This window comes from Trachemys scripta, chromosome 7 (assembly GCF_013100865.1).
Source record: "Trachemys scripta elegans isolate TJP31775 chromosome 7, CAS_Tse_1.0, whole genome shotgun sequence".
In the NCBI taxonomy this organism is placed as follows: Eukaryota; Metazoa; Chordata; order Testudines; family Emydidae; genus Trachemys; species Trachemys scripta.
Window position 1 is genome coordinate 66,091,767 of NC_048304.1, and position 72,089 is coordinate 66,163,855.

At 40.1% G+C, this 72,089-nt stretch overlaps 2 protein-coding genes across 4 annotated transcripts in view; one reads left to right on the top strand and one right to left on the bottom strand.

The window, feature by feature from the left end:
- Window positions 1-3,617: 3,617 nt before the first annotated feature.
- POLR3A (RNA polymerase III subunit A) lies at window positions 3,618-55,410 on the bottom strand. 2 transcript variants are annotated; one of them, XM_034776334.1, is made up of 32 exons: window positions 55,246-55,410; window positions 54,224-54,359; window positions 53,157-53,294; window positions 51,456-51,627; window positions 48,563-48,717; window positions 47,081-47,320; window positions 45,181-45,343; window positions 44,807-44,943; window positions 42,196-42,299; window positions 41,373-41,514; window positions 40,676-40,816; window positions 39,150-39,219; window positions 38,413-38,540; window positions 36,391-36,529; window positions 34,316-34,480; window positions 33,858-34,030; window positions 29,914-30,025; window positions 28,400-28,518; window positions 26,726-26,863; window positions 20,961-21,131; window positions 19,817-19,930; window positions 18,067-18,102; window positions 14,443-14,529; window positions 14,266-14,348; window positions 12,670-12,840; window positions 11,917-12,010; window positions 11,691-11,783; window positions 9,833-9,997; window positions 8,915-9,079; window positions 8,404-8,535; window positions 6,839-6,971; window positions 3,618-4,349 (listed from the first exon to the last, which is right to left on the bottom strand). In XM_034776334.1, exons 1-32 carry the CDS (start codon window positions 55,287-55,289, stop codon window positions 4,204-4,206), a joined length of 4,206 nt encoding a protein of 1,401 aa, XP_034632225.1. In that variant the 5' UTR covers window positions 55,290-55,410; the 3' UTR covers window positions 3,618-4,203. The 2 variants fall into 2 exon arrangements, with proteins under 2 accessions (XP_034632225.1, XP_034632227.1); XM_034776336.1 differs by lacking the exon at window positions 18,067-18,102.
- Window positions 55,411-65,389: 9,979 nt separating this feature from the next.
- RPS24 (ribosomal protein S24) overlaps window positions 65,390-72,089 on the top strand; it is a 10,409-nt gene continuing 3,709 nt past the window's right edge. Inside the window, exons 1-5 of one of the 2 annotated variants that reach the window (XM_034776382.1) lie at window positions 65,390-65,485; window positions 66,571-66,636; window positions 67,300-67,509; window positions 68,074-68,184; window positions 70,088-70,105. In XM_034776382.1, the coding sequence (XP_034632273.1) occupies window positions 65,483-65,485; window positions 66,571-66,636; window positions 67,300-67,509; window positions 68,074-68,184; window positions 70,088-70,093 (396 nt within the window). In that variant the 5' untranslated portion in view covers window positions 65,390-65,482 and the 3' untranslated portion in view covers window positions 70,094-70,105. The remainder of the gene's footprint in view (window positions 65,486-66,570; window positions 66,637-67,299; window positions 67,510-68,073; window positions 68,185-70,087; window positions 70,106-72,089) is intronic. The other variant, XM_034776383.1, reaches the window with a different exon arrangement.

The following is a 72,089-nucleotide window of genomic DNA, read 5'->3' on the forward strand; positions in this document are numbered from 1 at the left end:
CGAAAGATCCTGCAACATCAATTTGTTTTTAAAAAAATGAAGTGAGAAATAGAGATGAAGTCTCACCAGAATCCTGGTGAAGTATTTTGAAATTTAGTTTGGTTTTATTGAATTGACCATAAAACTCCCAAATACCTGCCTAGGATCAAAGCTAGAAACCTAGTACAAGATTGATTAGCAAGTTCAATTTTTTGGATTTCCCTTTGCTATTTTTATCAATATTCAATATTTTTTGGTTGAACAGATTGTCAAGTACACAGTCTGGTTAGGAGGGGCATTCAACATAAATTCGTGTTTAACTCAGTTTGCATCTGCTCTACAGAGCAGGAAACATCTGGATCTTGCACTACTTCAATTGCTGTCTAACACCAGATTGAGAAGACTTTTGTAGGGCTAGTTTCTCATTAGTATTCATGAATTGACTTCCAAGTTTTGCGTTGCAGACCTGAATTCCCACGTACTATACTTGTAAGGTATCACAGAGAGCTTTGTTCAGTGGCGCCTTACAAAAATAAGATTTGATTGGACATTAAAGATTAGCTGCGGAAATGCACTGCAGCAGATTGAATTTAAAGGCCTGTAGCCAATACATTTTTTCCAACCATGAATCAATTGCAAGGAGTCCATTCATGTTTTCAATGTATGGAGCACTACATATTCAACATCAACTGTAATTTTTGTCAATGCAAGTATTTTTCTAGTATTGAAGCATTTTGTTAAGTCTTCAAAATGATCTATTTCCAGTTATTGGAAAATGATTTAAAATATCTGATAATTCTAAGATGCCTGAATTACTTTAAATAAATGAAGGAGAAAGAGGCCAGGTCACCATCAGTAATTTGCTCCCAAATTCATTGAGCATAACCACCAATGCATCAGCAAGCAGACCTAAAATTTCAACTTCTCCTTTGTTCCTTTTTCCTCTTATTATTAGGATAAGCAATATATTTAATTTAGTGAAGACCATTAAAGCATGCTTAGAACAGAGAAGCGAAAAGTTTAAGTTGTTAAATGTTTTATTATGCATATTTACAAAAAACTGAAGCAGTAATTTGCTCCAATACAAAGCCCACCAAAATTACATCTTTAGAAAAATCTTTATACACAGCAACACAGTACAGTACTACAAGAATCTTCCATGCTACACTCAAGTATTTATCTGCAGCAAGGAGGAGTTTGTTATCCCTCAATTTGTGTCTTAGTCATATCTTAAAATAATACCTCCCCCTACCCCCCCCCCCCCCCCCCCCGACCAGAACTACTGGTCTGCAAGAGGGCCATCCAACTGAAGTATGCAAGTTTACTCTGCAGGTTGCATTTTGCTACTGCTTTCCAAAAATATTTAAGAGTGGCTTGTAATGAGTTTAGTACCAATTTCTACACTAGTGATTTGCAGGCCTCCAAATTTGTCCTCTTTTTACCCTGTCTGAACCTACACTGGATATGCCTCAGTAGTTCACCCAAAAGCCACAGATTCACATTTTAGGGTAGCAATAACTTTTCATCTAGGTCTTTTCTTTTTTAATTCATCCACCTCCATGTACAGAAATCACTGCTTCATCTCAGACTCTACAGACAAAAGGGCTAATATTCTCTTAACACAGCATTGTATCTTTCCATTGGCCATGGAATGTAATAAAAATCACAGTGCACATGCACCCCATGCCAGATACCAAGTCACCTCTGGACACACCCAGGCAAGCAGCAGGTAGACACAGAGCTGGCTTCAGTTCATGACTGTACAATCTTAGCCTTAGAAGTTAAGGAGGCTGCTATCATTTTCCTTTCCATCCTGACCCAAGTTATGAAGGTATTTGAAGCAAATTTGCTGTGCCTGCTTCTAGGCAATATTGCTTACCAAAGAAAAACAAAAACAAACAAAAAACAGTTCTTAAAAGTTAATTCCCCCCCATATCATCAGTGTACATTCAGGAATATTGTATTTATATTGAATGGTTTTAGTGTCTCTTCAGTCTGAAGATTACTCCAATGAGTTAAAGGGAAAGTAAAGGCACTGTTCTAACTCCAGTGGGTTAAAGGGAAAGAAAAGACATTATTCTAACTAGAATTAAGCAATTATATTTCAGTTCTTTCGTTACCAAACATGAAAGATGACTTTTCTACTTCTACTTTACTCATTTTAAAAACAAAACAAAGTTCAAAGGAGCTTGGCTGACTTATGAGACATTTACAAAAATAAGGTTGCCACGTGCTTACAGTTTTAGCAATATAACATATGCTATACCATGAAAAAAGTTAGCTGTGTATCATCCATGTACACAAAAGCCTTCTCTCAACCTTTAATGCTAGCTTTGCTTCACATTTTGTAACCTCCATTAAATCCTCACTGGAACAGAATCTTTGGGGAGGAAAATACAGCATCAAATAATTTAGTATAAGGAGAGTTTATGGAAATGATAATAAAAAAGGCAGAGTTTCGTGCAGAAATTAGACAGCATTGTTTTCTATTAACAATGGCAATATTCAGTCACTCACATTACACAAACAAAATAGAAGTGAGTTGGTCTTCTGGTATATGCCTCCCAAAGTCTGGTTCTCTTATACTTTTACTAATACATACCTCTGCATTTGGGTGAGGAACAAGCTGGTGTGAATTGGGCATTCAATGCAACCTTCTAGTGTTCATTCCTCATCTTTAGGAACTGCAGATGTGACTTCTGCAGCTCCCATTGAAAGGCCATTTCCACATATACCCTGCCTATATTCACAGATCAGCGTGTTGAATAAATCTTTGTCAAATCTGAGCAGAGAAAATAGCTCAGTTGTACTGATAAAAGCAAACTAAAACCCTAGACAGCACTGCGAGAACATAGCAGGTACAATAACCTGCCACACTAAGAATCCTAATGGCTATTCACATACTACAAAGCATCAGATTTCTCAGATGTAGACTGTGTAACTTTTAATCTCACCTAGATCTTGTACTACAACCTCACATACAGTGCATGTGTCTTGTACATCCCTCCCTCATGTTCAGGTGCCCCCATTTTCCCAAGCTTAGATAGTATAAATCCAGAGAACAGTTATTCAGTATAGATTTATTTTCCTGACTAGTCAGTGTTGCTACCAGGATTTTGCTTACAGGAAGTCTTCATGTCTACAGACCAACAGACCATGGATATACAGCAATAATCACCGGCTCTTTGGAGGAAAAAAACCTTGATAAAAGTAGTACCTTCTACTATCCCGCACTACAATCAACATCTACTGACAAACTATCATGTGCTACTTTAATTTTCTTTAGCCTTGTCATGAGAACACCTGAAACAATGTTACATCAAGCTCAGTAATGCAGCGATAAACCATAAGGGAAAGATAGACTGCAGAGATGATTTTCAGGCAAAAAGGCAGTATATTTCTGCCACTATTTAATAATGTCTTACTTCAGCATTTTGCCAATCTCAATTAGTAGGTTCAGCACAAATGACACTGTCTCCTTGAGCAAAAAGCTCTTTTCTTGTAGACAAATTGCTTACACTGCTTTTTCATGTTGCATGGACCAATACATCTTGTAAAACCTAATAGCAATTATATTTCTTTTGTAAAGAAATTATTAGATTGAAAGCTTGCCTTCCTCTGGTATCCTAATGCTTTGGCATATAATTCTTAGCTGTAACCGCCTTATATGCGCCTTTTGTAGTCATTTAACCAGTTCTACTAGTGATCCTCTAGTGACAGCAGTCCAAAAATGTCCACTTCTAAAGGCACCAAGGTCATTGCACCTGTGCTTTGTATTCGAAACACCTCAACTCCCAACACCAAGAAGTTGAGTCTGTCAGAAAATGGATGTTTTTATTTGTGATGACATAGGAAAAAGAAAGTCAATTCCTGTTACACCGCAACCACCACGCTTTGGGAGTATTTATTTTAAGTAATGTAACAATTCCTCCAGTTGTCTTCCAGCCAGTGTGTTGCATGCATATCTGTAGCATGGAAAATTCTTGCACATTAGCAACTAAGCATAGTCAATGGACATTAATTTTAAACCAATTTCTACTTCTCTGTATAGACCAGTATTCTCCTTTAAAAGTCTGTATCAGCAACTAGTGAGCAACTGCCCAACTTCTTTGACAATATTTAATTTACCAAGTCACAGCTCAAACTTATTTTGAGATGAGTGTAGTAAAAACACTTTAGTTTAAGCTTTATACCATGTTCTTGCAAACTGGTGTTGTGTAGCTCCTATTTGATAAGTGGAATATGAAATTCGTTATCAAAAATAAGGGGCCTCCTAGGAGGGGTTGACTCCTTGTCTGCTTTGTGCAGCAGTTTGAAGAGTCCTGTTCCAATGTTCATTGGAATTCCCATGATGATACACTCAGAAACACCTAGGAGAGAAAAAACCCACAGAGTTAAGTGACTAAAAGTTTCTAAAATTACTTGCACAGCAAAACCTTGTTAGAACCTTACATATAAAGCCAAACATGTCAAAAGCTCTCTCCACCAGACACAGTTAAGCAAGTTGTTCATCACAACCAATAAATGTTTTTTCTTGTTTGCCAACCAACAGCAGTGAAGGAGCGTCAGTTATAAAAATGGATTTATAGCTTTGTTTGACACTGGAATTTACTGTGAACAAGGCACTGCCTATTGTTAAGTATGAACCCAACTGCTTGAAATTTATCCTGCATGTTGACCTGTCTACTGTTTGTCACAGCGGCAAGGCTTTTGTGCAGTCTGGTAAAGTTCTCTTAGGCTGACAGATTTTCAAGTGAAATGAAGTCTGGAGTTTCTCACCACTTCAGCTGTTCTGATTAATTTTTTTTTTGCATTTTGATGACTCAGAAGTGCATGTGTTGAAAGTTATCAATCTTGCCATGGATTTAGCCTTCAAGTGAGCCCTAGTGCCTTTGATGTGTCAGTTAATATATGGTTTGGAAGTGAAGTCATGAATGCATGCAATACATGTGTACATGCACAAGGTTATTTCCTAACTTTTCAGCAATGTGCTGTATTACTGTGTTTTAGATATGTACTCCTAGAACACTGCTCTTCAATTACTATATATTCAAAGATTTCAACTACTACACATGAAAATAAAAAGCAGTGTTTTGTCTCTAATTGGATTGTTGGCTCTTTGGAGCAGGGACTGTATTTTTGTTCTGCGTTTCTACAGCTTAGCACTACGGGATCCTGGCTTATGACTGGGGACCCAACACACTACAATAATTCAAGTAATAATGAACAGCAATAACGTGTGCCCTTCAAACCAAAATGACGATGTACCTATATTTCCTACTCATATGAACATGTGATTGTACACGGCTTGCTTGTAAGAAAAACTGCCAATACTACCTCTTTACATTTGGAAATAAGAAAATTTTGTCCATCCCATTTCCTTATTTGAACTAAACTGTTACAGGAAGAGGGCAGCATGAAAAGGTCCTTAGTAAAATCTTGATTGAGGAAAAGGGAAACTCAGTCAGAGGGGACTTTGAGCAAACATTTTCTTTTCCATACCGTTCAGGATGGAGTAAGTTCACCATAGTACCCTCACTTTAACCACAATCACAGCAAAGAAAATAAACATTAATAGAAGTCAATCACACGGTAGGCACAGATGGCTAGAAAAAGAGACAGCTCTTAAAATATGGACTAGCCATGCCAAGCTTTCAAAACTATCTCCACCTATTCACAAGCGTTTCTATCCACAAAGAAGTCAGTGGATTCAGCTCTATATTTTCAACACATCCCAAACGAAGCCTCTGTTATATTAGTATTTTTATATTTCAGTAGCACCCAGAAGCCCTAATGAGGGATAACGGCTCCACTATGCTAGGCTCTGAACGAACATGTAGTCAAGGTAACTAGAGTTGTAATGAAATCTGCCTGCCTCCTCAACTCCTTAGCTTAATTGAGTAGATAACTGTCTAAACTGAACTAAAATTGGATGGGGAAAGAGAATGGGGAAAAAAAACAGATTTCTAATCAGGTACAGAGTATGCATGAGAACTTAAAATTAAGGGATTTACAATCAAATGACAAAACTCAAATATTTAACTATCATGGTACTAGAAAACTACATCAGCTTTTTTACATTTTAGTTTTAGTTATTTGTGCCTTTCATCCGTTCAGTGGAATAAGAGAAAGCTGCAACTGATATTAGTTCAGTAACTTATAAGCCTAGAAATATGCATGTACATTTTGACGGTGAACTAAAAAGCTTTTATCTGTTTGAACAAGAGATCTCGCTAAGATTTTATACCTTGTTTATCCCCATGGCCTTTGAGTGCCTAAGAGTTCAAGCCCCTTGGCCATCTGGGTTTTCTTGTTGCAATTGATGAAACCCATCATAATAATTCATTATTCAAAGTACCACAGATATGTACAGCACTTTAAAGTACAAACAAAAAGGGAGCCTAAAAAACAAAACAGGGAACTATTTTCCTTAATCCGCTTTAGGTCTTAGTAATGGTCAACAAAACTTGTAGAGTGAACACAAGAACACTGATCTTGCTAGGTAATTAAGGAGAGAAACTAATTTCCTGCTATTTCATTTAGTTAAGGGGAAAAAAATCCCAAGGGACAAATTTAATCCTCAGCAGCACAGGCAGGGCTCTAACTGACTAACCTCTTTGGATGGGAACAGGATGTGGCCCTAGGGTAGTGTCTGTCAGACTTCTGGGGTCAAGATGTTTTATCCAGCCCCACTGCTGAAGCTTTTAGCATATGACCTAGATTCATTTTAGTGTTTTGGGAGGCACACAGAAAGCTTTGGCAGGTGGGGAACATACACAAACACACAAACGTGCACGCTTTAAGAGTATTTTGCAGATGAGTGAATACTGCATGCTACAGTCTAACCTACAATACCTACCACACACAGAATCCTTCTGCCCAAAGTAGGCAGCATCAAACAGATGGTCTGCAGTCTTTTCAAAAGAAGCCAGCATTAACACACTTTCCTTCATTTTTGCCAGCCCAAACCTAGTAATGCCCAGGACTTCACCCTAGATCAATGCAGAAACAAAAAGACAGTCATAGTTCCAAGGGTTTGGTTAAATTTATTGACCAAAATAAGTGGATATGACAAAATATATAGTTTATTTTAACAGTACTGAACAAAAGTCTACAGTCTGAAGTGTAGCCTCTGTTCTGCCGCTTCATGCTTAAGTCTTTTGAAGGTTAAGGCTTTGGTAGTAATGAAAGTTTAAATAAAACCAAAAAAACTTTTATTCATAGGCTGTAGGATCAGCTATAAATTGCTTGAAACTTTATGATGCCAAGGAAATTGGAAAAGGTGCGAATCAAAAAAGGCATATAGATGACAGAAAAATGTTCAACTATTAATCAACCACTTCAAAACAAAACAAACCCCATTTTTGTGGAGGCTGCTATAAAGAACTTAGTGGAGACTGTCAGTTATTGTTGGCCAATAAATCTGACTCCAAGTGTAAAATGACTGGATAATGCAAATCCTCCATTTTAGTCACCTTAGAAAATCCACTTGAATTTAAACATATTAGATCTAATCCTGTTTCTAACTCACGTTGCTACAGAGCACCTTGCTCATAATGGAGCTAGTACAGTTCTGATACATGGGACAGAAGGGTAAGGGAAAGAAGTGGATTCTGGAAACCTGACAAGCTTACCAACACTTTACTCTGTGCCCCTTCCTCAATGAAATGGAAAGGGGGGCTGTGGGCTTGCTGCAGACAAAATTTTGGAAAGGTGCCACAACTAGTACAGAAGCTGTTGCAGTCCCAAAGGTGCAACAGTAACTGCCCTGCAGCTTCGGGAAACAAGGAAAAGCTACAATTCCTTAGCCGCTTTCCCAGAGGGCAAAGTTCCCCTGCGTTAAACTCCTGTACTCTAGCTTGACACATACGAAAGGATTTGCTCCATTATGTACATTAACACAAATACAGCTAGGTTATAGTCAACATACATTATCATGGATGTGGATAGCTATTTTCCTTCCCTGAGGAGTACTGACATTGCATCAAAATGGCCAGTGCTGTAACCCTAGTCCATACTCCATTATGTAATCTGCTTCCATTTGCAGGGACTCTGCCCTGCCCTCTGCTATGAAGAGCAGCTGTTGTGCTTTCAAATATTTGAACAGATATGCACAGCGGTGTACATGCTTGGGTGCCCACACCAACCCTATGCTCTTTATTGTAACATGCCAATGAGTTGACCTCAGGGTGAAATAAAGACACCCATAACCTCTAAATGAAGCTCTTCAAACAGACTGCTGTTCTCAAATTATGGATTAAGTCACCATTCAAGTTTGACATATCAACTCAGTCACAGGGATTAATTAGTATGATTAGCAGTTACTTCAGTATATAGCCTATTAATACTCCTCAGCTGAAAGCTCTTCTATTGCCTCTATAAAGATAGTTTGGATAAAGAGACCAAAAAGAACGCAGCACAAACCTTGTATGTCATCAGATCTGATAACAGCATAACATGCCTCCTGTCAATGCTCATACCATGGTTTACCATAGTGTACTGAATCTCATTGATAATGGTTGTTCGAGCAGCTTCAATCCCTAGTGTTTTCTCTACCTAGGAGAGAGATCATGTTGAATAAATGAAGAAGTGAAGTGCTTGGAGCGCTGAAACATTTCTTTGCTTGCACATGGGACTGAAGATTTTCTTAGTGATCTAACTAGAAAAATCTGAAGTGATTTTCCTGGGATGCACGTTCTACCAACCCCACCACCCTTTTTTTAAAAAAACACAACCTGAATTAATAAAAACATTTGCTCATTAAAAGTAATTGAAGTTGGCAGCTGAATTAGCCTTTTATGATAATACACACACTGACAGGTTACTTGTGAAAGTAGAAGTGATCAGTGGTAAATTGCATTAACTATCTGTAAATGAGCATAAGTAGGAATCAAGATGCAGCCAGAAGTAGTGCTAAGACACACTTGAGCATTACCTCATAAGTGTTGTTAGAAGTGGTCTTAGTTCCTTTGACTCCATGGGTGGCCATGACAGCTCGTAGGTTATCACCTTCCACCAGAAGTTTGTATTTCTCCTTGCCACTCTGCTCATCAATGTGAATGACCGCTCGAGACACCTCTGGGATACCTTGCACTACAATCTTTTCAAAATAAGAAGTTGTATAAACTGAACTTGTCCTGTCCATGCAGCTTTAAATAGACAACGTGAGAACACTTACATTTAAGGCTTTAAATCAGTCCTCAAAGCTATCTTAAAAACTCCACTTTTATACAGTGGTCTGAACATTAAAATAAGTATTAGTGTCTGATTTCTATTATGTGTTGAATGCTCTAGAGAGACATGTAAGAGGGGCATTCACCACATTACTGTTGTATAACTCGTCTTCTCTGTCCCCACATCTAGGGGGTCCAGAAAATCAGATGTACTACAGATCTCTGCCTCTTTCTCTATACGACACTCAGCATGCACCCTGTCAGTTACAGGTTTTTGTTTGCAACTATGTTTAAATCTAAACTAGACATGATCCTCACACAAGCTTAGCAATGCACTTGACAGATTTTATTATGGGCTCCTTTCAAAACCTGCCGTATTTTTAAGTGGTAGAAAATTTGGTACTCAAATAGCACTTTCCATCTTCAAAATGTCTTATGAAGAAACATACTTCGTAAGAATGTTGTAAGAAAAATATTACAATCTCCATTTTACGTAGGGGGAGAGACACAGGAAATGTTAAGGCTGAAACAAGAGCCAGCAGCATTGCTGGCATTAGAACCGAGGAGTTCTGGACTCAGACAACTAGACCATATTGACACTCAATACAATCTAGAAACAAGTATTTCCCACATACAAATTGAAGCAGTTACCAATTGCAAAAGGAAGAGATTCTACTTACCTTTGGTAGCTCTTCTTTCAGGGATTGCAAGACATAATACATTGAACTCTTACTATTCTCACGAGGGGTCACACAGACAACTGCCTCTCCATGAACGGCAACATCCCCAGGCTTCACTCTTAGCTTAGATGTGCAGATAGAATATCGCACAGTCTCTGCATTCACCTGTGACAAAATGATTCCTTGAATATTAAAATATGTCCTTTAACCATTTTAAATCTTTCAGCCATGAAGAAATCAGATTTCTGCTCCACTAATTAACCAGGATACTATCACAGCTGGATGGGGCTAACAAATGGAATGCTTGCAGATTATCACAAAATAGCTCTCGGAGTGAAATGTGCCTCTCTGCAGATGGTCCACACAGGCCCAGATGCCACTTCAGTCTCACTGGAGTGTTCTATAAGGGTGAACTTTTATTGAATATGACACAGAACTAAACTATTTGCCGTGTTATTGCAGTTGTGTCAGTCCCAGGATATTAGACACACAAGGTGGGTGAATAATAAAGAGATATTACTGTAATGCCAGTAAACCAAGTGCCAGAGCTGGCATTAGCTAAGAACTGACAAACTCATAGTTGGAAACAAAACCAGCTCACCTATATGTTAGTTTTGTTCAAAATAGGTATTAGTTTTACCAGAATATATTTAGTGTTTAGATTAGATGAAATGCTTGCAAGTTGCTGAATACATTAATCTCACTTGCAATGCCTGTACCCCATGCTATAAGGAAATATGAAAGCATTGCTTTATAACTTTGAAAATGTTTGCTCTGAACTTTTGAACCCAGGCACGGAAATCATCTCCCACACCCAGTAAGGAGGCCTATCAAGATTAAACGGGCCATTAAGAATCATCATAGTACAAAGGATTCGTGAATGGCCCTATCAAGACCTTGGAAATGCTAGGTACAAGGGGGTTTGTCTCATGAACTGGAAGGCCAAATTTAAGAGATAAAACAGGGTCACATGAAAATTTGTCATCTCTTTGCTGTTTTAACTCACAGGGGCAGAGACATTAAACAGAGGCAGAGATCCCCAGGGGTAACCCCTGGGTCCAGCCTGAAAGACATTTTGAATTGACAGATTACCACATCTCTGTCATCTTTACGAACCACGTTTAGGAACTCATTTGTGTATGTTTGCTTGCTTTAACTTGTAAACAACTTTTATTTTTTTTCCTAGTTAACAAACCTTTAGATAGTGATAAATGGTCATGTACACCAAAAATCTCACACTGTTCAGGTTGCTTCCAATCTCAAGAGAGCACAGATCTTACACAAAAGACAGCACCTGTAGCCCGTCATGTAACAAACTAAGTCCAGCTTGTAAAATCTAATTATAGAGCACACCGCCAGACCGTGTTGTCTGCCCTGTTTTCGACGCTCACAAACGTGAGCTACTCCAGACAGCATGACAACTACCTCACCCCACCTTGTCTCACAGAACTCAATTTGCCACATAGCACAACAGCCATTCACCTCAGAAGATCTGTTCCTAGCGAAAGGCTCAAGAGAAAAATAAATTTTAGCAATGGTCTACTTACAAGATGACCATAATTCTGTGCAACTTAGTTGTTCTTTGAATAAATCCTGAAGTTAAATAGGTCAGGAAACCTGAACACTGCCTGCCTGTGCTATTCCCAGCTCTAGGCAATGCTCTGAAATGCCAACTTTGAGTACTAAACAGAGTTGTAAACCTTATATGGACATCTTGTGGATGGCACTTTCCATCTGCTCTTTAACTAGCTTGTTTATTGACATCTCTGAAAAGGGCATCAGAGATGGTGTGGAGGAAGGGACCACCGCTTGTTCTGGTTTTCCAAGTAGTACAGTGAACAAGATCTGGAAAACTCACCTCTAGTCTCAGCAGTCTAATCCGCTCCAGAGAGAGCTTGACCAGTATAAAGCAATCATCAGGAAGAAACACTTCTTCGATGTACTCTGAAATCTGTAAGGTACAGATCCAGATGGAATAGTTAGAATCTCTCCAAGAATGGTTACTGTCCACTACAAAAAGTCTGCAACAATACAGACTAGAGTTTTTAAATTTAATGTAGTACCAACAATGAAGATTTTCCTACCTCTCCTAATAGAGTTTTCTCAATTCTTCCCTTAACCAGACGGGCAAAATCAGAATCATCATCCTTGTCCAAGTGTGCTGTGATAATAGGTGTGCTACACAGAATAAGACACAGCAATAAAATTTACTAGCTAGATTATAGAACAGCAGCTTTCTATTGTATCCTAGCTTCTGTGGTCTGTCTTGACTACCATCCACTATAGGGACAAATAGGACAGGCTGTAAAAGAGACTGCTGCTTGCTAGAAAATAATAGTACCCAAAATTGACACGTCTAAGAAAATTATTCTTTAAATATCTCAAGCTTGAAGGAATAAGACAGTTATTGGAATTCAAACTCCAACGTATACATACTCTAAGAGGTTAGAGTATGTTTTTATGGCTTAGTCTACTGTAGCAGTGCTTAACTATGGCTCCAGGCGCACATCAGAAATATACAAGTGTTTTAACTACTGCTTGAGCTAGACCCATCTGATGTAGACTAAATCTCTTGACAGTCTGTAGTCTGTAAGTGAATGTTTCAAAGGCAATGAACACCTAACTTTGTGTTTGGGCCACTAGAAAAGTAATTATTTGGATGGACTGAAATATGAGATTTTCTGCCAATTAAGATACAAATTTGATGAGTAACCTGGTTCATCTTGTTTAGATATTTGACAGGGTAAGCCTCACATATTCCTGCAAGACAGATCCTACTTTGGGCTGCAGGTTAATCACTTTTCACTAAAGCAGAGGAATAAAAAAGGTTTCAGTACCTGATTGCTTTGGAGGCATTAATAATTTCTTTGATTCTAGGAACACCCAGAGTGATGTTCATCGAGGCAACACCAGCAAAGTGGAAAGTTTTCAGAGTCATCTGTGTGCCAGGCTCACCAATACTCTGAGCACACAGAGCTCCTACTGCAGAGCCAGGCTCCATCTGTGCCCTGAGAAGAAAGTCAGGGGTTAAAAAAACCAAACAAACCTCAAATCAAAAACACAGGATAAAACAAATTGCTAATTAAAACACTAAATCTAGGCTGAGCAAAGTTAAGCATTATTCCAGGAGTGCTAATAAGAGTTTTTAAACTGTATTTTCTTCGCCAGAGCTGGCAGGAAAAGAGACAAACACCAATTTCATGCAATGTGAACGACTGCCAGGGGCATAGAGAAATTCCGCTGCCCCAGTTATAAAAAAACATTCCAAAACTGGTCAGGTCAACTAAAAGAAGTTCATCTTCTTCTGAAGTATTAGGTACTGGCCATTGCTAGATCCAGAATCATCAGATGGACCAACACACTGGCAATTCCCATATTCCAAATGGAAATTCTCCATTATGGAATTGTTCTTGATGGGTTGACAAAGTTAGAAGATTAGACTTATCTAAGGTGACCCAGGATACAGAACTTTTTCCTCTTGAAAAAAAAAAAAAAAAAAAAAAAAAAAAAAGCCGCTATAATGTATTGAAATCCAATTTCTGAGAGGGAAAGCCTCTGAGAATAAAATCAGATCATGTTATTGCTTTATTATAGCATCAATGCATCAGAACATTACCCACGTGACCATAAGCTAAGTAATCAGAGCAAAGAAAACCAACATGCCAGTTAATTAACAAGTCTGCTGTAAATTATCTTCTACATAAACCTAGTGCTTCTAGAACAGTGGTTTTCAACCTGGGGGTCTGCAGACTATATCTAAGATTTCCAAAGGGGTCTGCACCTCCATTTGAAATTTTTTAGGGGTCAGGAAATGAAAAAAGGTTGAAAACCACTGTTCTAGACGCATTAAGCCACAGCAGAAATAGGTTTAGCAAATAACCAATGCATTGAGTGCATGTAGGAGACCAGAGGATAGCTGTCACCCTCATTTATATCCCAATGAACGAATCCCAAGTCATTATGAACCTTCTCTATACATACGAATTAACTCACGATGAACAGAGAGAAGAGCAGACTATCAGTGTTTTCTTATAGTACAGAAGCTGTCTCCCAGAAATGAGTGTCAGATTCAGGACCAATGTTGTGCAAAACTAAAGATGATTGTCTACAGTCTGTTTATAGATCAAGATTAACAGTCAAGGTTGTAATGGCCTTCAAATTGACATAACTTTAACACTATCCTAACACTAAGGCCATGTCTATACTACCTCTTGTCAGTATAACTTATGTTGCTCAGGGGTCTGGAAAAAACCCACACCTCTGAGCGACATAAATTACACCAACAGAAGAGACAGAAGGCTCTATTGTAGCAACAATTACATTCTCAGATTTAAGTCAATCAGTTACAAGCCCTACCCCTAACTTGTATAAGTAGTGGTGAACATTGAATTGATATAAGCCAATTAGAAGAAAACAAGTACTGAAACTTGTACCTCATGTATTTGTCCCTACAGGTCTCTAGAAACTTCTCTAGCTGCGTTGGGGTAATTCGATCCAATTGGTACAAGACACGTGGCTGAAGAGACAAAGAGACAGAAATGTTAGAAATCCAGTGGGTTATGGAGCTTTACTGTACGTACATTTGTTGTTACCTCTCTGAAGGCAGTTACCTCTGTTGTGCCATTGTCGTTAATACCATACTTGTCCCTGGTTTTCTTGATCTTTTCAGAAACGCTTTTGATGAATTTTTTAATCTCCTGAAATTAAAAAAATAAAAAAGTAAGAATTATGAAATAGATGAGTCTCGTACTCCAGCCCTACTATGGTAAATGCTATTGGTTACATATCTGAAAGAACCTTTTTACAATACTAAATCAGAAATGCACACTACGAGAAGGAAGACAGCAAAACCAAGGCACACAGTATGTGGGTACCACAAACCAAATTCACCCTTGACGTAACGAAAAAAAATCAACAGCGGTACCTCAGGAATTTATACCAATACATATAAAGTATCCCTCCTCAGCATTCTCCTAGAAACTGACAAAGATTTTCCACTTTGGAGGATCTCTGTGCTTCCCACTTACCCCTTTTTCTCCTGCTCCCCAACTGTTGCGTTTTAGTTATGCAATGCCAATATTAGTGACAGGCTCGCCCAGCAATATTTTAAAAGTTAATGATTCCTGCAGAGTTAAGTTCTCTATTTACATACAAACAGGATCAGTATAAGCAATAACAAGGCAACCTTTTGTAAACTCTGCTACCGTGTCAATGTACTTCAACAGTGACTTGGAAGAACTATTTCTACAGCTGAGGACAATTCAGTTTTCAGAGTCCATTCAAATCCGTTGCCTCTCTGCGGAGGCAGCCAATTGTTCTGGTGACTGACTGTGTGATGTGGACACTTATCCACTAGGTCAGGGGTAGGCAACCTATGGCATGTGTGCCAAAAGGCAGCACGCGAGCTGATTTTCAGTGGTACTCATACTGCCTGGGTCCTGGCCAGTGGTCCGGGGGGCTCTGCATTTTAATTGAATTTTAAATGAAGCTTCTTAAACATTTTAAAAACCTTATTTACTTTACATACAATAGTTTAGTTATATACACTATAGACTTATAGAAAGAGACCTTCTAAAAAGGTTAAAATGTATTTCTGGCATGTGAAAACTTAAATTAGAGTGAATAAATTAAGACTCGGCACACCACTTCTGAAAGGTTGCTGACCCCTGCACTAGGTACTGCACTAATCCCACCAACTCTGAGGTGACCAAACAATCTGCAGAACCATCCAATATCCTCAGTAATTGGGCATTTAAAGTTACTCCATCCACTAAATAAATATCAGGAATAACCTTTCTAGCCATTTCCTATCCACAGCACCCACCATTAATAATACACCATCAACAGAGTATAATCTGTCACAGCAGACTCTGCAGGTTAACTCCAAGATGTGGATGTTTTGCTCAACATTCAAGGCATTTTTAGTTTAACAGTCCACTACTGTAAATCAGAATTTGCAGACCAGGTCAAAATGGAAGGGTTAGATAATAAAAGTATGCCACAGGAATTGGTGCTTCACTTTATCCCCATTTAGAAGATTACAAATGTAATAAGTTATTTCTGCCTATTTTCACCTTGCGATATACTTTTCTTCCTTTAATCATGTTCACTGAAAAGTATACTTTTCTCTTTTACAGATCCTTCCACCAGACCATCTCAAACCTCAAGCTTTTATTACTCCTTAACAGCTAAGTATTAAATAACCACATGGTAAGTAAGCATCATCTCCCTACTACAGATGAGCAAATGGAAAGGGAGGTTAAATGATTTGGTAAGATTACACAGGAAGCAGTACTTCCAACTCTAAGATACCAAAAATCATGAGATGGTTAAAAGCCATACAACTTTGTGAACTTTTTGAACCACATTTCAATTGCTAGTCTAACCATGAGGGCTAGAAATTTACTTTTTAAAAAAATGAGAGCCTAGATTTTTACCTAATAACATGCCTCCCAGAGCTGGGCTTTTTGGAAATAAATCAAACATTCTAAGACTTGCAATGAAATAGCAAGAGTTAGCAACAGTGAGAATCTTTGACAGAGATAGGATAGGACCCAGACAAGCAAACTCATTTACTAACAGACAATGTGTTTGCTTTAACTGTTCCTGAATACCTAAACAACTTTCAAAACAAGCAATTGGAATGCTTCCGTATACAGGATTCTGAGCTGCAAATCCTAGGTGATCAAACTGGAGAACTGGTCTGAACTCAACAAGATGAAATTCAATATGAGAAGTGCAAAGTACTTCATTTAGGAAGGGGAAAAAAAATCAAATGGGGAATGACTGATTTGGAGATAACACTACTGTAAAGGATCTGGCTGCTACAGTGGATCACAAATTGAATATGAACCAACCATGTGATGCAGCTGTGAAAAATGCCAATATCACTCTGGGGCGTATATTAACAGGAGCATCGTATGTCAGACATGGGAGGTAACTGTTCTACTCTATTCACCACTGGGGAAGCTTCAGTTGGATACTATGTCCAGTTTTAGGTGCCACACTTTAGGACAGATGTGGACAAACTGGAGAGAGTCCAAAGGACAGCAACAAAAATGATAAAAGGCTTAGAAAACCTGACCTATGAGGAAAGGTGAAAAGAACTAGGCATATGTAGTTTTGAGAAAAGAAGATGGGGGGCGGGCGGGAAAAAGAGAGAAAACCTGATAACAGTCTTCAAAAACGTTAAGGACCATTATAAAGAGGACGGTGATGAACTGTCCACTGAAGGTAGGAGAAGTACATCTCTACCCTGATATAACGTGACCCGATATAACATGAATTTGGATATAACGCAGTAAAGCTGTGCTCTGGGGTGGTGGGGGTGGTGGTGGGGGGGGAGGCTGCGCACTCTGGCGGATCAAAGCAAGTTTGATATAACGCGGTTTCACCTATAACATGGTAAGATTTTTTGGCTCCCGAGGACAGCGTTATATCGGGGTAGAGGTGTAGTAATGGGCATAATCCGCAGCAGGAACAATTAGAAAGATTTTCCTAATATCTAACTATAAGGGTAATCATGCACTGGAATAGGCTTCTAAGGGAGATTGTAAAATCCCCATCATTGGATATTTTTAACATGTTGGATAAATCTGTCAGGAATGGTCTAGGTTTACTTGGTCCAGCCTCAGTGCAGGAAGCTGGACTTGATAACCTCTTGAGGTCCCTTCCAGCCCTACATTTCTATGATTCTCAATTAAATGCTAGTTTTAGCCATCATAAAGTAATGATGGTACAGAATGCAAAGTGAAGCACTGGAGAGAGATTTACTATTTTCAAGGGTCTTCCACATGCATGAGAAGCAGGGAAAACCACCACCGAAGTCCTTTCCAAGTGTTAATGGGAAATGATGCTAAGTTACCTCCAATTGCCATAAACTAGTACTTCTGAAACAAGATGGAGTTTCAGGCTATTAGACTGAGTAAATAACCTTAGTGATTAAGATGACGGATATGAGAGTGGAGAGAAAAAAGTGGTGTGCTGAAGTAAAACCTTAAGTGACTAATTCTTGGAATTTAGCTAGCAGGGACCTTTTCATCACATCTGAGCTTTGTTTTCATCCAAAAATTAAAAAAGATGTAGTGGATTAATGCAGGAGAAATCTTAATTATAATTTGCCAGATAGTAACGTATAATACCACCATGTGTTACTGTAAGATCTTGCACAAATATCTTAAGTTAAATAGCACTAACATTAATGCTCATACAGTGCACACGCATGCTACAATTACCTCATTATACTTTTCATAACCTGTCTCAGTTAATGCCTTCAAGAATGAATGGGGGGGGAAAAAGAAAAAGGTAAAAGGAGAGAAGAAAAAGTAATGTCTGCAATTTACTGGTCAGAAATAAATCTTTCAAAAAAGTTAATGCTAAATGATGTAGCTATATCTGTGCATCTTAGTTTGACTTCTGAAAGGAGCATTACAATTTAGCGCAGTTCTAAAATTAAGAGAATTAACTTTGAACCTTATAATGCTATCAGATCAGAATTTATTTCTGGGAGCTGTGAAGAAATTGTTTATCAGCCCATGAAGTTGAGATTTGTATCCACTTCTATTTGTATCCACATTAGTCTACTTACTCAGCACTGGCATTTGGATAGCAAGTCATACATATAAAGAGCTGTCTACAAATCTTGTCACCTTCTGCTCTGGATCACAGTGATCCATCATAAATAGCAAAGAGCCACTAGAGCCAGTCACTGAAATTCATAGTCTCATCGCCGATATCCCAGAGGCCATTTCAAGCTGCATCAGTCCAGGTTAATTCTTCATTAGGGCTCATCTATATTGCCCCGCAGTTCGGTCTATGGGGGTGTGAACAGCAGCACGCATTGAAGTGCTGGGCTGTCACTCCCCTTTGTGAATGTCGCAGGTGCAAACTAAAAAGGTCCCTCTTCAGGATTACATTAATGTGAACTAAGAACCTTTTAGTTCACGCCTGCAGAATCCACATGGGGGGAGTGACAACACAGTACTTCAGTGTGCTCTGCTCTAAACACCCAAATAGTCCAAACTGCGGGGCAGTGCAGACATTAGCATTTGTCACCGAAGGATAAAACTCAGATTAGGATATCTACTCATCTCTCTAAATAGTTACCTAGTACTTTTGTAAAACGTGAACACTGCATTTTGTGAAATCCTATTGCAAGCAGTCACACCATTTTTTTAGGAGTGTGGATAAGCCTCAGGAAACAGGCCCCAATACAGCAAAGCATGTACTTGAAGTGCTTTGTTGGATTGGGAACCGTAAGAAAATGAGTGTTTACTAAAGGGAACAGGGAAAATGACAAAAGATAGTTACACAAAAGATGGATAAAAGGGAAGAGCTCTTGCTATTAGTACTTTCACAGTTATACATCAAATATCACATTATTCCTTAATGCTCCTCTGAGATAGCTAATTACTAGAACTATTTTGCAGATGGTAAAAATGAGGTATAGAGCAATCAAGAGTTTTGATTAAGGTGTTTCAGCAGGTCAATGGTTGGCCCCTGCTCAAACAAACAACTAGACTTTCCTTCCTTTATAAAGTTATTGTAGCAAACACAGATTTACCCAAGACGACAAAGAAATAAATTAATTATCCATACTGAAGTGCTACTCTTACCCCATCGTGAATGCAGTAATCAGAAATATCTTAAAGACAGATTAGTACAGTAGGTGTTGCTGCTAGTAGTGGATATTGCGGGGCAATATAGATGAGCCCTAATGAAGAATTAACCTGGACTGATGCAGCTTGAAATGGCCTCTGGGATATTGGCGATGAGACTATGAATTTCAGTGACTGGCTCTAGTGGCTCTTTGCTATTTATGATGGATCACTGTGATCCAGAGCAGAAGGTGACAAGATTTGTAGACAGCTTTTGAAAAGCTCTGCATCAGTCTTTAAATAAAAGCTCTCAATTGTTTAATATCCTTGATTTATGAGGGAAGTGATATTTCTTTTTATTTCATGATTATTAAGATTAAAAAGTTACCTGTAGGAAACTGTCCCGGCAGCAAAGGAATTCAACTTTCTTCATGATGGACTCAGCAGTTAACACCAATTCATTTTTACTAAGAGCTGGTTCATTTTGACATGGATATACTGCCTTAAGCAACAAAATAAAAAGAGTTATGCTTCTACATATAGAGAGACCACAGGGCCATTACATTAAACATTTTAGAGATTAGTTCTGTGTTCCGCATGGACAATAGAGTCCCTTAACACTTCATTGAATAGTGTCCCAAATATATGTATTTGGAAAATCAATCCATATGTTTCTGATTACACAAATCAAATTATCACAGCCAGTCACTTAAGTCCAAATTGCCACTTCCACAGAAAACCTTTCGTCTTAGGCAAGATAAAATATGAACATTCTGAAAAGAGATGTTCAGCATGTTTAGCATTCAAGTGTTTCACAATACCATGCTAGGCTTAGAGACAGCAAACAAGGCTCTCTTCCTGTGAGCTGAGAAATCCAACAACCCAACACAGAATAATTTTCAAAGCATTACTGTGTGCAATAAGGAGCCAGTCAATTACCCAATTAAGTCAACAGTAGTCCAACCACTGACTTCAATGGGCTTTGGGTCAGGCACTAACACAGGAGTAGGCCACCTGCGGCACGCGAGTGGATTTTCAGTGGCACTCACACTGCCCGGGACCTGGCCACCGGTCTGGGGCTCTGCATTTTAATTGAATTTTAAATGAAGCTTCTTAAACATTTTAAAACCCTTATTTACTTTACATACAACAATAGTTTAGTTATATATTATAGACTTATAGAAATAGACCTTCTAAAAAGGTTAAAATGTATTACTGGCACGCAAAACCTTAAATTAGAGTGCATAAATGAAGACTTGGCACACCACTTCTGAAAGGTTGCCGACCCCTGCATTAACATCTTAAAAAACCCCAAGTGATAATCTAGTCACTCAATTTCAAAGAAAGCTATAGAATTCTTTACTTGACATAGATCTGCAAGAAATTGAGTTTAAAAGAAATCCTTACATTAGAATGATGCTCCATGTTGTATCATGACACTTTTCTTTTTTATGTCCCAAATAGCATTTCATGCCTCTGACAACTAGAGAGCCTAAATGTATTTCAAACAAATGATTTCAGAAAAATCTTACTCTGATGTTGTCCAGGACTCGCTTGAATTCCAAAGGTTCGTCTTTCCCTTCCATAGCGGCAGGATCTAAGCCATCTCCCCCATAAATGAACTGTATAATGTCACCAGTAGAACTTCTGACAGTGAGATCATATTGAGAGCAAAGATCTTCAAGAGATTTCACCAGCCGTCTCTGGAAAAAAAAGGAGGGGAGGTAAAGACAGCTGTTTTTTAGGAATACCCATGCATTGGAGTTACAAAAACCTATGGAATGTGGACTGAGAAAATAAAATTTTAATTCATTTTATATTCCCATGAGAGCAAAAAAAACCCCCAAAAAACAAACACTCAATAGCAATAAAAAATTCAAAGTGTAATGAAGGTCTGCAAACTTTCCTTCCTGCTCTTCCTATCATTTAATTTTGGTGCACACACACACACTCAAAATTTACCACCATAAGAACCTGATACAGCCCAATTTATCTGGAATTTAAAAATACAAACATGTTTTCAAGGAAATGCCTTTTCAATCATGTGGTTTCTCTAACCAGCTTTGCTTCCTGGTATTTTTTTAAAAAAATGCAAGAACATAGGAGACACATTACCACATATATGGTCTTGTAGGGAGAAGGAAAGAGCAGAGACAGTTAAAAATATCACCACTGAACATCAGCCTCTGAAGTTGACCTTTTTAAAAAATATAGTTTTCTAATTTATGAGTTAGGCTTCAAGGTGTTTGTGGTACATGTTCAACCCACATAGCTGCGATTAGGCAGGACTGGACAAACAGGTCTTAAAGGAATGTGTGTTTGCTTCAATTTACATAGAAATAGTTACAAGGTCCTTGAAAAAGCAAGAGGGAGACAAGGCAAATCTGCATTTTAAATAAACAGCAGCATGAAAACTCTTTCACGAGACTCCATGTCTCCATCCTCATAGCTGGAAGGAATTTTATCTAGGGCAACGGTTCTCAAACTTCATTGCCCCGTGCCCCCCCCCTTCTAACAACAAAAATTACTACATGACCCCAGGAGGGGGGACCCAAGCCTGAGCCCACCCCAGTCCTGCTGCCCAGGGCGGAGGCCAAAGCTGAAGCCCAAGGGCTCCCACCCTGGGCAGGGGGCATGTAACTTTAGCCACCCTTGCCAGGGCTTTGGCTTCAGCCCCAGGCAGCGGGGGGTCAGGCTTCAGCCCCAGCAAGTCTAACTACAGCCTTGGCGACTCCATTAAAATGGGGTCCCGACCCACTGTTTGAGAACCCCTGAACAAGGGGTAACCCTCAGGAAAATACATTTCAAAGGGTGACTAAACTATAAAAGTAATGGATAAAAACATCACACGTTGTCTCTCCCTATCCATTTCCCTCTCACTCATCTAAGACTATAAAAGAAACAGCCAATAGACTTAAGAGAGCAGATCCTGGCCTGAAACTTCGGCAGCAATATTACTGGAAACTCTGGTAAGACTTTCATCTTGAACCAAGTCTAATTTGTTAAGTTTAGAAAGCGTTTTATCTTTATTTCTCTTGTAACCATTTCTAACTTTAATGCCTTATATTTGTACTGACTTAAAAATCTCTCTTTGTAGTTTTACAATCAAGTGTTGTCTTGAAACTGAACTGTGTGGGTAACTCCATTTATGGTAGCAAACTGTTGTATATTAAACCCCTGGAGGGGCAATGGACCTAATACAGCTTGACTGTCCAGGAGAGGGCTGGACAAGTGCAGAACACACTTTTTTGGGGAAAATCTGGGACTGGAAGTGTGCGGGGGTCACACCGCAAGTAGTAACCAAGGCTGCTGGAAGCCAAAGTGTGGCAGGGTTGCTGCCAGGCTGCTGGGGTCATTGTTTCTGGACTTGGGCTGTGGCTATACACAGACACTCAGGGGTGACCTGCATGCTTTTTGTGAGTGGCCTAAGTGGGAGCTACAGCAGCAAAGCATTGAGGCCCCAAGGTTAGAGGGCCAGTGGTGACACAGTCCTCACTGGCCTGGATTGCACCCCTGAATGTTAAACCCTCTGAATGGGGTCAGAGATTGCACGGAAATATATTGAATAATGCCTCTACATAAGAGCATTGATATGATCTTAAGTATTTAAGTATGTGAATTTCAAGAGCACTCACATTGGGCCTTCCCTCTGATTAAAATCAATGGGAGAATTCCTATTTACCTACATAGAACCAAAAAGTTAGGCCAGCCTTGAGCTACTTTTGAACAAGATCACGCCACCTTAAAATAAGTTTTCATTCTTGAAGAAAGGGCCAAATTCTGCTTGCCTTACTTGAGTAGTCCCACTGAAGAGCCTGAGATTGCTCACACAAGTAGGGCAAGCAGGTTTGCCTCAGGACAGTCCATGCTTACATTTGGGTAATGGAGACAACTTCCCTTTTGTTTTGATGGTTCAAAACAAGAGAGAGTTTAAAGTTTCACCGGTATCATCTTTGTTTTTTACTGGAATGAAGGCTAAGTAACCAAAGCATCATCACAGGCGCCTGATCCACTCAGATGCTCCACGACCTCAGACCTTCATTAACTTCAAGAGAAATTGAAGGCACTTATAGATTCATAGATTCTAGGACTGGAAGGGACCTCGAGAGGTCATCGAGTCCAGTCCCCTGCCCGCATGGCAGGACCAAATACCATCTAGACCATCCCTGACAGACATTTATCTAACCTACTCTTAAATATCTCAAGAGATGGAGATTCCACAACCTCCCTAGGCAATTTATTCCAGTGTTTAACCACCCTGACAGTTAGGAACTTTTTCCTAATGTCCAACCTAGACCTCCCTTGCTGCAGTTTAAACCCATTGCTTCTGGTTCTATCCTTAGAGGCTAAGGTGAACAAGTTTTCTCCCTCCTCCTTATGACACCCTTTTAAATATCTGAAAACTGCTATCATGTCCCCTCTCAGTCTTCTCTTTTCCAAACTAAACAAACCCAATTCTTTCAGCCTTCCTTCATAGGTCATGTTCTCAAGACCTTTTATCATTCTTGTTGCTCTTCTCTGGACCCTTTCCAATTTCTCCACATCTTTTTTAAAATGCGGTGCCCAGAACTGGACACAATACTCCAGCTGAGGCCTAACCAGAGCAGAGTAGAGCGGAAGAATGACTTCTCGTGTCTTGCTCACAACACACCTGTTAATACATCCCAGAATCGTGTTTGCTTTTTTTGCAACAGCATCACACTGTTGACTCATATTTAGCTTGTGGTCCACTATAACCCCTAGATCCCTTTCTGCCGTACTCCTTCCTAGACAGTCTCTTCCCATTCTGTATGCGTGAAACTGATTTTTCCTTCCTAAGTGGAACACTTTGCATTTGTCTTTGTTAAACTTCATCCTGTTTACCTCAGCCCATTTCTCCAATTTGTCCAGATCATTTTGAATTATGACCCTGTCCTCCAAAGTAGTTGCAATCCCTCCCAGTTTCGTATCATCCGCAAACTTAATAAGCGTACTTTCTATGCCAATATCTAAGTCGTTGATGAAGATATTGAACAGCGCCGGTCCCAAAACAGACCCTGCGGTACCCCACTCGTTATGCCTTTCCAGCAGGATTGGGAACCATTAATAACAACTCTCTGAGTACGGTTATCCAGCCAGTTATGCACCCACCTTATAGTAGCCCCATCTAAATTGTATTTGCCTAGTTTATCGATAAGAATATCATGCGAGACCGTATCAAATGCCTTACTAAAGTCTAGGTATACCACATCCACAGCTTCACCCTTATCCACAAGGCTCGTTATCCTATCAAAGAAAGCTATCAGATTGGTTTGACATGATTTGTTCTTCACAAATCCATGCTGGCTGTTCCCTATCACCTTACCACCTTCCAAGTGTTTGCAGATGATTTCCTTAATTACTTGCTCCATTATCTTCCCTGGCACAGAAGTTAAACTAACTGGTCTGTAGTTTCCTGGGTTGTTTTTATTTCCCTTTTTATAGATGGGCACTATATTTGCCCTTTTCCAGTCTTCTGGAATCTCTCCTGTCTCCCATGATTTTCCAAAGAGAATAGCTAGAGGCTCAGATACTCAAGGAGCTAATAGAGGAGGTATTCTAGGATGCATTTCATCAGGCCCTGGTGACTTGCAGACATGTAACTTTTCTAAGTGATTTTTAACTTGTTCTTTTTTTATTTTATCTGCTAAACCTACCCCCTTCCCATTAGCATTCACTATGTTAGGCATTCCTTCAGACTTCTCGGTGAAGACCGAAACAAAGAAGTCATTAAGCAGCTCCGCCATTTCCAAGTTTCCTGTTACTGTTTCTCCCTCTTCACTAAGCAGTGGGCCTACCCTGTCTTTGGTCTTCCTCTTGCTTCTAATGTATTGATAAAAAGTCTTCTTGTTTCCCTTTATTCCCGTAGCTAGTTTGAGCTCATTTTGTGCCTTTGCCTTTCTAATCTTGCCCCTGCATTCCTGTGTTGTTTGCCTATATTCATCCTTTGTAATCTGTCCCAGTTTCCATTTTTTTATATGACTCCTTTTTATTTTTTAGATCATGCAAGATCTCATGGTTAAGCCAAGGTGGTCTTTTGCCACATTTTCTATCTTTCCTAACCAGCGGAATAGCTTGCTTTTGGGCTCTTAATAGTGTCCCTTTGAAAAACTGCCAACTCTCCTCAGTTGTTTTTCCCCTCAGTCTTGATTCCCATGGGACCTTACCTATCAGCTCTCTGAGCTTACCAAAATCTGCCTTCCTGAAATCCATTGTCTCTATTTTGCTGTTCTCCCTTCTACCCTTCCTTGGAATTGCAAACTCTATGATTTCATGATCACTTTCACCCAGGCTGCCTTCTACTTTCAAATTCTCAGCGAGTTCCTCCCTATTTGTTAAAATCAAGTCTAGAACAGCTTCCCCCCCAGTAGCTTTTTCAACCTTCTGAAATAAAAAGTTGTCTCCAATGCAGTCCAAGAATTTGTTGGATAGTCTGTGCCCCGCTGTGTTATTTTCCCAACATATATCCAGATAGTTGAAGTCCCCCATCACCACCAAATCTTGGGCTTTGGATGATTTTGTTAGTTGCTTGAAAAAAGCCTCATCCACCTCTTCCACCTGGTTAGGTGGCCTGTAGTAGACGCCTAGCATGACATCTCCCTTGTTTTTTACCCCTTTTAGCCTAACCCAGAGACTCTCAACACTTCCGTCTCCTATGTCCATCTCTACCTCAGTCCAAGTGTGTACATTTTTAATATATAAGGCAACACCTCCTCCCTTTTTCCCCTGTCTATCCTTCCTGAGCAAGCTGTACCCATCCACACCAACATTCCAATCATGTGTATTATCCCACCAAGTTTCAGTGATGCCAACAATGTCATAGTTTTATTTATTTATTAGCACTTCCAGTCCTTCCTGCTTATTGCCCATACTTCTTGCATTTGTATATAGGCATCTAAGATACTGGTTTGATCTTTCCTCCCAGTTTTGTCCTGACCCTCCTTTCTCTCTGACAATATAGCCCACACTCCCTCTCGTTTCCGACCCATCTCCCCGGTCTCCATGTTCCCCACTTACCTGTGGGCTTTGCAGGAGGTGCTCAGCAAATCAGGATACTTATGAACAAGGATTGGTCATTGTACTCAGAAAATACATGAACAGTTACACTCCTGTGTCACTTAATGAAAGCCCACTTTAGAAGATGAATTATTATACTTTCCAACATCCAGCGCTAGATCGATGAGGTCTAACTGCATCTCACATTAACGATATGACTGACAACCATAACCCTCTTGCAACAGCAAAACTGTTATACATCTTTATACTCGTCGAGCATTACCTGCATATATCCAGTTTCAGCTGTTTTTACAGCTGTATCAACTAGACCTTCTCGACCAGCCATCGTATGGAAGAAGAACTCAGTCGGAGTCAAGCCAGAATAGAAGCTATTGGCAACAAAACCTTTTGCAGCTGGAAGCTAGAGGGGAGAGAAAAAAAGTTCTAAAGACTTACTACACATTCTATAAGTCTGCAATAGAAAAACATTTAGTCTAATAGGACTCTATGCACACGCTCCTGAGTTGCAATCTGATTGGAGGACAATGTGAATACTCATTTTTGAGTGGGGAGGAGGAAGAATGACACAGATTACTTCTACCGGAATCTTCCTAACCTGAGCCTATGGAACACAGAATGTGTTACATGGTTTATAGAGTTGGAGCTTCTAAATTCTTTTGAATAGCTTGTTTTGGCCATTGATGAGGGTCTGGTCAATAGACTTTACACAAACTGCTCAAAGCCAATTTACAAGTTTATTAAGCAAACTGAGTAACTAGAGGATTGACTGTAACCTTCTCTATACTATTCCTAATCCCATCACTAGCATCTGACCCAAAAGTCATTCCCACATGCTGTGAAGCAGAACAGTGGATGGAGAGGGTAAGAGGCACTGACTCTTAAAGCAGGCTACTTTGTACCATCATTTAACTAGTAACAGACAAGTTGGACAAGGTTGGGAAATAAAAGTTACGACATTTTCTCTTTGTAAAGTTCATAGAATTTATATCACGTGTATTTCTCCCATAAACAACAATTACCTGGAGCATTTTCTTAATAAAAAGGGAACTGCAGGTTCAGGTTACTGGACAGCAGTAAGCAACCTTCTCTGTTAGTTCAGAAATTGCAACTGAGTCCAGGCAGGTAGTGATTGAGAGTTACCACTTGACAGGTATTCAGTAACCTGAATGACATGAACTGGTGAGCTTAGGGGGGTGTTCGAGGGTTGCTATATTGACACTTCTTTACTAGGAAATGAATTGATAATATTTTAACTGGCAGTCTCAGATAGGACTGTATTAACCTGGAGACAGTTCTAGTCTCTTGACCCTGGAAACTGGTCCCTGCACAACAGGATTGAGAAACATTGATATAAAGTTAGCAATACTATTTGTCATGCTGTATCTGTTCTATAGAGAATTTCAGACGCCAGAGTGACACAGTGGATATATTTCACATGCACTAAAATTCTTGAAATCCATCATAAAAACAAAACCATCCGCACAGCAGCATGAAACACCTTAGTGCAATGAATCAGCATTCAAAAGAAATGAAAAAAGGCAAAGATTAAGAGAATCTTATTGTTTGTAAGCAATATAAGAACCATGAATATATCCTCAGTGTTATCTTAAAGTTATTTCAACAAATATTAATTTAACATATTAAAGTATTGTTTAAATATTTCAAGCAAGGGACTATTTGGCAGAAAAGGGCAACCAGAAGTTAAAAGTTTAGCTGTTAAGGTTCAGGCTAATGAAGATTCCTGAAAACAAATGAAGGCAAAGAGCATCAGCTCCTTGTCCCTACTTCCTCTTTCAAAATATTGTACTTGAACTTTATGATGTTACCCTTAGAGGTGGTCCTTCCATTAGTGAAGGACTGAGTAGTGACTCATCTAAACTTATTCCCAGTTTATGGATGGATTTCATTGAATCCTGTTTAGTGTCAGACTACTGACCTTACAGTGCTTCTCGAAGTGAGGCAGAGACCTATTTTCAAATCCATCAGGCACACGTGACCCACTGATAGCCTGCTGTCCTACACAGGCAATCATCTGCGATATGTTAATAAAGGAACCTGGAGAAACGGGAGACATCAAAATTAGTAATCCTCTGTGAAGGATGCGTCTTTAAACGAGATGAATGGTGCACTGCTTACTAGGTCATAAAAAAAAAGGTTTTAAATGTGCATCAGTCAATTAATTCAACTCTTCAGTTATTTCTTCTTTTCAGTCAAACTTACATTCACAGGCTTGAGATACCAAAACAAAATTAATTAAGTCATCCCTACAAGGAACTCCCCCCTCTGTCAATCAATGAATCTAGTTTTCTGTGGATCATGGATCTTTATGACATTCTTATTTGATTATAGACCTTATGTTAACTTGTTGATAGTATAATAAAAATAGCGAACAGCATATAATCCATGTCTGTTAATGCCATTTCTTATTATTTCATTGCTCAACATCTCTTTTGCTGTTGACAGATGCAATATCAACTGCTTTGAAAACCCATCTTGAATTTAGAGTATTTAGTTTCTCTACAGACATAGTATCATTTGATTAACTCCTTCTGAAAACAAGCAGAACACAGACTTGCTATAGCTTTCACTTCAAGATCCCAAAGCGATTTACAAATATTAATAAAACTTCTTCGCCCCTGTGAAGTATTACACCTATCCAATACAGACAGGGAAATGGAAGCAGAGAGTGCAATTGACTTGCCCAGGGTCACACAGGAAATTAATGGCAAAGATCAGACAACATCCAAACAAAAAAGAAAAACAATTATTCAATTGATCTTGTAGAAGCAGAGATCAGGAAAACAGAACACGACATGGAATGACTTGATAATGGAAACAACAAAGAGTCTGGTGGCACCTTAAAGACTAACAGATTTATTTGGGCATAAGCTTTCGTGAGTAAAAACCTCACTTCTTCGGATGCATAGGAAGAAGTGAGGTTTTTACTCACGAAAGCTTATGCCCAAATAAATCTGTTAGTCTTTAAGGTGCCACCAGACTCTTTGTTGTTTTTGTAGATACAGACTAACACGGCTACCCCCTGATACTTGATAATGGAAGTGGAAAGTCTTCCCGATGATTACTTTTTCTCACATACTTATATGCACATACTTTGCTGGGGTATTTGACCTTGGGGTAATTAACGTGTCTTTATTTGTGTATTTCCACAAGATTCCCAAGGGCACCTAGAGTGCTGGATGGATGCTCTTATTGTAGAGTAATAAGCATCTAAATAAATAAAATAAAGTGTGATTATTTACAAGTTAATTTAAAAAGAAGCTAGCTTTACCCTCTCAAAAGGAATTGATAGCGATGATACATGCTATGAACCTAATGTTACACAACTGCATGTTTTAGACAAAACTGACTACATAATGATTAATACAAATAATTAAGGGCAAATGATGTAGGCAGTAACTTCACACAATTCCAAAACTTGACTAATCTTACCTTTAGAACCACAGAGAGCCATAATAAGGGGACTGTTACTTTTATCTAGTTCTCTGAGACAGGCACTGCCAGCATGGTCTCTGATCACAGAGAGTTCTTTAAGGATTAAGGCCTAGAATCAGAGAGTTTAGATATTTAGTATTAGTAACAAATATGTACATAGCAGTATACTGAGGCTAGCCACCAAAAAACCTTCAGTAGTATTCACTATGAAGTCTAAAATAGCATCAAAAAGGCAAACAAGAATATTGTTAAGAGTAAAAAAAAAAAAAAAAAAAAAAATCTGCTTTTTGAAATGCATTTTACTAAGATTCTCGTGAACTACAGAACTGGAGACCCACTACAGACTGGCAAATTGTCAGTAAGACAGTAAGTAAATGTATATAAAAGATATTGCAGCACACAATGTACTTTGTTCATGTGTCAAGTCTATTTATATATGTTCTATAAATGTATTTGGTGCAAGCATTAAGTTTAGTAACAAGAGATCTTACTACAACTCTCTCCTTTGAGAAGTATGGCAAAACTACTGCATTTTGTGACCAGCATCAGACTTGATGACTAGCAAAGTGAGACCCTATTTTAGTTTTATAGATCTTAAGAAAAACAGTGATTAAGGATTTCTAGAAATATACTAGATAAGAGGATAATGGCTTGAAACTGTTAAAGAGGTGACCTCTACATGACTACCCAGGTGCTTCATGTTAGGCACATATTTAAGTACAACGATTCATTCCTCATAGTTTTCAAACACAGTCATATTTAGAACCCACTGCATATTTTACAATTTATTAATCAAATCTCACTGATAACTATCTTGCAAAATTCTACCTCAGTGCCTCATCGTGGTGCAGCGGTGACCCTGGCCGTGTGACAACTATTATAGCGGGGCGTATGCCTGGTAGGTCTAACCATGCTACAAAGGTGTCGGACTATCCAATCCAAGGAGGAGGATTGCTCTATTAGAGGAAAGAGCATTTTTCCTTCTCCTTAGAGGTTGAAGGCTAGCTAAGCTTGACGAGGTACGTATGCCTGCCCGCTTAGTCAGTGGGATGGCTTAAAGTTAACGTTTAAAACACCACGAGTAAATGATTCTTAGTTCCCTGCACGTCATCAAACCGTTCTTCGGTGGTGGAGTGGAAATTGAGCGACAAAGGTTGCTAAAAATGTCAGATGCTAGGCCAAAATGGAAAAGGACAACACTCGCTGTGTATACTTATCATTGTAGGTCGCTGGCGAGAGAGGAAACATTAAATCATCTGATGGAGAAGAAGAAAGGGATAAGATGCGATATCCTCGGTATCTGCAAAACCTGACTAAAGAAGAAGTTGGAAGTCAACTGGAAGGATGGAAGCACTGTGAGGCTCGGAAAGGGAGATGGCGCTAGAAACGTTGGAGGAGTCAGATTTATCGTCAGTAAGGATTGGGTTTCGAAAGTCATATTATGCCAGCTCATATCACGTATTGGTGTGCTGCATCTTCAGATGGAGTCAAAAGCTATCCTCAAGGTCATCCAGGCCTACGCTCCCACAAGTGCAAGTAAGGACGAAGAAGTGGAAGAATTCTACCAAGAGCTCGAAACAGCCCTCACGCAAAAGTCCACTTATACGGTCACGATGGGAGATTTCAACGCTAAGGTCGGGCGAGGGAAAACTGGCAAAAAGTTCATAGGGAGATACAGCAGCAGCGAAAGAAATGAAAGAGGAGAAAGGCTGGTGACGATGGCAGAAAGGAGGCAAAAAACTTTGGAAGGCCCTCGCTTTAAGATTCAGTCGATATCTCGAAGAAGAAAAATACCATCAAGCTGGAAGGAGTCGAATACCATCTTGCTGTACAAGAAGGGGGATTGAGAAAATCTTAAGAACTATCGCCCTATGTGCCTGCTCTTTCGTATCTATAAACTCTTTACACAGGTGATAATGAACCAACTCTCGCAGAGTCTGGATGAACAACAGCCGAGAGAGCAGGCAGGGTTTTGAAGAAATTTCAGCATGATCGACCATATATTTACCCTTAGCCAGCTCTTAGAAAGAACGAGGGAATACAAACTCCCGCTATGCATTGCTTTCGTTGACTATGAAAAGGCCTTCGATAGCATTGAGTTCAACGCAATATTAAAGGCGCTCACAGGGCAGGGCATTAACATGCAGTACATCAGTTTGTTGAAGGAAGTGAATACTGGATGTACAACAGACATTCTCCTCAAAACTCCCCTCCGCAGCCCAATTGAGAAAGGCGTAAAGCAAGGAGATACGATTTCACCTAACTATTTACCGCCTGCCTTGAAATGGTTATGAACAAGATCAATTGGAAGAGTGGTGTTAATATAAATGGAGAATCTCATCTCAGATTCGCGGACAACATTGTATTAATTGCCGAAAGCACCAACCAACTGCAGAGCATGCTACGAAGACTTGACAAGGAAAGCAGTCAGGTCGGTCTGAAAATGAATCATTGCAAAACAAAATACATGCGATCAGACGTCTTACGAAAAGCCCGAATAACGGTAACAGGAGAAGAAATTGAAGAAGTGGAACAGTACATATATTTGGGCCAAGAAATAAATATGTGCCAAGACATGAACGGAGAACTCTCGCGAAGGATTCGGGCAGGATGGTGTGCATTTAATTCCATCAAGGACATCCTCAAAGGAAATTAAAAAAAAAAAAAAAAAATTCGACAAGACCACACATACAAATATCTTTAATTCAACAGTGCTGCCAGCCATGCTGTATGGCAGTGAAACGTGGGCACTGACAAAGAGAGAAAAACAGCGGCTGTCGGTAGCTGAAAGGGCAATGGAACAAGCTATGTTGGGAATTTCTCTTCTGGATCGTATCCCAAATGAAACAATTAGAGAATGCAGTGGTGTGAAAGATATTGTTGTGGAAAGCAGATATAATAAGATACGATGGGTGGGCCACATAGCACGGTTCACGGACAATAGGTGGACTGCAATCATTACTGAGGGGTCCCCGCGCAAACAGAAAAGACCACCTGGTCGGCCTCCAAGAAGGTGGCAAGATTACATTGTAAAATGTTTCAGACGAACATGGAGAAGAAAGGCAAGAATGCGAGAAGAATGGCAGACGTGTTGTGATCGGCACAGTCTTAACGACAGCTGAAGACTGATTGATCCAAGTGAATAGGTTTCAGAGTAGCAGCCGTGTTAGTCTGTATCCGCAAAAAAAAACAGGAGTAAGGTGCCACAAGTACTCCTATCTTGTAATAGGCTGGTATGACGACTTATTTTTTAACAGTCCTGTCTGTAAGTAATGCTGGCTTTAGCCTAGTTTGCAGCTTGCTTGACATGAGCAAAATGTTTCTTTAAACGATGCTGTCATCAAGTAAACTTGTTTACAACAGCTATATAGGACAGAGGACGACATTTTTAAAACAGGATGTGTTTAAATTGAAGAATAATGTATCTATAAATTGTGTTGTCAAAAGCAGTTAGAAAAATGGACTAGAAGGTCCCAAAAAACCCCTATGCAGAGAAACAGGTCACAGTGACCTGGCCAAAATATGCACAATAGTGCACAATCAACCAGAGAAGAGACCACCACAAAAATAATGACAGCAGAAAGTTACATGCCAATTAAAGTTTGCACAGGAGTATTGTATGAGTTACATAAGATACTGATCTTCCAGTCACCATTGTGTCATGAATGTTAAGTAATGAACATGTAATATGGATGTGTAATATAAGGGGCAGTCAGAGTTTCATAGGAAAAATCCATCATGACACCCTAAACCCCAGGAGAAGGTAACTAGCCATGGCTTTTTTCTGTATGTCTGCTGTTTCGTACTTTAACAGTATTTGTAACAGCAAGGTATGCTTTTGGTTAAAAAAAAAAGGGTTGATTTAATAAACCCGAGTGTCTTGGCCTGAGTGCATGGCACTCATATTCAACACTATTTTTAACAAGTGAAGCACCACTCACCTCTAATGTCTCTTCTGCGGTACAGCCAGGCTGCTGCTGCAGCTTACCAGTGCGCAAAGCTTCAATGTATTCATCACATTTCTTATAGCCATCATTCAGAAGTTCATATTTAGCCTTTAGCAGTCCCTGTCCTGGAGTTACATCACCAATCCCAATTGAGAACCCACGGTTAGCTACAATAAAATTACAAAAAAGATATTGACATACAAAAAAGTTCAGGTCACTGAGTTCTATGCAGATAATGATCACAGAATTTCTCTCCATTATATGGCATTTGCAAATACATCACTTGAATTCAAGACAAAGTTGTGAACAGATATACTAAGTTGATGGAAATGGAGAAAAGTGCCTTATTGATTTTTCCTTGTCTAAATAGGCTACATTTTTAATAGAAACCTTTCTGGATTTAGGTTACATTAAAATATTCTACAACGAAAGGCACCTCCCAGGTTACTTACAGAGGTAAACAGGAGCAAGCCTGGCTAGCCGTGACATAGCATCTGCAGCCTCTACCTGCCCCCAGTCTCTCAGCAGAATGTAAAAGATATTGTTCTTGGATCCAGATCCTAAGGTTCCTTTGTCCATACTGCCACTCATCAACTGGCTATTCTGGATTGTAACATCTGGAGGCACAAAGGAAAATACTGAAAGCCTGACACCCAAAGAGACCAAGAGCTTAACTTAGGTTACTAGTAATTTAATAGAGTTTAAATCATAACAGTGTGGGCTGTCAAAACAAAAAAGCCCCAAAACACACACATTATGCCTATAGAAGCAGAACACAGAATAAAAAGGATGCAGTGGAAGTGTCTCCAAAACAATCCTCCTATTGCAACTCCATTTCCCATACATTTTTAAGTCTATTTCCCACCCTTTCCCCAGGTAAATGCTTCAATTGCCACATTTTTGTTTAAGAAACAGCAGTAGCCCATAACTTAAAGCAACCTTAACCCTGCAAATTTTAATTTTTTAACTCCCATGGAAGAATTAAATGTGATAAAAAGCAATTTTAAATCTTCTGAGCGATATCTTAAATTAGTCCATTTTTGTTCACATAGTTTAAAACACAGTAGGCAAATCAGTGCAAGCAGTTTCCCAGCCAAAAGCCACACTTAACTTTGATAAAAATGTGACTATAGTAAGCGAAGAATCATTGAAGAGAGTTATTTTATTTAGGAACAAGTCAGTAATTGGGCACAATGGCACTAGAAAGTAAGCAACTTAATACGTGAGCACTCCAACTCCAATATGCTACATTCAAGGAACGGCTTGGGTATATAGATGGACTTAAATCACTGCACTGTCCTGGCTCACTAAAGGTACACCATAGTTACATGTACACTAGGAATCGGTAAGCTGGTCTATTAAGTGCTCCTAGCGTGGACACAGTTATATCTGCAAAGGGTAGTAACCTCCTATAGTAACCCCCTCCCCCCAAGTCAAACAAGCTATACCAGTTAAAGCAGTTTTGCTGGCGTAACTGCATCTTTGCTAGGACTTATGCTGGCACAGCTATGTGGGTCAGGTATCACACTTCTCATCCCCCAACTGACATAGCTCTACCAGCAGACCTGACTTATTGTTTTAATTAATTTTTTTTTTTTTTAAAGGATGCAACAAAACTTGCTGAACAGTAAATAACAGCCATTGATATTCATTAATGACTGAGTACACTGCAAAAGCCATGTTGGGATTTCATGAGATCTTGCAGAAGACCTTTTCCAGATTGGACTGTTGCTGCTTCACAAAAGAACAGGTACGCCAAAGACTGCAACACTCGCTTCAGAGAAACTCAGAGGGATTGTCGCTTCCACTGAGGCTGCCGACTCCGAGAAACTGGGGTTTCCACTGCATCTTCTAAGGCCTATTACATCCCTCTGCAATTTCTTCCTATGGTGGGAGAATTTTCTTGGGTTTACACTGCTCTGCTCCCCTGCAGCTAGTTCATGGTGAAGAAAAATGTGGCAGGGGCATGGGAAAAAAACCTCACTAAAACAGAGGAAGGATTTTTCTGGTTACAGAAATGGTTAGCTATGGACTGCTGGTTTAATAATATCAGCCGATGTGTAATATGCTCTTTGTATAGCAACTCTGTTTTGCGCCATCTCTACTTTCCTTATCACCTTCCTTTGCCTAGCTTCAAGTTCTGCATTTGTCAAGTTTAAAATGGTAAGATCTTTGGGGCAGAGACTGTTTTTTTTTAAATCTCTGTAAGGTGTCATGACAAGTTAAATGCTATATAAATATTTTATTAATAAAATTCACAATTTTCCTGTAGTGTTCTATGTCTGAGCAAACACCAACTTTTGAGAAATTGCCTATTTTGTACGTGAATCAAATGTTCATCACATTCTTGCACATTTTACTCGCATTTTCATGTTTAACAGCGAAAAATAGCATTTAACAGCATTTTCTTCAGTCACATTTCCCTGCTGTGAACTCAATTACGGACAAGTAACAGAAAAGTAGTCACTGGTGCAGATCTGTTATGAACTCATAATTGAGGAGCAGTTGAGCAGGCAAAGTCACTCACAAGAATCATTGATACACAGATCCTCCCCTCTGCCACAGTACTGTTTTCCTTTGGTTCGGAGATTGGCTTTCACAGCACAGTCATCGCTAGGTTTGAGAATGAGGCTGAAGACCTGCTTTCCTGTCCACAGGGTTACAGGCTGAAGGCAACAAAAGGAAAGAATCAAAAACAGTCAGAATGTTTTCGATAGGGTTATAGTACCAAAACAGCCAACTTCAATATGCTGCTCTAAAACTGTGGTTAATGGCTTGGTGGAACAACCTGTGCCAGTCAGTTTGCTGAGATGGCTGCCATTATTCACTTAACTGAGAACAGAAACCCCACTACCCCAAGGAATCGGAACTTCAATATTTTTGGTTGAAGGACAAAGGGCAGATGTCTGAATGAATGAATGAATACCCCCTCCACTTCTCTCTGACACTGGTTGAAATAAAAGTTAAAATGTAGATGATTGCCAGCTTCACTTCATTCCCTGCATTTACAGTGTTGTGAATCTAGTTTCTCTTGTTCAGTATACAGTGTTTTCGTGAATGCGTTTGGCTTAGAGATCACATTATTGTGTACTTCAGCCAGATGAAATAGAGCTAGCCAATATAAGCAGCTGACACAAACATCTAAATCTACAGTCATCTGGCAAAATGTTATTGTCTAGACACAGTGTCTTCTTACAAAGGAAAACCTTTACCTCACCTCAAAACTGACTTCCCATAAATCCTTTGGTCTTTGCTTTAGATGACTATTATCCTTTAATGCTCCAATTCCCCTATCCTCTGAACACATTAATAATTACACTCTCCAGCACATAGATATTTATCAATTTTAAGTTCACTCTAGGTATCAGTATACACGTTCATTTGCAAGTCGTTTACTTAATATTTGATTAAGCAGTTAACCACAACGCATACATCAAATTCCTCTACAACACAATAAAAAGTGCATGACTATTTTTTCCAGACACATACACTGGTGATGTACAAACACCATGATATAAACTTAATTATGTCATCAGAAGGAAGATTGTGCAGCTGAATATGAAATAGGACCATAGGCAGCTATGGAGCAGAGCTCTTCTTAGCTCCACTTCTTCTATCCCAGATCCTGCTCCCCAAGCTCAAGCTCCACTACCTCCTAAGAGTCCCCCATGATCCCTAGGATGTTTTCACTATCTTAAATGCTCTAGACTCCCCATGGTGTTGCTGTGTTTTGCGGTGTAGGAGCGGAGGACAAGTCAGTAGGAATGTGGGGAGGGGGGCAGGAGGTTGAATGGGAAAGATGAGGATCAAGTTCCTTTTCACTAAACCATCTGTGTTGAATCCACAGGACTCCTCAATGCATGGAGGTGGCAGCAGCTAAAGCATCAGTACCAGATGACCCATTCAAGTTCTGATGCACCAATATGCAGCCCCCACTAACTCCTGCATCAAATCCCATCAGGATTGGGGTCAGTGAATATTGCAAAGTATAGGCTCTGAGGGGACACTCACCTGCTGCATTCCAACCCCTCATATCTGTGAGGAACTTCACCTGCATCTATATTCCTGGTTTAAGAAGCTTGCTCAGATATATCAGATTAGGGTTTCCCTCTTTCAAACCACAGTAGGTATGTTGAAGCAGCAGGACCATAAGGAACCCTCAACATAACTGACTCAGCGTAGTGGAGAGCCAAAGCACTAATGATTTGGGGCAGATGGACAGCACACTGCACCAAGACAGGTAGTCTGCAGTGCTCTAGTTACCCTCCCTAGATTCCACCGCTTTTCTCTACCCATGGCCCTGACTTATGATCCTCACAGCACTGCTGCCTGATCTATTGCGAAATTAAAGCAGCAGCAGCAAGACCTGCTTCTGTCTCCATCCCCATGCACAATAGGTTTACAGAACAAGTAACCACTTTAAGAACAACTGTCGCTAAAATTCTGTATTTTGGCGGCTATGAGAATGGATCAAGTATGCATAACACCCAAGAGAAATCATGGCTAAAAATCTTTGCAACAGTTTAAAAAACTGAACAGGACCACACACCTTTAGAATTGCTGGTGGTGGAAGGCGAACTTTAATCTTCTCATCCTTGCCAACCAGGATAGAAGCAATAATTTGACAGGCCTTGGCTCGGTCAAAAAAGGTGTCTTTTAGTGTGAGAAGATAGGCACCTGGAATGTGAAAAAAGGTTAACCTGACAGGCTGAAGTAAAATTTAAAAATGATTGCATGTTAAGCATTACTCTGACCACGTGTTATCCACTTGATACAGATGACAGCAATGCAGATGTAATATTGGCTCCAAGTTCTTTCCTTGCACTTATGATTTTTAAATGAAGGCCTGTACCAGCAATTTATAAACTTAAAAAATTAATTTTTTTCCTATTAGATTTATAGTCTAAAAGACCACCTGAGAATTGCTATCAAACATCCTCTTCCTTATGAAGTCTCTGGCCACTGATATACCCTCTGGACGTTTCCTATAACATTAAAAAACTTTGCAGACACCTAAGTGACACCATTAACTTAAAGATAATATTTTTTAACCCTACTATTACAAGTAACCTCTTCATGCCAAATCATAACTGAAAAGCACTGTGAAGCATCAGTTTAATTGCTTCATAGTCAGGGAATCCATTTTGATACGTCTTGCAACAGGGCAGAAGAAATTTTTTATAAAAAGTTCATTTATAGATTTACATGGGACATTATCGGTTTTAAAAAAAAAACGAAACAATTTTTAAGTCACACACATCTCTAAAATGAGCTTTACATACAGACCTGTAAGAAAATCTTGAATAGCAGCAATCAAAGGCTCTCCATTTCTTGGTGTTACCAAGTTCGCTTTGGTCTGTAGAACACAAGAATGAAAAATGAGTATATTCTGTAGAGAAGATTAATTTAACATACATTACTATTGCAATAGAATTGAAAAAACAGACCTTTTAAGACAGAGCTTGTAACAAACATTAAAGGCCCAATCTCATAGTTTAAGTGTTAGGATTTACTCTAGTATGTAGGACAAATCCTGTAAACTGGAGGAAACCCCAGCCGGAAAGGTTGATTCCCAAACACAAAAGTAAAACCTCAGAGAGAGAGAGAGACAATAATAACAAACCTATGTCACATGGCTGTTTAGCAAGATTGTCAAGTCTAACTGTATCAGATCTTTGGTCAGAGGAGGAGGAGTAGTTTCTACTGATGTAGTGGTTGAATTGATAGGTCAAGTTATTAGTCAAATTAAAAGTACAAGTGATAGTATTGCTGGTGGCTCTTGTAAAGTTGTGAGTTGGGTGACCGTGCCATTGATCTGACTGTTTCATCAAGTGCCTACACTGGCTACTTCCTCACTTCTTAAATCTGATCTGGGTCCTATGTGGCTGTAGTCTTGGCAGCCTGGAGATAACGGAGACCTACTATACCTTCAATCCCTTAGCATGAGTAATTGCTAGTCTGAAGGTGAAGTAGCTGCCAGTGGTCTCCCATATATCTGGAGCCAATGTCAGGGTACAGTATGAGTCTCCCCAGTAGGGTCTTCTCAGATGCACTTGCCACTGCTTTACATAAAACTCAATTGGCTCCTAAGGGCTGATCTACACTCAAAATTTGGTCGAGATACCAACAGACCTGGGGGTGAAAAATCCACACCTGAGCACCATAGCAATGCCAACATAACCCCCAGTGTAGACACAGATAAGTCAATGGAGAATGCTTCCAATCAACCTAGCTACTGTCGCTCAGGGATATGGAGTTCCTACAGTGACTGAAAACCTGCCCCCACTGTTATAGTCCGCATCTACACTGGGGGTTACAGCAGCATAGCTATGGTGCTGTAGTTATTCTGCTGTAGGTCATGTCTATACTATGGGCGTGAAGTCCCAACTTACTTTTGAAAAGGGAACTCACTGCCCCACTGTTCCCTTATCAGTTGGGAGGGGAGATTATGTGTGGTGGTATAAGGTAAAATACATTCCACAGCAAAAGCCCCTCATTTCTGCAGCATGTCACTACAGGAAGACATGCACTCAGAACAAACCACATTTTCAGAGAATACTGAGTAGGTATCACTGTGATGCCTCTAATTCTGTTAAAAAAACAAAAAACAAACACCTGGTTTTCTGAAGGTGCCCTAACACTAGCACCGAATATTCAGTTGCCTGCAGAATTTAGCATTGGTCTCTTGAAGCACTCAAGCAGCCTACCTGAAGAATGCAGCTCTCACTGGCAACTGAAAAATACAGGGTGCTACTCATACAGAAATGCAATATCACATTACCACAAGCCAGACAGTAAGATACTCCATTTACCCCCATGAGAATCAGTGCTTCTGCTTTGGCCTCCTCTGTTTGAGGAAGATGAAGATTCATTTCATCTCCATCAAAATCAGCATTGTATGGTGTACAGACACATTCATTAAACCTGAAGGTCCTGTGGGGCTTTACTCTCGCCTGCAAAACAGATAAGAAATGATGCCGCAAACACAGTGAATCACGTCGAATTTACAAGGTTCCAGAATCTACAAGTTTTGAGAGTGGTTTCCTTGCAAACTGTGCTTTTAGATTTTTTTTTTAAAATATAAAGACTCTTGAGACGATACATCTAATTACTTGTTTTAATTTACACAGAAACTGTTGGAGGCTCACCAAGTCACTTAACCAAAGTTGAGTGAATTTATTAAACCCTTGACCCTGCAACGTTACTTGCAAAGTACAAGATGCAGCATGTTCTTAGATATCAGGGTTCTTACTAACACTGCAATTTTTTTTTATTTTTACATTTATCGATATGCATATATACATGCACAAATGTAAAATCGGTGGAATTTGAACAAAAGACTGCTCAGTTTCACTTTGACTCCTATGCACAAGCACAAAACTATTTTGTTTGGATCATTTTAAGATGCAAAAAATCAACACAGTTTGAGTGAGAGATTAATAAACAAAACTAAACCACTAAAGGTTAAAGTTGCATGATAGCCAGGTTCTAGGCTGTGTGTATACTCACTATGTGAGCCATGATACTCAGCTTGTGCAGAGAGGGCTGTCGGTTGAACAGAACTATATCCCCATCTATGAGATGCCTCTCTACAATGTCACCATACTTGAGCTCCTGAGCCATCTTCTCACGGTTTCCATATTTCAAAAACCTTGAAATAAAACACGTCAATAGAGTCAAAATCTCATGGAAAATAAAAACAAAGAAATAGACAACTAAAGAGCATCCTCTCATTTGTACTCTGGTTTCTTAAAGAGACTCCAGTGACAGCCACTTTGAACCAGACATGCATCCTACAAGTTCATATTTAATAAAAAGAGTATCTCTGTCACTGAGTGGAACTGAGGGACAATGTTGTTCACAAATGTTTTAGATAAGGACTGAGGTCAGTTTAATATCAAAGATACAGTAGAGTTATGTTAACTAAACAAACAGCAAATAGTTACATCATTCTCCATGGCAAACATGGAGCAGTCAGCAAACACAGGATATTCGTGAAAAATCAATTTTCTTAAAGAAAAAAATTAGTAATTTTAAGTTATCAGGAATAGGAGTATGTCATTCACGTGTAGCAATCCAACTGTCGCTTACTAGCAATGACATTGAATCTATGCCTACCAAAATGTTCTAACAGAAGGATTTATCTATGTTCACGTTTGCTTGCACAAGCTACCTTTAGGTCATGGAATATTGTTGATATCCTTTATCGAAGATGACATAAAACAAAAAAAAATCCAGAGGAGTCCCAATGATGAATAATCTGCTGATTTCACTTCAGCAATAAGACTAGGTAGTGGTGGTAGGTGGAAAGTGAACCTTTATAGATAAGTACCTTTTCATTTGTGTGTGCCTCTGTTGAATGAAATTGGCTCCAGGGTGAACTTCGGGACCATTCCGTACGAGTTTCCTCATAAAATTCAGGTTAGCTTTGTTCACCTGCAACATGACTATCAGTTAGAAACAAGCGAGACATTTTAACACCACTTGCTATTCCTTGGGTTTGTGCTTTGGGATTTTCAGGCTCAGTTTAATGGCGGTTGTCCCCTCATATTTTAAGCTGCTGGAGGAAGGGGAAGAGAAGAAAAATACAAGCCAAACTTGACCTTATGGAGGCAAGACTGTTGACTGAATTGGAATGAATAGCTTGCTGGCCAAATTCACAAATAGAAGGAAGCTTGAAAAGCTCTCTAAAAATGCTGGGATCTATGTTAAAATTAGGGCTGTCAAGCGATTAAAAAAATTAACCGCAATTAATCACACTGTTAAATAATAATAGAATACCATGCAAATATTTGTGGATGTTTTCTACATTTTCAAATATATTTATTTCAATTACAACACAGGATACAAAGTGTACAGTGCTCACTTTATTTTTTTTATTACAAATATTTGCACTATGAAAAAAAAGAGTATTTTTCAATTCACTTAAGTACTGTAGTGCAATCTCTATCATGAAAGTTGAACTTACAAATGTAGAATTATGTACAAAAATATAACTGCATTCAAAAATAAAACAATGTAAAACTTGAGAGCCTACAAGTCCACTCAGTCCTACTTCAGCCAATCGCTCAGACAAACAAATTTGTTTACATTTGCTGAAGATAATGCTGCCTGCTTCTTGTTTACAATATAACCTGAAACTGAGAACAGGCTTTCAAATACACCTTGTACCCAGCCTCACGAGATATTTATGTGCCAGATGCACTAAAGATTCATATGTCCCTTCATGCTTCAACCACCATTCCAGAGGACAGGCATCCATGCTGATGATGGGTTCTGCTTGATAACGATCCAAAGCACAGCAGACTGACGCATGTTCATTTTCGTCATCTGAGTCAGATACCACCAGCAAAAGGCTGATTTTCTTTTTTGGTGGTTTGGGTTCTGTAGTTTCCGCATCTCTTCTAAGACTTCTGAAAGCATGCGCCACACCTTGTCCCTCTCAGATTTTGGACAACACTTCAGATTCTTAAACCTTGGGTCGAGCACTGTAGCTATTTTTAGAAATGTCACACTGGTACCTTCTTTGCGTTTTGTCAAATCTTTTGTGAAAATATTCTTAATATGAACATGTGTTGGGTCATCATCCGAGACTGCTATAACATGGAATATATGGCAGAATGTGGGTGTAAAAGAACAAGAGACATACAATTCTCCCCCACGGAGTTCGACCACAAATTTAATTAATGCTTTTTTTTTTTAAACGAGTGTCATAAGCATGTCCTTGGAATGGTGGCCGAAGCATGAAGGGGCATACGAATGTTTAGCATATCTGGCACGTAAATACCTTGCAATGCCAGCTACAAAAATGCCATGCAAACACCTATTCTCACTTTTAGGTGACACTGTAAATAAGAGGCAGACAACAGTATCTCCCGTAAGTGTGAACAAACTTGTTTGTCTTAGTGATTGGCAGAATAAGGAGGAGGACTGAGTGGACCTGTAGGCTCTAAAGTTATACATTGTTTTGTTTTTGAGTGCAGTTACATAACAAACAAACAAAAAATCTACATTTGTAAATTACACTTTCACAATAAAGAGATTGCAGTACAGTACTTGTATGAGGTGAATTAAAAAATATTTGTTTTTCATTTTTACAGTGAAAATATTTGTAATAAAAAATATAGAAAGTGAACACTGTACACTTTGTATCCTGTGTTGTAATTGAAATCAATATATTTGAAAAATGTAGAAAACATCCAAAAATAATAAAATACCATTTATTTAAATATTAACAGTGTGATTAATTGCCATTTTTTAAATCACGATTAGTTCTTTTGAGTTAATTGCGTGAGTGAACTGTGATTAATCGACAGCCCTAGTTAAAATGCAAAAGTCTATGTTAACACAAAAGTAAAGTAATATTAGAATTTTAAAGAAGAAATGTGAACAATTTTCTTTAGCAAAGCTGACTCAACCTCATTACACAGCTGGTCTATTTTGTGGTACACAATTAATCAGAGCAATGAGAAAAGAAAGTACAGACAGGATCACAGAAAGAGTAAGATGTGAAAGGCGTGATTTTTTAGAAATACAGTACAAATCCAGTTTTCACTGTGACACACAGTAACATATATGAAGTCATACAAAAATTTAAAATGGTTTGGGCAAAACTAACTTCGTTGTTTTTCATGCTTGTCCCTTCAGGCCTCCCTCCTCACAGTCTGCATCAAGCATTTCCATTGTCTTGCTCTGTGAAACAAGTCAGCTTTATAATGGACCATGAACCTATGCCATTATGACCTTCTGGTGCTGACTGATATGAACTGAGGGCACTGAGCACCTGAAGCTGCATGCCATTCTTCCCCTGTATGTATATGTATGTGTGTACATACATACATACACACACACACTATTGACTCCCTTTTTCTCCAGTGTTTTGAACACCACAATGGACAATGCAGAAAAATACATGAAAAGAATTTCAGTTTTACACTACTTACTTTTTCAGGGAATGTTAATATTTTGGCAACGTGAACAGGCACAGCCACTTCGTCTATTCGTAAGTTGGGGTCAGGTGAAATGACTGTTCTGCCTGAGAAGTCCACTCGCTTTCCGGACAGATTGCCTCTAAACCGACCTAACAAATAAAGCAAGTTAAAACTAGTTGGGAAAAGAGTACCATTATACAAAATGGTATTTTGGAAAATGGTAAAAAGTGTTAATACAGCACAGTAGGCACATCATACAGGGAAAGCCTTGCTAGCTTGATCTACAAACAATGACTTGATCACTGTGCAATGGCCAACGTTTTGGCTAAAATAAAAACAAATGAAAAAAACTTTGGGGAGGTGGAAAAGGAAGAATTTAGACATACCCTGCTTCCCTTTGAGTCTTTGAACAAAACCTCTAGTCCATTTCTTGGGTGCCATGTTAAGAGGAATTCCAGAGAGCTCACTGTTAATGTAGAGGGCACACTGCAGCTGCAGGAAGTCCCAGTCTTCCATTATCATCTGTGTTTTGGCTCCCGATATCCTATGCTAAACAAGACAATTACCCATTTCAGAAAACAAATGTAGTGAGACACAAAATTGGCAATGAACAAATTTTTCAGAAAGCTTTGCATCACACTAAATCGCAAAGGCAACAAGACATTGGCACCTTCACCATAAGGAACAGTGGCCCACATTTTGTTCATGCATGAATGCTGGATGGATGTAACTGAGCAGAACCTGGCAAAACACATTTTCCTTCTGGCAAAATCAGCTGCTGATTAATGATAAACTAAAGGATTTGTGCTTGTTTGATTAACTGACCATTTTAATACTTGAATGTATAATACAAAAGATCATGCTGTGGAGACACATTACGATTCATTAAATAATTAACTTAGAGTGGTGGCATACAAAATTCCATTGTGTTTAGCCCTCTCTTGGACAAAGACCATCACTCAAGGTTTCACTCCTGCATATCTGTGGCAGAAACTAAGATGGAACAACAGGTTAAGCCAATCTGAGGATATAGTTCTGTTGCACAACATCTTGCAGAGAAACAGGTTATAATCCAGTGCTAGTTTCTCTTCTTCCCAGGAGACAGCACACAACCTAGAGCAGCATTTCCCAATGTGGGAGAAAAATCTGAGATACAAAGGACTAGCTTTTGGGGGATGGTGAACAACCCTTCTCAATTGTTCTCCAGTTTCAGTTTTTTTAAAAAAAGTTTCTAGCTGTTACTGTTGAAATACAACCTTGAATGCATGACCTGAATGTAACTAGTGTCTGCCTGAGTTTGCAGACAGCTGAAATAGCTCTGAACTGGGAAGTGCCCCATTGATTTCAATGGGTGCTAACTCCCTTTATCTATGCACTTTTCTTCACAGATTTAGTTGCATTGGGTTAAATCATTTATTTCCATTTAACTTAAACTTGTTCCTAATCAATTTAAACTAAACCCAAGTAAATCTGATTTAACCCAAAAAAGAATGTGCACACAATCTTTTGCAGTGGTTTAAAAAAAAAATTAAATTGGTGAAACTCTACATGCAGACAAGCCCAACAAGCTGCTCATTTTGGGTAGGCTTTTAAGACTACATGGAAGAGTAGAAAGAGGTGAGAGGGAGAGATGAGCTTTCAGAAGTCTGGGAAATACTGGCCTGGGGCAAAAAGAATGCTGCCGAGCTGCACAACCGTCCTTCCAGCTAAGTGACAGACTTGACCAGCTCTAGCATCCCTTTCAGTCCTTAACTAAGGAAGAATGGTAACTGTGACTTGAATTCTTAAGAGTGATGGGGTAGAGAAAGAGGAAAAAGACAGTCTCCCATAAACATCAAAAGGGAAGTTGGAAGGGCCTCCTGGCAGAAAGAGACAGAGGTATAAAATAAGAAACCAGATGGATAAAGAGGGGTGTGTGAATTTCTGGGCCTATAAACTATTATGTCCTTGTATTTCCATCAAGTGCAACAGTCATCCCAAAACATGCTAAAATGTAGCATAATGAGAATACTTCAGGAAAAGCAATTAGTTCACTCCACATTTAGCAAGTTGTGAACACACTGGTGTAACACCAAGAGCCAAATAGAAAGCTCAGTCTGAGGCCACCATTCCATGCCATTTCACATAGGGCCAAATACTGCAGCTGTTTCTTACGCTGAAGTCAGAATGAATGCAACATCAGACCTCGCAGCGACAAGTAAAACCAATTACCCCCAAATCTAATCCAGCCTTTTATTTATTTTTAAAAAGAGCAGCAGCTTCAGGCAGGCAGGCAGGATGGCTCACCTTTTTGATTACATCATTGAGGAAAATTATCTCTGTAAGCTTCATCGTCAAGTCATCTTCGTTGGTGCCAGACTTCAAGTCGCTCACAACAGAGGGTCTGATGCACAATGGAGGTACCAGGAGTCGTGTCAGGATCAAGTCTGAAGGCTTTCCTGCTTCTGGATTCATCAGAAGCAGAGGTATATCTTCCGCTGGGATTCTTTTAAAGAGGTTCAACACCATTAAAGGAGTCAAATTCTCCTACAAAATTAAATGAAGAAAGTCATACTGCAACCTTCAAGCGAATAACAGTTCATTTTTGGCTACATCTTAATACTGTTTACTTCATTTGCCACCCTTCTCTGCCAATTGTTCAAGTAAAAAAGTAGATTTAAAAACAAAACAAAAGCATATGTAGAGGAAGTTATTCTTAAGGCAAACAAAACCAAATTTGTCTTTTGGTTTGTTTTATCTAGAATTGCAGTCCCAGTAAACTCTGGCTCGTTGATTCTTTCCCTCAAACTTCTCCTCTTACACTATTTTCAGTTTAGATTTCTCACTCTAGATTAGTTGTTACAGTAGTCTGTTTTCTAGAGCAATATGGGTATTTCATCTTTACTTGCCAAAGCAATATAATCAGCTTATAACATGCTTGCAGTAAGGTATAATTTCCACCAATTTCAATTACTAGAGCTCACAGATTACAGCATTATATCCTACACAATTTCATTAAATTTTAAAATAACTTGCTAAACCTAACCTTTTTTTCCCGAATGAAGAATACATTGCTGACATTTCATGATTCATCTATAAACACAAAGCTTTTGCAAGAAGTGCCTGTCTTTATAAAGCTGACCTATTGCAATTGGAGAGACACACAAACTCTGCATCACAATGTTTTCTATTTGCATTTTCCAAATATCCATACCAAGAACTGACTGACTTGTTAAAATCCAAGGGAAAACCCCCATACAATGCCAAGCTCAGCGAAACCACAAAAACTATATATATTCTTGTACTATACTTTGGTCACTCCTTCCTGTCCAGTTCTCAGCTCTTCCAATCATAGGTAAGGTTTATGAGTATTACAAATATTCGACAGTGATTGAAGGTAACTGTCCCCAGAGATAGTCTGCAGTAGCCTAAATTTCTTCTCTGCTTCCTGCCACCATGATTTCACCACTAAGCTTTGTTCACCGACTGCCACTGATCCTATACCAGGAGCATCCCTATCTTTTGCATGCAGAAAACGGTGTACCACAATTACTTGACTGGTTAGAGTAAAGATGCTACTCCTTGCAGAAACCATTAACATCTCCCTCAGACAGGCAGTATGATAATTGTTCTTCAATTTCTCCTCTCCACATATTCAAAGGCTGGACCTGCATTAGTCCTTTACCCTTATACTAAATACTTCAGCTCATCATTCAGGAATGCATGCATCAAAATTAACAGAAAATTCAAGCACTGTCAAAACAAGCACTGGTAGACACACTAATTCACCTGAGCTCTCCCCAGCAAGGATTCTACTTCTTTGTTATGTTCTATGGCAGTTTCAAAGGACTGAAGGAAACTGGACACTATTGGATCCACCACTTTCTTATTGGTCTTGTACTTCTCATGGATTATCTTCAATAAGCCACACTTCTTTACAGTACCTACAAGAAGACAATTTTGTTAGAAAAAACCTCAACTCTTGAGCTATTCTTCTAAATTTTTTTAAAATATTTTTTCAGTGAACGTAGCATTAGGGGAAGGCGCTGGCTCTGGTCACCTTTAGATACCAGATGCCTCTGTTCACAGAACAGGAGGAGCAACTGCCACAGCAATGAAAGTTTCCCCACGTTGCGGGTTCAGTGCATCTCAGCTATGACCTGGACTAGTTCTAAGGATGAGAGGGTGGTTCACTCTACATGTCCATTCAACCTCTCCTCAATGGTGGTACGGGGTTTTTGCAATGTAGATGGTCTTGCACTAGGAACTGGACCAGAGTTCACCCACTCATTAGTCATTCAGATAATAACTTTTAATCATTACTAATCCAGAGTGGATTTTAGCCAGTGACCTAACTGTGCAGGACATCATAACCATTATCTGTCCTTGAACCAGCTAGTCCTCTCAAATTGTGTTCTCCTGTGCTCATTGAAAAATGAGGATAAACTGATTTGGGAAATAAAACACAAAAGCACCAACAATAACTGCCAAATCAGTTAGATGCTGCATTAGCTGGAATAAGTTCAAAGAACAAAAAATCCCCCAAAAAGCAAATTTCTTCTTCTGACTCATGTGAGCATCTGACCCCAGAAGGGAAAGGGCACTATACCAGGATTTCTGAAACTGGGGGGGAAGAGGGATAGGGTCAGGACCCCTCAGGGGGTCGAAAGGTTATTACATGGGGGGGTCACGAGCCGTCAACCTCCACCCCAAACCCCGCTTTGCCTCCAGCATTTATAATGGTGTTTAATAAATTAAACACACTTTTAAATATATTTGAGGGGTCGCACTCAAAGGCTTGCTGTGTGCGAGGGGTTGCCAGTAAAAAAAGTTTGAGACCCACTGCACTATATTAACCTATTTCCCCACCACTTCAATTAACCTCTCCAAACCTTCACAATGCAAATGAGGTTTTTCTTTTCTTTTTAAAATGTTTTTGCATGTCCAGCAGATTGAGATTCTCATTTGATGAGCATTTCATCTATTCAGAACCTGTTACTGTGTATGTGTTAAAGGAAATAGGTGTCTCTGCAAGATGAGTAGCAATATACTGTGTCTCTGGATAACAGAATACAACACAAAGGAATTTAAAAGATTATTTCAAGTTTTTGCAGTGTTTTTTTAGGGCCATATCTAGCTTCAAAAACTGTAATGGACTCTACATATTGACTTATATAGGAAACCCCACATATACACATCTGAAACCAAAATATAGCCTCACGTTTTTGAACTGTTGTAAAAGCATTCACTACAACACTCTCAAGGCAAATATTACCTTCTTTTTAGAGGTGGGAAAACAGAGGTTCTAGAGTTTAAGTATAATTTCAGTGACTGATTTTCACTTGCACAAGATGTGGGACTTAAATACTGCTAAAATGAGGGACAAGTGATAACATTAAGTCTGACATTGCATAAACTGTTATGGCTGAAATTGAATGCTTTATACTGCTGGAAAGCAAATATTTTTGTTTTTCCAATAGCACAGGGTATTCATTTCTACCCTAGAAAGCTGAGAGACACTAGACCTTAAAGAAATAAAATCACATTCTGATTACTACCTTGCTCCCTCCCTTCCCAAGTTATTTCCAAAACAACTTTTAAAAGCCTTGGTTTTAGCAGGTCTTCAGAAAGCTTTGTATCATCTCAAAGCTTGGCTTAGAGACATAGCTTTTAATTCATGTAAAGAACTCCTCTCTAACTTTAGACAGTCATGAAATATTAGCTTCCAAAAACCATACTGGAACTGAAGTGAAATTTTAAAAAAAGATAGTCACAAAAACATGATTTTAATGTCTTGTAGCTGCCACTACTGGTAACATGTTCACAAACGTCATGAATGCATTCATGACAAAAAAATACAGGATGGATTGGAACACACTTATTAAATCTCTGCCTTCCTATGCATTTGTACAGCTCCTAGTACTATCAAGCCCCAGTCCTCTTAAGTGAGACCTTTAGTTATTACCGCAATACAAATAGGGAGGGTTGCTGGACACATTACATTAAAGAGAATTTGTATTCTGACTATTCTAATCAGAATGTCACTATAAAATTGCAAAGCTGTAATACTATAGCAATATTAACAATACTTAACTGCAATGTTACTCATTATTTTGTGTTAAGGGTAGTCACAACAGACTGATTTTTTTTGTGGTAGAAAAAAAAATGTATCACAAAGGTTTTCTGCCCAGTAACTGACCAATGAATCAAATATCAGTATGATCTGCAATTATCACAACTCCATCTGGAACACTTCTATGCTAAGTATTACTGACTTGTCGAACTCATTACTGCAGGAAACGGTCAATAGCATATTAGTCTTCACAAAGATGACTAAGCACAATTATGAATAACAGGCTCTTTAGTTAGGTAAAAATTAGGACTATCAATCCTCATATTTGCAGGAATAAGATAGTCATCAGGTAGATTCACGCCATTCCTTGTAGCACAGCTTTGAACAATTGTCTAGTACACTCAAGAGGATTTTTGGTTTTTAGCCTATGTTTAAGTATCAGCTATAGGTTAAGATCTAGAAAAAACAGATGATTGTTGAATGATGAAAAGATAACACAACACTGTGATGCTCTTCACAGGCTGGGCCCTAGTGAAAAGAAAAAAAAAGAAAAAAAAAGAAAAAAGTCATGCTAAATACCAACCACCACCTTCTAGTTTCCACACTCACCATTGAAAGCGCCACAATAAGGGCAGGTGCTTTTCTTTCTGCACTTTTCAGAGACTTTCTTTTTCAATCCCCGTTTCTGCAGGTAGGTCAGACCAGGCCTCTTCAGATAATCCAAAAACTGTTTTCTCTCCTCTGAGGACAACAGTATACGGCAACAGGTCTTGCAGATCATCTAAAATATAAACAATTGTTCTTTTGTTAGTGAGAAATAAATATGTGATTAGGGACAAATGATGATGTGGGATACCACAGTTCTTCACACACAGTTATACATGCAGTTTCATGGATGAAAAGTCACTGCCTTAGTGAGGGAACCCAATTATTGCACAGCACACTGCCCAACAGATGGGAGCAAGTTGGGAAACTCTGGCCAACAGAACAAATCTTTGCTCTCCTTAAGAAAAGTTGTGAAAAAATGGAGGGATTCAGCCCCAGGGATGGAGGGAGTGTTTGGGTGGCAGAGGGGAGTCAGACACCTGCAAATACTGAAAAAATAAAAAAAAATCAATAATAATGGGGGATTTCAACTATCCCCATATTGTCTGGGTACAATGTCACCTCAGGACAGGATACAGAGATAAAGTTTCTTGACACCTTAAATGACTGCTTCTTGGAGCAGCTAGTCCTGGAACCCACAAGAGGAGAGGCAATTCTTGATTTAATCCTAAATGGAGCATATGATCTGGTCCAAGAGGTGAACATCGCTGGACCGCTTGGTAGTAGTGATCGTAATATAATAAAATTTTACATCCCTGTGGCAGAGAAAACACCACAGCAGCCCACGCTGTAGCATTTAATTTCAGAAAGGGTGACTACACAAAAATGAGGAAGTTAGTTAAACAAAAATTAAAAGGTACAGTGCCAAAAGTGAAATCCCTGCAAGCTGCATGGAAACTTTTTAAAGACACCATAACAGAGGCTTAACTTAAATGCATACCCCAAGTTAAAAAACAGCATAAGAGAACAAAAAAAAAATGTGACCAAGGATAAATAAAGTAAATGAAGCACTGAGAGGCAAAAAGGCATCCTTTAAAAAGTTGAAGTTAAATCCTAATGAGGAAAATAGAAAGGAGCATAAATTCTGGCAAATGAAGTGTAAAAATATAATCAGGAGGCCAAAAAAGAATTTGAAGAAGAGCTAGCCAAAGTTTTAAATAGCAAAAATTTTGTAAAGTACATCAGAAGCAGAAAGCCTGATAAACAACCACAAGGGCCACTAGACAATTGAGATCGTAAAGGAGCACTCAAGGACAACAAGGCCATTGTGGAGAAGCTAAATGAATTCTTTGCATCGGTCTTCATGCCTGAGGATGTGAGGGAGATTGCCAAACCTGAGCCACTCTTTTTAGGTGACAAATCTGAGGAACTGTCTCAGATTGAGGTGTCAGAGGAGGTTTTGGAACAAATGGATACACTAAACAGTGATAAGTCCCCAGGACCAGATGGTATTCACCCAAGAGTTCTGAAGGAACTCAAATGCAAAAATGCATAACTACTAACTGTGGTTTGTAACCTATCATTTAAATCAGCTTCTGTACCAAATGGCTGTACAAAGTGTTCTGCATAAAACACCACCATCTCTTTCATGGCTCCCAGAGGGATAATCCAAATGAAGTGAAGCCTCAGGTTTTCTGACCTCTCCCCCTACTTAGGCTGGGTATAATAATTGCTGTCCCTTCCAATTAAGGAAAATTATTTTACCTGTAAGATGCCTATGACAGCTTTAAAGTACCCAACATGGAAACATGGCAGCTCCAAGTCAATGTAGCCATAATGCCCTAAACAGTCAGCTAGATTCTTCCCACAGGTTTCACATGGACGGTCCTTTTCACTGGTACCCTTTGAAAGAGACACACAAAACCATTATAGCCACAATTACCAAATTGGGGGAACAAAAGAAGCTACCACAGCTGCTCTTAAATTAGTCAACCTACCTGTGGACAGTTCTCTGTACACTCGCATAAAAGACTTCTAGATTATTTCAACTCTGAACTCTTGCTCTCAGTCAGCAAGAGCTGGTAATACACTGAAAGCATCATACTCAACATCCAATCTCCACAGAAACAGAGCATCTTGCACTGCTCCTGCTGATGCAAGTGGTATTAACTCATTCAACCCTATTCATCTGGAAAGACTGTTATAGTGATGTGGTACTAACGGTATGTCCACACTACAGCTGATGTGATTTGCAGCTTGTGCAGCTACTATACCAACATTAGCTTTAATGTAGCTAGGTTGCTAACAGCAGCAGTGAAGACACACCAGCGTGGGTTTCAGTGCAGGTTGCACAACCCCACCTGATCCCCCTAAGTATATACTTGCACTGACAGCGCATGCTGAAACCCATGCTGCAGTCTACACAAGCAGCAAATCACACCCCGAAGTACAGGGCAGACATACCCAGAGTGTGTGACTATTTTGTGGTCATATGAAAAGCATGAGGAGAAATGTGTGTCCAGCCTCAAAAGTGAGTCTGCCTGATCCATCCAACAGTGTGAAATGTTTGATGGCACAAGTCACGTTCCAAGTGAAGAAGTGGTTGTATCACAAGACACCATTGCAACTGGCAATTTCAGCAGAAGAGCCAAGGAGACAACCACCTTATTTCTCTTCAGCTCATGTAGTTTAAGTGGAACCCTGCACTTGTACACCTGTTCTGTGGCTGTATAGTGGAATTCAGTTTTCATTTCAGCATTGTTCATAAGCATGGAAAATATTTCCACTAAAAAAAAAAAAAAAAAAAACCAAGAAGTACCAATGATCCTTACCATACGATGGTCCAGTACTCCATACTGCAGTGGAGAGTGGTGGTTGTCCTGGCTGTACAAGTTCTTACTAACCACCTGAATGTGAGCCTGCTGGCGCATCTCTTCTGGAGATTTCATGCCAAAGCAGATGTGGCTTCTAGAAAAGGAAAAATTACAAAACTTGATTTTAAAAAGATATTGAGTTACAATAAAGCCAAAGCAAAATTATAATTCCATCTCTGGGAAAAAAGCATGAATCGGTGTATTAAATAACTATTAGCTGTAAAGCAAAAATCTAAGGATCATCAACAGACTATAGAGCAGTGGTCTCTAAACTGGGAGGCACCCATAGGATCGTTCAGGGGGTCATGACAGGGCCCGGGCCAGCCCTCACAGGGGGCAGGGAAGGAGCACCACCCAACCCCGCTCTGCCCCCATGTTAATCAACCAGTGTTTGGTTTCTTTTCTAACTAAAGAAGCCCACCTATATAAACCAGAATAAGTGCAGATACATTATATAAAATAATTTAGAAACCACTGTGGCCAACAAGAACCAAAGGGTCAGGAGAGCTGATTCTGACTTTTGCTAAGCTGATCCCAATGTCAGACTAAATACATGTACCAACACTGTTATGTACCTGATACGATCAGCTTTTTTAAAAAAAAAAATACAGATTTAAAACACCAAAGTTAACCAGATAAACCAGCCCCCACCATGGAGACCTGGCTACTTAGGATTATGCATTAATGTTGCTGTGGTTCTTAAGCACTGTCAAATGTACCTGGCGCACAAAGACAGGTGCCCTTTAGAGGGCGCACAGCCATCAGTCAGTATTTGCAGGTGTCTGACTCCCCTCTGCCACCCAAACACTCCCTCCATCCCTGGGGCTGAATCCCTCCATCCAGCGGCACCGGGGCCCCTCCGACCTGGGTCTGACCCGCGTCCATCCCTGGAGCTGAACCCGCCCCCATCCAGCGGCACAGCCCCCCAGCCATCCCGGGTCGGCCCCCACCACCTCTCCCCCTCAGCCCCCGCCTCTCACATTTTCTTGGCCACGTCGGTCTCCCTGAACTGCTCCTTCACCATGATGGCGGCGGCGGGGCGCGAGGCGCTGCCCGCACGGACGGGAGAAGGGAGCCGGGGGCGCGCGCCCCCACCGCACTGCAGAAGTCACAGCACCGGCCGCTCAGCGTCCTCCGTCTCCTCGCCCCGCCCACCGCCAACAACGAGAGGCACCGCCGAAGCCGCGCGTGGAGCTGAGGAATGGCACACAGCGAGTCGCAGCGCTGCGGCCGCTCCCTGCAGCGACACCTGCTGGCTAAAATGGGGAGGCCCGCCCAGGCCGCTCGGGGCTGGCTCCAATGGTAGTAGACCCCAAACAGTGATTTCCCTATACCCCCCGTGAATTTCCCAAACACGCCCCCCCCCCGTTTTGTGAACTAGTTACACGTCAATTTAGTGACTGGAAATTTGAATTGACATTGAAACATTAATACACACTTTAAAAGCATATACAGGGTATGATAAAATATGTGTATCTGAAAAAGTATCATAGATTTGAAAAGTATGAACATAGACTAGTTTCCTTATACGGCTGTTATTTTTTATGACAATGTCAGTGCATTCATTTCGGTGATGTTGGCCAACCTAATCATTTCAAATGATGATTTGTAAGCAAAGTCTAAAGGAGCTCTCCCTGACAGCTAGTGATGAGCTGGGGTTGGGGGGAAAGGCTTCAGGACCAGATTGTATTTACAGTCACACGTAATCTACCTAGGTATCCAGCAAACAGAGCTGTGTTGCCCAAGTGATAAATTTGGCTGGGGTTGGGTTACAAATCACTTGAATGCAGGGGAGAGGTGGGGAGAATGAAATGTTGTTCTTATTGTATGACTAAAGGGCAGTAGAACTGTACTTAGCCTGTGCTGATTGAGGGCATCAAGAGAGAGGGTGTGAACCTGTCCCTCTCCACTGTTTAAAGATAGAGCTGATTAGGCTCCATAGATAGTCTTTTGTTCTGTTAAGTGACCACTGCAGCTGAAATCACTGATAATCAGGTCTAAGTGCTTAGTCCTGCTGTGGGGACAGTGTTTCTGTGGAAGAGACAGCCCAGACTGCACTAGCAGTGAGGTTTCCCAACTGACAATACAGCTGAAATCACTGAGAGCTGGATAGAACCTCATGAGACCAACTCGCAGAGGTCACAGTGGCAGGTGGCAGCAGAAGGTGACTGCATAGGGCCTTTGGCAACAGAGTGGTGGAGTGAACGGTGGCACAACAAACAGCAGTGGCCAGAATGAACAGTGAGCTGCTGGAGAAATGAGCAAGGTGCCTTCTTGCCCCCCACCTGGGAGGTATACTCAAATGAAAGCATCTCTGACTCTAAGTCTCCACTGACCAAGGCTGCCCAGAGGATTCAGGGGGCCTGGGGTCTTTGGCGGCAGGGGGCCCCCGCTGCCGAATTGCCACCGAAGACCCGGAGCGGAAGAAGCTCCGGGGGCCCGGGCCCCGCAAAAGTTTTCTGGAGCCCTCGGAGCGAGTGAAGGACCCCGCCCCAGGGGCCCTGAAAAACTCTTGTGGGGGCCCCTGTGGGGTCCGGGGCCTGGGGAAAATTGCCCCACTTGCCTCCCCTCTGGGCGGCCCTGCCAAGGACAACACTGGTGAGTCAGGTGCGGTGGAGGGAAAAGTGAGGGGCACGTTAAATAAACATTTGTTTGTTGGACTATATTTTAGTGACTTTGCTCCAGAATGCTAGATTTGTGACTGGGAATGGAAAACTTATATAAATATGTTTCCTAGTAGGCCAAGATTTTTAAAATGCATTATTTGCCAAGGTTGTTATCTCACATCGCTGCTATCTTGAGAGGTCATTATGTTGGGGAGTTTCTGTACTAAACATTATTATTATAATTAATTTTTACATAAGAATGGTCATACTGGGTCAGACCCCAATGGTCCATATAGCCCAGTATCCTGTCTTCTGACAGTGGTCAAGGCCAGGTGCTTCAGAGGGAATGAACAAAACAGGTAATCATCAAGTGATCCATCCCCTGTGTTGGCCATTCCCAGCTTCTGGCAAACAGGCTAGGGACACTCAAAGCATGGTGTTGCATCCCTCCCCATCCTGGCTAATAGCCACTGTTGGACTTATTCTCCAGGACCTTGCAAAGGGAATTAAAACCAATGGTAAAAGGTTCTATAGCCATATAAATAAGAAGAAAACAAAGAAAGAAGTGGGACCACTAAACACTGAGGATGGAGTGGAGGTTAAGGATAATCTAGGCATGGCCCAACATCTAAACAAATACTTTGCCTCAGTCTTTAGTGAGGCTAATGAGGAGCTTAGGGATAATGGTAGGATGACAAATGGGAATGAGGATATGGAGGTAGATATTACCACATCCGAGGTAGAAGCTAAACTCAAACAGCTTAATGGAACTAAATCAGGGGGCACAGATAATCTTCATCCAAGAATATTAAAGGAACTGGCACATGAAATTGCAAGCCCATTAGCAAGAATTTTTAATGAATCAGTAAACTCAGGGGTTGTACCGTACGACTGGAGAATTGCTAACATAGTTCCTATTTTTAAGAAAGGGAAAAAATGTGATCCGAGTAATTATAGGCCTGTTAGTTTGACATCTGTAGTATGCAAGGTCTTGGAAAAAATTTTGAAGGAGAAAGTAGTTAAGGACATTGAGGTCAATGGTAATTGGGACAAAATACAACATGGTTTTACAAAAGGTAGATCGTGCCAAACCAACCTGATCTTGCCCAGTAAGGCATTTGATACAGTTCCACATGGGGAATTGTTAGCTAAATTGGAAAAGATGGGGATCAGTATGAAAATTGAAAGGTGGATAAGGAACTGGTTAAAGGGGAGACTGAAAGGTGAACTGTCAAGCTGGAAGGAAGTTACTAGTGGAGTTCCTCAGGGATCAGTTTTGGGGCCAATCTTATTTAATCTTTTTATTACTTATTATTTTTTATTACTTGGCACAAAAAGTGGAAATGTGCTAATAAAGTTTGCAGATGACACAAAGCTGGGAGGTATTGCTAATACAGAGAAGGACCTAGATATCATATAGGAAGATCTGAATGACCTTGAAAACTGGAGTAATAGTAATAGGATGAAATGTAATAGTGAAAAGTGCAAGGTCATGCATTTAGAGATTAATAACAAGAATTTTGGTTATAAATTGGGGACGCATCAGTTGGAAGTAACAGAGGAAGAGAAGGACCTCGGAGTATTGGTTGATCACAGGATGACTATGAGCCGCTAATGTGATATGGCCGTGAAAAAAGCTAAATGCGGTCTTGGGATGCATCAGGCGAGGTATTTCCAGTAAAGATAAGGAGGTATTAGTACCGTTATACAAGGCAATGGTGAGACTTCATTTGGAATATTGTGTGAAGTTCTGGTCTCCCATGTTTAAGAAGGATGAATTCAAACTGGAACAGGTACAGAGAAGGGCTACTAGGATGATCCAAGGAATGGAAAACCTGTCTTATGAAAGGAGACTCAAAGAGCTTGGCTTGTTTAGCCTAACCAAAAGAAGGCTGAGAGATATGATTGCTCTTTATAAATATATCAGAGGGATAAATATCAGGGAGGGAGAGGAATTATTTAAGCTTAATACCAATGTGGACACAAGAACAAATGGATATAAACTGGACATTAGGAAGTTTATACTTGAAATTAGATGAAGGTTTCTAACCATTAGAGGAGTGAAGTTCTGGAACAGCCTTCCAAGGGAGCAGTGGGGGCAAAAGACATATCTGGCTTCAAGACTAAGCTTGATAAGTTTATGGAGGGGATGGTATGATGGGATAGCCTAATTTTGGCAGTTAATTGATCTTTGATTATTAGCAGGTAAATATGCCCAATGGTTTGTGATGGGATGTTAGATGGGGTGGGATCTGAGTTACTACAGAGAATTCTTTCCTGGGTGCTGGCTGGTAAGTCTTGCCCACATGCTCAGGGTTTAACTGATCACCATATTTGGGGTCGGGAAGGAATTTTCCTGCAGGGCTGATTGGCAGAGGCCCTGGAGGTTTTTCGCCTTCCTCTGCAGCGTGGGGCACGGGTCACTTGCTGGAGGATTCTCTGCACCTTGAGGTCTTTAAACCACGATTTGAGGACTTCAATAACTCAGGCATAGGTTAGGGGTTTGTTACAGGAGTGGGTGGGTGAGATTCTGTGGCCTGCGTTGTGCAGGAGGTCAGACTAGATGATCATAATGGTCCCTTCTGACCTTAAAGTCTATGACTCTATGAGGAATTTATTTAGTTCTTTTTTTAATCCTGTTATAGTTTTGGTCTTCACAGCATCTCCTGGCAAAGAGTTCCACGGGTTGACTTTATGTTGTGTGAGAGAGTATTTCCTTTTGTTTTTTTAAAACCTGCTGCCTATTAATTTCATTGGGTGACTGCTAGTTCTTGTGTTATGTGAAGGATTAAATAACATTTCCTTATTCACTTTCTTCACACCAGTCAAGATTTTATAGACCTCTATTATATCCCCCCTTAGTTATCTCTTTTCTAAGCTGAAAATTCCCATTCATTTTAATCTCTCCTCCTGTTTCATACTCCTAATCATTTTAGTTGCCCATCTCTGTACTTTTTCCAATGCCAATATATCTTTTTTGGGATGGGTGACCAGATCTGCACCCAGTATTCAAGGTGTGCATGTACCAGAGATTTATATAGAGGCAGTAAGATATTTTCTGTCTTATCTATCCCTTTCTTAATGATTCCCAACATTCTGTTTGCTTTTTTGACTGCCGCTGCACATTGAGTGGATGTTTTCCGAGAACTATCCACAATGACTCCAAGATCTCTTTCTTGAGTGTTAACAGCTAATTCAGACTCCATCATTTTGTACGTGTAGTTGAGATTGTTTTCCAATGTGCATTACTTTGCATTTATCAACATTGAATTTCATCTGTCATTTTGTTGCCCAGTCACCCAGTTTTGTGAGATCCCTTTGTAACTTTCCGCAGTCTGCCTGGGACTTAACTATCTTGAATAGTTTTGTATCATCTGCAAATTTTGCCACCTCACTGTTTACCCATTTTTCCAGATCATTTATGAATATGTAATGGTCCCCGTACCGACCCCTAAGGGATACCACTATTTATCTCTCTCCATTCTGAAAACTGATAATTTATTCCTACCCTTTGTTTCCCCATCTTTTAACCAGTTACTGATCCATGAGAGGACTTCCCTCTTATCCCATGATGGCTTACTTTTCAAAAGTCAATTTAAATTAAATACATTTAAAAAAAATTATATATTTTTTTAGAAATCTAGACCTGTTATGTGTTTTGGTGTAACTTGCATTATCCTTATGTTAAATTTGCATTATCCTAACAAAACATTTACTTTATTCATATCACTTTTATATGTGCAGGTCAAAGTGAAAATGAAAAGACAAAAAACAATACAACAATTTTTCCACTCAAAGGCCTCAAAAGCTAACCAAGGTGAGGAACACATCAAGAACCAAGAATATATCAACATGTCATCTGAAGGTTCAAGTGGTATATCTACATCCGACCAGCCCAAAGCACAAATACAGCTACCTACTGAAGAAACAGTGTCTCCAAAACCTAAAGGCAGTTCCCAATGTTTGTCGGTCACAGTGTTTCTATTTATTGAAGTTACAAAAGATGGCTACTGGTGCACCTCTTGCAAAAAAGCTTACGAAGAAGGAAAGCTTCCCAATGCTATAACTGGTAAAAGTGGAGGAGCTTGGTTTGTCAAACTGATCAGCAAAGCCAATGCTGACAAACTATGTGAAAAGCCTGCAAAACACCAGGCCTCTGGAGTGCATCAACATGCAGAAAGCCTTATGTGAAAGTAGAATGAATTATATTGTAAAAATAGAATGGATTAAAGAAATGCTGTATGTACCTTTAAGCAGAAATAAGGAATGCTGAAATATAGGTGTCAGGAAAAGGAACATTAAGGCATAAACAATGAGTCCGCTTAAGCTAATGGTCAAACATCAGCCGGAGATCTGTAAAAGTTAGTAAGAAAATTGAATATGTATGTCTAGCCTCGGGTAAACTTGTCAGTTCTGCTTTCTTTGTTCTCTTGTTAAGTTTGCACCCTTTTTATCTGTATAAAATAAGGTAGTGTGGGTCTTGGATGGTGCTCACATTATCTGGGTGTTATTAGCAGAGCGCTGTGCTAATAAAACAGAGTGGTCTGGCAAACTGTGAGTCATGAGTCTAACTTTGACACTTATAAGCCCACTTTCAAAGCCAACTTTAGAAGTACTTAATGAGGCTGTTAAGAATGCTGGAGACACAACACAGTTCATGAGAACAAACATGGCTGTGACATCCTACTTTCTATTTAAGCACACTACAAACTGGAGGCCAATGTTAAGTGCATTATCACTTGTTCATCCTGAAGTTGAACACTGGTTCCGAACAAGACCAGCAAATGCTCACTATCTTTCTGCAAGAAAGTCGATTGACTGGCTAGAAGCATGCGGTGCAAGACTCAACAGTTGAAAAAGTGAAGAACTCTCACCACATTCAAAAAAATTGCATACATGGCTGATGAATGCACCAAAGCAAATGGGCATCAATTATTAAGTCATTGTGTATGTTATCTTGATGTCAGGGGTAGGCCAGTAGATGCATTTCTAGAAGTTCAAGTTATAGAAGACACATTGTCTGCATCTGTGACAACCCACATCTTAGAAGAGTTAAATGCTTGTCAATTGGACCCCAAACAGATAGCTGCTTGTGCATTTGATGGAGCTGAAAACTTCTCTGGAAGACATGGTGGAGTACAAGCTTTGCTCAGAGAAAAGTGTAACCCTAATCTCTCCTATACACACTGCAGAGGCCATCTACTCCAACGAGTGCTAGTACAAGCTGCAGACTCTTCAAAAGACATTAAAAAAGCTATACATTTAATGTCTTCATTATTTTTTTTTCCAGCAAGAGTCCAAAAAGACTGAATATCTTGGAAAATATAGAAGATACACTGGACTGAAGTTCAAACTAGTCCAACCTGGGAAAACCCGCTGGCTTTCTCATGAGCAATCCTTGGCTGTTGTCTTAAAGTTACTCCAGCTGTTATTACTGGCTTTGGAAAGTATCTACCAAGATGGGATGGATCTAAATAGTGAGGCTGGTGAATTACTTTTGCTACTACGTTCAGAGAAGACTATTGCCATTCTCTCTCTTGTAAGTCTACTATTGAAACCACTTGGGTCATTAAGCAATGCCATTCAGGCATCTGCTACAACAGTAGTAGATCTTTGTCCAGCAATAGAAGCTACATTTGGATCAATCAGAAAGCTATCCATTGAAAAGGTACTAGAAGAAGCAAAGACTTCAGTCCAAAAGTTGACTAATGAAGGCATTTATATTGAATCCTTAAGTGAAGAAAAGAATTGTTTGTTAAGACAACTGAAAAAGTACACAGACTTGATTCTTAAAAAATCTACAACAGCGACTTCTAGATTCTACTCAACCTTTACGTAGCTTTTACAGATGCCTGTCCTATAAAACACCAACAGTTGAGTGGAGTGAGGCACTACCAGCAGTGGGGCTGCCATGTGATCAGAATAGAGAATTTGAACACAGAGTGGAATATCATATGACGAATGAATGAAGATTTGACTTCAACTTCTTTTTTTTATCATCACAAGTGGCTCAACCCAATCTTTGTGTTCTGTTTCCTGGGATGAAAGAAGTAGGAATTCATCTCTTGCTACTCCCAGTCACAACAGCTACAGTTGAGGATTCTTTTTCATTGAATAGAATTTTGTGTTCTGAAAGAAGTTGCCTTCTGCCTGATCATGTGAATGAACTAATGAGCATAACAATTTGAAGGAATGGAAGTACCGGACATACGAGAAGCCACCAAAGATGAACACATTGCCTTCAAGGAGTTCATTAACAGAGAGTTGTGCAAAATTATAACAAGAAACCAAGAAGGATGTAGACGTAGTGCTTCATAGAAGGCTTGAGTAGCCAATTTTAATTTGTGTGATGATTTTAAAATATGAGTTAAATCTAATAAAATGGTCATGAATCATTTTTCAGTTTTTACTATGGTGCCTTACAGCCCACCTTCACCCTCACAGTCTCATCCCTCATCGGCCCTGACACACACACCCTATAAATTCGAACACCCCCGCCCCCCAATTTCAATTCTTGGGGAAACCACTGCCCCGAAACAATCCCCTCACCTCCAATCTCTAGTGCAGCCTCAGGAAAACCCACAGCATCCTCCAGTGCAAGCCCCAGAATAATCCCTAACGGCTCCCTATTGCATTCCTCAGGATAATCTCCAACACACACCTCTAATGCATTCACATCCCCCAGGATAACTACCCAAACCTCTTCTAGTGCATCCCCTAGGATAACCCCCAACACCCCCAGTGCTTCCCCAATAGCCCCCGCATCTCCCTCTAGTGCAGCCTGCAGAATGACCCACAACATTGTCACTCTAGTAAAGCCCCCCAGAATAACCCCTATCACCCACCTCCAGTGCACTCCGTCCAAATAACTTCTTTACCATATCTGCCTAATAAAGTCTCTCATAATTCCTCTCTCCCGCACAACTCTCATACTTCTGAGTTGCTCTGAAAAGGTCTAATCAATGGTGTTTAAAATGCCACTAACAGCCAATGGTACACCTACATAATTATATGTAATGGTTAAGACTAAGATTTTGTCATGCATGTTTTTAGTAAAAAATCAAGGACTGATCACGGGCAATAAAGAAAAATTCACAGACGCCTGTGACCTGTCCATGACTTTTACTAAATTATGCGTGACAAAATGGGGAACTGTGGGATACCCCCTCTGCCCGTGGCAGCTCGGTGCTCAGGGGCCCTGCCGCCTCAGGCTGTGGGGGTATCCTGCAGCTCCCGGTTGCCATAGGCTGCAGGGGGACTCTGCAGCTCCCAGCCACTGTGGGTTGAAGTCACAGAGGTCTCTGGAAGTCATGAATTTTGTGACTTCTGTGATATATGACAAAATCATAACCTTAGTAATAGTAGGACATTTTAAAAAGCTTACCCTAGTTTCTTCATCATGTTCCTATTAAGCTTCTGGTGTTTAGAGCAGTGACGAAGCTCCTCCACTCCTGTCTGTTTCTCACAAGTCTTGCAAGGGTTCCCCAGCTGTGCCCCATTATGCTCAGCTGGGCTTCCACAGCTAATGTTGTTTTTAGGCAGCCTTGTTTTCACTTGCCGTCAGGTGTCCATCTTATTGCTACTCTACTGATGGAATCCGTTTCTATCCAAAGCACATGACCAATCCATCTCCAGTGCCTCCTGGCAATGATGGTGCTCATATCCCCTTTTCTGCACTGTGTCAATGTTTGAGATTGTTCTGGGCCAAAAGATACAGAGGATTTTTCTGAGGCAGGTAATATGGAATGAAGATGGTTTGGACATGTCATACTTTCTCATTCCCCAGCATTCTGCACTATAAAGTAGTGTTGAAAATACACAGCTCTGATAAATCTTGAGGTTGGTTGTGGTGTATTTTGATGATTTCCAGACTGTATTAAGCTCCTGAAGGTGTGCCTGGATTTATTGATGTGGAAGCCAAGCTGAAAAACCTTGGGCAGCACCGTCAGCCAGGATGGTGGAATAAGCCAGGACATCTGGAACAAAATCAATATCCTAGTTTAGACTGTGCCTAACTCTTATTGAATGAAGTAATTTTTTTCTACAATAATTATTATTTAACTGGGTAAAGGTATTCAGGTTGTGTGTAAACTCAGATTGTATTATCACATGTCCTTCAGAGAAAAGACAATACTGCAAGGTTCCATCACCTACATTTGTGTACTTGACAATCTTTTTGGTGTGTATTTGTACAGTGCCCTGCATAATGGGGTCCATGACTGGGGCTTGTTGGTGCTACCATAATACAATTTAATAATTAATAACTAATACTTTAAGGGGGAATGTGTAATATAAGTGGGGGGGCATGGAAACTCCCAGAATTTCCTGTTTATAATCACCACTGAATCCAACAAAATTAAACCAATGATTAAGTTTCTTCCCCCTCCAGACCGCAGGTTGGTAACGTTCAGCCAAGCAAGATGCCCCAACCCTGTATTTTCAGTCAGGCGCTGGACGGGCGCCTCTCTCCTGCACTTTTACTCAGGCTCTGATGAGGCGCCCTCGCGTTCGGCTCTGCCCCTTCCCTAAGCCCCCGCGCGCCGGGATATGATTGGCTGCCGCGGGGTCCTTCTTCCTTTCCTCGCTCCCTCGGAGAGAGCTAACCGCCGAGATGGTGAGTGTCCGCGGCGCGACCCGTTTTTATCCGCCTTGTACCGCCGCCATCCTGCCGCTGCGGGACTCGCGGGACCCCGCGGCCTGCCCGGGCCCACCGGCTGGGGGCGGCTGCGCGGGCATTGGGGCACCCGGGCGCCCGGGCGGGAGTCAGTAGCGGCGCGACCGCTTCTCCCCCCCACCCCCCCGGCCTCTGGGCTGGGGCTCCGTGAGCTCCCCCGGGCAGCACTGGGCTCTGACTCCCCGCACTGCTCGGCTCTCTCCAGCGCGGCTGCATGCGTGGTGCGCACAGTCGGGCTTTCTCCGGCCGGGCCAGCGCGACGGGGGTGTGACATGCTGCCCGCTAATAGCTCGGCTGGAGCCGCCGTTGGCTCTGCGCATCGCCCCTACACGTGCATTCAGTCCCACTTCGCCTCCCGCTGCGTCTCTGCCCCCAACCCAGCGCTTCCCGGGAGCTGGAGCTAGGCACAACGGCAGCGGCCTGGTGTGCTCAGGCAAGTGATGGTTTCCCTTTGCACCCTAGCAAACGAGTTAGTAGCCCGCCGCCGCTGTCTAGGCGTGTGCGTCCATAGGCTTCACACAAAGTGTTGCCGGTGACGCGGTACATGCACTTTCTTTTATATTTACCTTACACACGAGGTTTAAATTATGCCTTGGTATAAAAAATTCTTGGTCTACAGGTGGATCAAATCTGAACTGTTCATGTAACAAACATGACTTGTATCCCTGTTAGTGCCCCATAACCCAGGTCCAGTTTCTTTTTTACAATAAATAATATTGCATAGTAGTGGGTGCTCAGTGTCCGACAGGTTGTGGACATTGTTCTGTGGGCTGCAAACTGCGTGAATTCCATAAGTATTACCATGAGAGGTTTCTTTTTTTCTGCATCCTTGCAATAGCTCTCCTAGTACAGGTGGAGATTGTATTGCAGCAGTATCTTGCCATGACTTTCAGACAAGTTTTTCATAAGTTTTTGCAAACCAGCTGATGAGTTATTTGAAGTACTGTGTTGATGTGCCATCTTGGTGTGAAAGATCATGGAAGAACTCAAATGCATATTAATTGGTTTTCCAAACTATCTTGTAGAATGACACTGTGACCATCAGAACCAGGAAGTTCATGACTAATAGACTGCTTCAGCGTAAACAGATGGTAAGAAATATTAGGTACTACCTTAGTTTTGCTTATCTGTTTATGCTCGGTTATGTGTTTTATGTTACTGTACTTTTAGTTCTTAAAGCTTGTACTTTTTAGAATGATCCTAGGTAAAAGACTTTAGATAGGGTAGACTTTTTTCAAGATATAACTGCCTAGTGGGTAGGCTGTCTATAGTTGCCATTTACATTAATTTGTTGTAATATCTTGCTAGACCATTAGATGTGTACGAAGATTCTACTTAGGGAATAGGACCTAAGTATTCCCATGATCATTGTTAAAGCTTGAAAATGCTAAACTGCCCACTAACTGCTTTGCTGTACTTTATTCTGAAGATGTAGGCAAAGCTACTGTGAGTGGTATGGAGAATAATATGAAGCAGAGCTCATACAATGATAGAACTCTGCAATGATAGTAGTTTTTAACTTGATTTTTGACTCTTAAATTTTTGCTTGAGTCTCTGTATAGTGAGATGTACACCAATGGGAACTGCTGGCTTCCATTGTTGCTGTGGTGTGTTAATTTAGATGCCAACTGTGGGTAGTGATATTTTCCTTATTAGCTATTTTAAGGATGTTTAGATATTCTCGTTATGTATGGAATATCTTTATACTATTATAAACTATGGATATTTCTAACTGGAAAAAATTACCTCTGTAGGTGATTGATGTTCTTCATCCTGGAAAGGCCACAGTTCCCAAAACTGAAATCAGGGAAAAGCTGGCAAAAATGTACAAAACAACGCCAGATGTAATTTTCGTCTTTGGCTTCAGAACCCATTTTGGTGGTGGCAAGACAACAGGCTTTGGCATGATTTATGATTCCCTGGACTATGCAAAGAAGAATGAACCAAAGCACAGACTGGCCAGGGTAAGTTTCTTGCTTGCAATTTTTACAGTGCCAAGAAGCTTGCTGTTTGTTCTAAAGGGCATCTTGCATATAGTTAGGGTCCAAAACCTGAAACATTACAGCAAAGTTAAAACTATTAACTTAGGTTTTTTTATTGAGGTACAAAAATGAGATCTATAAATAAAAATCCCTTCTCTCTGTTCATGAATTTACAGAGTAGAAACAAGCTTTTTGTTGTAATGCAGATGAAGGGGAATGAAATGATTTATGATCAGCTGTGGATTTTAGCAGTACAACCTAATGGTTAATGGAATGGGCACAAGATCATGGGATGAGCATGCATAGTATATATGTTCTTAAAAATATACTCAACTGCATCTCTACGTTTTCATCCCGTAAAGTTGCCTCATTTTGTATTAGGTGTGGTATTAGTAGAACTTTTAAATATATTTTTAGGGCTTACATTAATAATTATACTTTGAATTATTAAAGCTTTTGATATATGTAAATATTTAATATAGAAACACTTTATAGATATTATTAAGTTCACTTCAGTAATTGTGGACATAATTCTCTTACTACTAGCATGGCTTGTATGAAAAGAAGAAGACTTCGAGAAAACAGCGAAAGGAGCGTAAGAACAGAATGAAGAAAGTCAGGGGCACAGCCAAGGCAAATGTTGGTGCTGGCAAGAAGGTATGATGAAACCTGCAGACTACAGCATAGATACTGGATTTTAGTTTCTTTGGTAAACAGGTTTCTTCCTCAACAAAATAATAATTTTCTTTCTTAATTTTTTTACCTTTCCTACTGGATAACAGAAGGTAACTTATGAGATCCTGTGTAATTCTAACTCAGTAGTTTACAGTAGAACCTCAGTGTTACAAACTGACCAATCAACCATGCACATTATTTGGAACTAGAAGTATGCAGTCAGGCAGCAGCAGAGACCAAAAAACTGCCACCAAATACTGTGTTAAACATGAAGTACATATAAAAAGGAAAGCAGCTTTTTTTCTTCTGCATAGTAATGTTTCAAAGCTGTATTAAATCAATGTTCAGTTATAAACTTTTTTGAAAGAATAACTCTAATGTTATGAACATTTCAGAGTAATGAACAGCCTCCATTCCCGAGGTCTCTATAACTCTGAGTTTCTAATGTAGTTTTGCTCACCTGGTTACTGTTCAGTAGCTAACTTAATATGAAGATTTAAGTGATAGCATATTTAATATGCTATTTCTTTTTTAAATCTCGTGAAACTGTACTTTGTTGCAATCAAAGTAATGGACACCTCACTTTAATTACTAGATAACTCCGATGATGGACAGTAAAACTTAAGTTCTCCCCAGACTTGAGTTTTGTTCATTAGATTTCCCCCCCTCCCCCGTGTTTGAGGACTCCAGACAGCCTGGTGGACTGCTGGTAGTATGCTGGTAGTATGCTCCCTCCCACAAAGGAACATAAGGCATGGCTACACTTGCAGATGTAGAGCACTGTGAGTTAAACCCACCTTTGGAGAGCGCAGTAGGGAAAGCGCTGCAGTCTGTCCACACTGACAGCTGCTTGCGCACTGGCGTGGCCACGTTTGCAGCACTTGCAGTGGTATTGGGAGCGGTGCATTATGGGCAGCTCTCCCAGCATGCAAGTGACTGCAACGTGCTTTTCAAATGGGTGGGGTGGAATGTGACAGAGTGTGTTGTATGTATGTGGGGGGAGAGAGTGGGGGACTGAGAGCATGTCAGCATGCTGTCTTGTAAGTTCAGACAGCAGCAGACCTCCCCCCATCTCTCACACCGCATTCCACACAATGGCTTTCGTGGCGCTTTGAAAGTGCATTTCCACATTCGTACAGGAGTTCAAAACAATGACGGGAGTGGCCACTTGATTTAAGGGGATTATGGGACGTTTCCGGAGGCCGATCAGAGCGCAGTAACCCAACACCTCGTTCACACTGATGCCCGTGTGTTGTAGCCAAGGCACAGCAAAAGTTATTCCTCTCGCTGAGGTGGAGTAGCAGCAGTGCTGTAGCCGTGGAGACAGTGCTCCACGTGCCTTGCCAGTGTGGACGAGGAGTGAGCTAGGGTGCCCGGGGCTCCTTTATTGCTCTGTAACTCGCAAGTGTAGCCAAGCCCTTAGAGTTAGGAGCCTCCACCTGTGCAGGCTATGAGGAGGTAGGCTGTCTGACACTGCTGTTCTCTTCTGCCTGGTCAGTCACTGCTTCTCAGCCTCTGATGAGAGCTGTGTCAATCCCAGATAGGGATGGCAAGCCAGCCTGCCATGAAGGTTGGAGGGGGTCTTGGGAGGTTCTCAAGCAGAACGAAAAACTGAGGTACAGTGTAGAAATGAAAGTTTAAAGACAGAACAGCATTACTCAAGGGATTTGAGAGGTACAATATATACTAAGCATACTTAAAATCAGATTTTAGTGTTTTTAGCACTGCTTTGGAAGTAGAGTGAAGGTGGCGGGTAATAGAAAAAGCTGATCTTTCTAGTAAATAGTTGTTGTTGCTAAAATGCTATAAATTACCAAATATCCTTTCTTGAATCTTAGTAACGTTTCTTTACTTTAACCTTTCTTTCTTTCTTGGAATTCATCAGAAGTGAAGTGACTAGCAGGTACTGAGTGAGAATGGATGTGGTGGTGACTGTATGAATTATGCATCACTTACACGCTTGAGATATGCTTAATATAAACACTTCGTGTATTGCTTTGCATGCCTGTGTTCTCACTTTGAACCTGAGTTCATTTCTGCCCTTCAGTATACAGTATTCTGCTACTGTGCAAATACTGCTATAGAAACAGAGGGTGGCTAATTTAAAACTGGTGCAGAAGTGAAATCTGGTTTTCTGTCACTGCTCATCCAAATACACCCAGTGGATCTTGACAGGCTCTCTAAAAGTACTTGTGCATATCATTACTTATTATGAAATACCAATGAATGGGGTGAAGGATGATGCCTCAACAGTATGCATTGAGTATGAAGTGAAAAGTATTGGCCCATTTTTTTTTAACTGCATATTTAAAAAAAAAAAAATACAGCTACATGTGTAACTTGTGCTTATCACAAATGCACCATGCTTTTCTGGATTTAAGCCATCGTGCCATAAGGCATTGTGCACATGCTGTAACCATATGCCCAGGCAACAGTTGTGTGTATAGAATACTTAATTTTTGGCTTCTGGATTCCTAAACTTTTGAAGGTGTGAATTGTTGTGTAGCTCGAAGTCTTTGTTGGCCAGTTAGGTTACTTCCTCATTATAATGCATTTTATGAAAGACATGCTTACTACCTGTATATATCTTGTATCAATTTTAGTTTACTGAATCCAAGTGCTTGAATCTTGCATTTCAAACTGAGGCTTCATTTGGATCCTTTTTTTCTTTTTGTTTAAACACTGTAATATGCTGGGTAATAAAGATGAAGCCCTGCTAATATTAAATGCATAACAGTAAAGATGAAGGAACTTTAATAAGAGCTCTTAGTGGTTTTGTAGTTTGAAAGCTTGTCTTTCACCAACAGAAATTGGCCCAATAATATATTACCTCACCCACCTTGTGTGCAAACTTAGTCAATTTCAAGGGCGGAATGAATTTAATCTGCAAGTTTAATCAGTGTATTTGTTGTATGCCCATGGTTTAAATTTGCTGGCTAAATTCATTCCCTGCAAACTGTGAAATTCTATACTTTGTCATTTACACTCATGAGTTTCCTAAAAAACCCTAAACCTCATGATTTACCAGGGCCCTACTTATAATGCATCTCAGTCTAGATAGGACAAGTAGAAGATTAAAATAGTTCAATTCTACTCTTTTGACAGATGTGCTACCTGTTTGAATAGTTCCGTGATGTGGTGTATAATCCTTGAAATTAAGTAATTGTTCTGTTGACTGATTTTATTCTCATTTGAGGTTGACCAGAGTTAAAAATTGGCTGGGGGGCATCACTTAACAGCAGTGGTGATCAACCTTATACAGGAGGGCCACATAAACCTAAGCACCACCTTGTGAGGGCCAAACAGATGGATAGGTTATGTACAGTATTTGTAGTTAAAAACCAAGAAATCAGTGCATAAAATGTATATCAGAATGATAAAAAATGGGGGTGGTGGGTAAAAAAACACATCACTAAATTTAAGAATATGTAAACATAATGACAAAACACTGATGAATCTGCCTTTAGTGTGTTGTGTTGAAGCAGGCCCTGGGCCTTATGAAATGCTCTAGTGGGCCATAGGTTGGGCATCCCTGACTTAAAGGATCTAGATCTGACTAATTTAATAGCCTAGTTCACATGGATTATTCTTTCTAATTTATAAAACACATGGCCAATATTTATTACTATGGTAGTGTCTCTAGAGGCCACGATCAAGGCCCCACGGTGGTAGGTTATGTGTATACTCTGCTCCAACTAATGTAACGACGTCTCAGAGGATTGGTTTGAGGTATACTAGGGTGGTGTACCTGAGCCCACTCATCCACTGACACTTTAAAAACCCTTGCACCCCAATCTGGGTCTATGCCTGCAAATGATACCTGTAACCCCCATAACCGAAGCCTGACCCCAGATGTACAGTACTTTCCCTCTTAACTGGTGTATATT

Coding starts and splice junctions, on each gene's coding strand:
- POLR3A (XM_034776334.1), bottom strand. CDS start 55,289: ATGGTGAAGGAGCAGTTCAGGGAGACCGACGTGGCCAAGAAAAT. Junction 54,360..55,245: donor ACCGACGTGGCCAAGAAAAT/GTGAGAGGCGGG, acceptor TTCCTTTTCTAG/AAGCCACATCTGCTTTGGCA. Junction 39,220..40,675: donor AAGCACTGATTCTCATGGGG/GTAAATGGAGTA, acceptor TGTGTTCTACAG/ACCAAAGCGAACTTGGTAAC.